General features: G+C 38.0%; 6 protein-coding genes across 7 annotated transcripts in view; 3 read left to right on the forward strand and 3 right to left on the reverse strand.

Annotated features, from left to right (window-relative positions):
• Positions 1-1283: 1283 nt before the first annotated feature.
• Positions 1284-9726, forward strand: LOC111321476 (uncharacterized). Its single transcript, XM_022924369.2, has 4 exons — positions 1284-1382; positions 3499-3883; positions 5668-6210; positions 7058-9726. Exons 1-4 carry the CDS (start codon positions 1377-1379, stop codon positions 8062-8064), a joined length of 1941 nt encoding a protein of 646 aa, XP_022780104.2. The 5' UTR covers positions 1284-1376; the 3' UTR covers positions 8065-9726.
• Positions 9727-10198: 472 nt separating this feature from the next.
• LOC111321430 (uncharacterized) lies at positions 10199-16979 on the forward strand. The gene is made up of 4 exons (XM_022924310.2): positions 10199-10432; positions 12777-13160; positions 14321-14863; positions 15516-16979. Exons 1-4 carry the CDS (start codon positions 10321-10323, stop codon positions 16532-16534), a joined length of 2058 nt encoding a protein of 685 aa, XP_022780045.2. The 5' UTR covers positions 10199-10320; the 3' UTR covers positions 16535-16979.
• A 205-nt stretch (positions 16980-17184) lies between these two features.
• On the reverse strand, positions 17185-26430 carry LOC111321472 (uncharacterized). Of its 2 annotated transcripts, XM_088736114.1 has the most exons (12): positions 26308-26430; positions 25888-25974; positions 25119-25173; positions 24334-24399; positions 23977-24056; positions 23078-23252; positions 22761-22913; positions 20681-20914; positions 19754-19900; positions 19053-19283; positions 17814-18012; positions 17185-17316 (listed from the first exon to the last, which is right to left on the reverse strand). In XM_088736114.1, exons 4-11 carry the CDS (start codon positions 24365-24367, stop codon positions 17828-17830), a joined length of 1239 nt encoding a protein of 412 aa, XP_088592240.1. In that variant the 5' UTR covers positions 24368-24399; positions 25119-25173; positions 25888-25974; positions 26308-26430; the 3' UTR covers positions 17185-17316; positions 17814-17827. The 2 variants fall into 2 exon arrangements, with proteins under 2 accessions (XP_088592240.1, XP_088592241.1); XM_088736115.1 differs by lacking the exon at positions 25119-25173.
• Positions 26431-32585: 6155 nt separating this feature from the next.
• Positions 32586-34387, reverse strand: LOC111321429 (uncharacterized). Its single transcript, XM_022924307.2, has 2 exons — positions 34211-34387; positions 32586-34133 (listed from the first exon to the last, which is right to left on the reverse strand). The coding sequence occupies exon 2, from the start codon at positions 33827-33829 to the stop codon at positions 33368-33370; it is 462 nt and encodes a 153-aa protein (XP_022780042.1). The 5' UTR covers positions 33830-34133; positions 34211-34387; the 3' UTR covers positions 32586-33367.
• Positions 34388-38388: 4001 nt separating this feature from the next.
• LOC148722342 (uncharacterized) lies at positions 38389-40148 on the forward strand. The gene has a single exon (XM_088736332.1). It carries the CDS (start codon positions 39016-39018, stop codon positions 39436-39438), a length of 423 nt encoding a protein of 140 aa, XP_088592458.1. The 5' UTR covers positions 38389-39015; the 3' UTR covers positions 39439-40148.
• Positions 40149-63522: 23374 nt separating this feature from the next.
• The window catches only part of LOC111321466 (very long chain fatty acid elongase 4), a 13875-nt gene continuing 5833 nt past the window's right edge, over positions 63523-71564 (reverse strand). Inside the window, exons 3-9 of the mRNA XM_022924347.2 lie at positions 71505-71564; positions 69149-69235; positions 68694-68750; positions 67865-67970; positions 67447-67455; positions 67222-67349; positions 63523-64951 (exon numbers count right to left, since the gene is read on the reverse strand). The exon at positions 71505-71564 is cut by the window's right edge and continues 128 nt beyond it. Of these exons, the coding sequence (XP_022780082.1) occupies positions 64763-64951; positions 67222-67349; positions 67447-67455; positions 67865-67970; positions 68694-68750; positions 69149-69235; positions 71505-71564 (636 nt within the window). The 3' untranslated portion in view covers positions 63523-64762. The remainder of the gene's footprint in view (positions 64952-67221; positions 67350-67446; positions 67456-67864; positions 67971-68693; positions 68751-69148; positions 69236-71504) is intronic.

A 71564-nucleotide genomic window follows, 5' to 3' on the forward strand; every position in this document is an offset into this window, starting at 1 on the left:
CCAAAGGTTTGTCCCAAGCTAGTATCAGTTTCGCCTACCTGTCGAAAAAGACAGATAAATACGGGTCACTTAAAAGAGGGACTATAGGTAGTCAGTGAAAACAATAGTCATTAATTAGCAAAATAAAGAGATCCCAAAAAAATTAAGTTTATGAATATTCAGTGCTTAATAGAACAAAAAAAGGATTCATTGACAGGGCTCTGCCGAGTCTTTTTTGTCCTTAGGGACCTAAGCAAGCTCTTCTTGTGCGTTTTACTATTTGTTTGGTCTCAGAACGGAAATCACGACGGCATATTGTTTGAGTATTTATCTGGAATTCGACGCTGTTCTTAAACTTGATACGGAAGTTGAAGTGCAGCGCCGTCAGAGATGATAAACATTAAGATATCCGCAAGTTATCTTATTGCAAATATGAATTCATTTTTTAAGACGACGTCTTTCACAGCGCGCTCAAGGTCTCTGCGCAAACACGAGGATCTTTGATTCCTGTCTTTGATTCCTATCTTTGATTCCTGTCTTTGATTCCTATCTTTGATTCCTATCTTTGATTCTTATCTCTTCTAACTTAAGTGACGTCACAGTGCCAGATTTGTCCATAGTCTTGACGGGACAAAAGGAAAATTTGCGTTTGTTGTATAACCTCGTTTCCGCTCCGGGGGGCTGGAAGATGAGAGACCCTTGCGAACGAGGTTATTTGTCGTAAAAGACGAAGAATGAGAAGAGATGGAGCAAATCCAAAGAAATCTTTCGCCTTACTGAATTTTCCTGAGTTGGAATATTCTTATGCACTACAACACCAGCAAATAATAAACCAAGAGGCATTAAATAAAAATCAGCAATAAAAAAACCGAAAACTAAATTTCGCACAAGGTTCAAGTAATCACTAAATTTTAAACTTATCGTGCTAAATTTGAAGTTGGCATACGTCAGTTTAAATTAATTCAGTGAAGAAAACATTACAAACCGTGTTTGACAACCTGTTTTGGCTTTGGTGTGAAAGAGGTTTTAAATTTCGTTTTTGAAAATTATGTTAAGCATTATCAAATCTGTCTAGTGTATGTTTTATTTCACATCGCTCAAGAATTGTTTCATTGTCTATGTTATTTTCTTCTACAAATACTAGGGCTGAGTAATCCCTTTTTTCTGCCGGTTTAACGCTGAAAACATTCTTTATTGCATTTTATGATTATTTTCCTCGCGGCTGTACAGGAACAGTCAACGTCATGCTCTAAACAAGCTCGCCAAACAGGTTAACAATCAAACATTGAACTCATTGAATGGTGATGGTGTGACCACAGCGTGACATCTCCAAAGACAGCGGGAAAGATACTCGAAGCGTCTTCTACGAGAGCTGAACTGAGCAATCCGCTGAAGCCATGAAGGTGAGTCCATAACTGAAAACACCGATATATCTGTATTTCTACAAGATGTGTCCTTAATATCTATCCATTGTAACCACTAAATTTCGTTAGTAGAGTGAGAATACTGGTAAAATTTTGCATTCGATTTCCTGCTTTGGAAAACATGTTTTTAAGTAACAATCAATCATTTGAAAAATGTCTTTTCCTTGAAGGCGAACGAATATTATGTTTTTTTTCGTTTCGAAAAGGTTACTCAGTGTAAGTAATTTACTCTTAATTACTTTTGATGAAACAGAAGTGACATACCTATTCTTGATTTGGGTGAGAACGGCGATAGGTGTTTGGAGCGTACCCGGTGGACAACAACAATGGAGGAATGCTAATAAACTGAAGTAATACAAATGAAAAGTGATGATGAATATGAACTATGAACCGCAGACTGAAGGGAATAAACCAAAAATTTTCATTATTTTAAACCGGAAAATGTCCTTCGATGATACAGTCTTGATATCGAACTGGGGAAGACACACGCATTGAATTTTAATATTTGAATGGGAAGTTCGCTGTTGTCCACCGTTTTGTCCATTCATGCCTTCAGTTAGAGCCCCGACAATTACCAAAGCAGCCGTGGAAATACCGTAATTTCTGCCGTGAATAACTAAATAATCTTGTGAGTCTTCGTGAATGAAATCCAGCATAAGTGTTCCTTTGTTGAACCGAAAGCAGATTGCGAAATGAATCGTTACACAAAATTGTCATATGCACCGTGACACGCTTTTGACCATATGCCATGAGGTATCGACTAACCCTTGACAATAACATGGCGCTTTCGTATTGTTTTATTTTTTTCCTTCGGGGCTTCACGATCCAAGGGAAAGAGACTTTCTATTTTCCGAAAAGAGGATTTATTTCCAAAAGGTTTGTCCTAAGCTAGTATTAGTTTCGCCTACCTGTCGAAAAAGACAGATAAATACGGGTCACTTAACAGAGGGACTATGGGTAGACAGTGAAAGCAATAGTCATTAGCAAAATAAAGAGATCCAAAAAAATTGAGTTTATGAATATTCAGTGCTTAATAGAACGACAAAAGGATAAATTAACAAGGCTCTGCCGAGTCTTTTTGTCTTTAGGGACCTGAGTAAGCTTTTCTCGTGCGTTTTACTATTTGTTTGGTCTCAGAACAGAAACCACGACGGCACATTGTTTGAGTACCAATTTGGAATTTAACGTCGTTCATAAACTTGATACCGTCGGAAGTTGAAGTGTAGCGCCGTCATAGATGATAAACATTAAGATATCCGCAAGTTATCTTATTGAAAATATGAATTCATTTTTTAAGACGACGTCTTTCTCGGCGTGCTGAAGGTCCCTTTTGTTGCTCATGTGATAGGAGAAAGTTTCAGGCGACAGCGCTAGGCTGTCATTACATGTAAGCTAAAACCGAAATTTTAAAATTTGTGTAGGGAAAAAGAAGAACGTGGAAAATAAATTTCATTTGAAAATAGATAATTCAGCGTTAGTTTCATCTGGGAATAGCCTGGGATTTAGACTTTATGGAGAATTTATGTACTTTAAACATTTCCTGAGAAAACTTGTTAATGGCTCTAATGAAAAAGTTTACTCTGAAAGCCCGGAAAGCTTTCTCTGACACGTGTCAATAATGAGTCAATCATGATAACTCGTGGGAAATTAATCATTGGACTAGAGAAAGGAAATCTGTCTCACTCTCTCAGTGTTATGGTTGAAAACTGACGCACATAGTGAAAACTACCCATTTTCAAATTTTTTCGCGAATAAGTTCGCTTTTTAATAAGTAATTGTTGACGGAGATGGAGGACAGGACGGGAAAATATTTCCTTCGTGGTCATGACCTATGAACCAAGCGCAGCAAGCTTCGTGCATCATAAGCAAATTTCGTGGGTCATGACCGACAGCCAAATATTTTATCATATGTACATCGTTCTTTTTTTTCTTTGCTCTGTTAGGACCGCTTTGTACGGCCCTACTCGCGCATTGCCTACGGCAGGGCATTTTCGCTAAATGTTTTTCGATAAAAGCGCGCGGAACGTACGGGTCACCATAACTAAATATCTATAGTGACCGAATGTGAGAGCTGATTGAAGTATTTTCATTGCAGTTATTTTTCAGACTTAAACGCAGAAAATGGCTAAAAATCCTCCTCGTTTTCATCTGTCTTATTATTATTGCGACACTCTTGGAACAGATGTACCTCGTTAGAACGAAACCTTTGTTAAATGTCTACATGGCGAAAGTCGGTAGCTCAATCGACCTTTCCTTTCGTACTGACTGGGACACGAAGTTCTCCCGAACGACATGCGCAATAACGCATATTCATACTAACCATTCTCATGATGGTAAGAAATGCCAACTTCCTAAACTGGATCCTTTCCGTCCATACGTGGTGAAAGCTATCAAGCCTGTAGAGTCAATAGACTGCACTGGAAGATTGTACACCGAATATGAAAATAGCGTGTTAAGACTACTTGACGATGTCAATGAAGGTTAGTTTACGGCCGATTTGTGTTTTGTTTTTATTTTGTTTTTCTTGTTTTGTTTCAGTTTTAGGGACCAGTCTTTTTATAACGACTGAAGAGGGGGTGGGAGGGGAGGGGCGGGTGGAAGGATTTTGGGGAGATCACATAATTATCATGGGTAACGAAGGTGGATCAGTCGGCGCTAACAGAATAAAAAGGGGGAAATATAGAAAATTGACTGCCAATGAGGGGACCCTCAGATTACTTAGAGCCTTAGCGGGGGGGGGGTGTATTAGTTAAATTTCTTCGACCTCTTAGGCGATAAATAGAGATTATTCCACGGAAAGTGCGCACGAACTATTTTTATTCACGAGTTGCAATGCATCAAAAAACAAAAAATAAAAAAAAAGGGTCGAATGAGCGCAGCGAACAACTGAGATTTTTTATGCATCCCAACGATTGCACAATGATCGCTCGTGCACACTTTTCATGGTGTGATGTTTTTATATCATACATACTGAGATTTCTTTTCTTACTGACCGACACATTTCAAAGATTGGAAGCGAACGACTGTGAAAAGATATCGTTCGTCAAATCAGAGACGCCAACGGTAGTACTCTACAGTGAACATCTCAGTATATATGAAATAAATAGTGATAATTGGCCTCAAATTGAGAAAATGATTTACAGGTCATGAGAAGTCCGTTTGTCACAAGTTTTCCCTAAGACGAAAGGGTGCATTGTTTAGCAGGGAGGGATTTGTAAAGTAGGAGGCCAACTCGAAGGGTGCAAACTGGATTTGGCCGAGCCTCTCTACATCTGACCATGTTCGACTCTTGCGAGCTCAATAGCTCTCTTATTATTCAAATCCAACTAATAACAAGGAAAATCGGCATGTTATTAAATATAAAGCTCAAAAACATGTTGAGGTGGTTTAATATGGTTAAACGCTCCTGGCCAAATCAAGCTTCTACACGTGTTTCTTCTCTTATGATTTGCCACGCGGTATAATCACTGCATATGACGGGGATTTTTGTTTGCTCAACTCTTCCTTGTGGATATTCAGGACCTTGTTTATTAAGTGTCTGCATAGTAATTTAAATACGTTTAAATGGGTCGCGGTTGTCGTGGAAGTAATTCTATGAGAAAATTCATGCCTGACGAGGGAATTCCGCGTTAAATTGCACGCGGAAACCGATATCGCAGGAATCGCAAAGGGATGAGTACAATATCGGTTTTCAATGGATTTTTCTTGAATCACATAATTGAATGAAAATAAGAAAAAATAAGACAGAAATATTGGTTTTTTTTTTTATCCTGAGCGCGTAACAAGAGATGCGAAACAATATCACTCAGTTTCGTTTTCAACTCGCAATTCCATGCAGAATATCCGTGGCTTCGTTAACCAATCAGAATACAAGATTTTATTCAATCATGCGATTCAGGTTTGAATACCACTGCTACTACTATGCAGTCTGTCGATTCGACAGTAACTGTTTCACAAAGAGTTCAGACCCTAATCAAGTTCCTCCAGGTTTTTCTGTCCTTCGCTCGCCGCTCCCAAGTAAGCCTCTGCAATGTTCTCCCGCCTCAGGTTTCTTTTCACTGTGTCCTTGATGTATATGTTGAAAACCCTAATGAAGACAATATGATGACAACGGTTGTAAGAGTACAGTCAAACGTTTCTGTAATTCGTGAACAACAAGAAGGGTCTTGGAATCGGTGAGCAACTTTTCTGTAGTCTGAATGGGTATGTTTTCAGGATTTTGGTACACCAGGCCTATTTGAACTAAGTTTCTCTTTTTTTGCAGAGTCTCAAATCGAAGAGGTGTTTGCAGTGCCAATCCTTCGAATTACAGATCACCATGCGACCTACGGAGAGAAGACCTTCCTTAGCCTGAATAACAGAAGTGCCATTATGGAAGATGACTTCCTCAAGGTGACCATTCGCTTTAGAGACGGATCAGAGCAAACAGATTTTCACGCCTCGATTTCAGAAATTCCCGAAGTTTCAAAGCGGAAAGAAACGCACAGCTCCCCCTTAAACATAATGATTCTGGCATTCGATGGAACATCGGCTGCGCACTTTGAGAGGATGCTACCCAAAACATATACTTACTTGAAAGACAAGCTAGATTCCATCATAGTGAGAGGTTACTCAGTCGTAGGAGAGTCTACGACGCCCCAACTGACTGCACTTTTGACGGGAAGGTCATTGGAGGAGAACTGCGCTTTTAGTGAAGGAAGGAAAGAGTACCCAGCCTCTACATTTGTAGACGTGTGGCCCTTCATATATAAAGATATGAAACGTCTCGGAATAGTTACGATGTGGAGTGAAGATGATTACCTCTTGGGTAAGGCCGAGTCCCTCGATGATTAAGAGACATAGTAAGCCTCCAAGCTGCGCGCGCATGCATTTCCGTGGATCTCGCGAGTAGTAAATAAGGTGGCAAGTGAATTTTTGGCTACAAAGGTTTTTTTTTGCGACACGGCCATCGGCTATTTTTTGCTACAGTTTGTCAGCTTCACTAAAATTAAATTCAATATTTTTTTTTTAAGAGAGAAAGGAAGACATTTTCTGCAATGAGATTTTTTTTTTTTTGTGACATAACTTTGTTGCGTGCTGATTTTATGTGCTGGTAATCTTTGCATCCGTTGCTCTAAAACTTGTCCAACCACTGCATTTTATTTAGGACTTTTGATTAACATGATTATCTTCACGATAAACAGAATATCTTGTTAATAATATCTCTTGCTCAAAGATCGAACTCAATTTGTGTCCACGCCTGGAAATGTGATAGCCTCCATCGTGCATAAGATTTCAGGCAAACTTTGTTGCAGTTCGGATTTACTCTCCTAGGTTTATCGTCTCTTGATAGTAGCCCTTTAGTCGATCCAATCGTTTCTCCTGTTAGTTTTGAAGACAAACTGCGACGGAGACAGCGCATGCGCTTGATGTACGGCTTTTCACACCCAGAGTTCTCTTTACTGTGGGCCATACATTTCTTTTTTTTTTTTTTTTTTCTAAGACTTTGGTTTTGGATCAAATAATAATCCCTTAGTTGATATTTTTTTCTATTCTCGTTACTTGGCTGCGTAATATTGTATTGATGTTGTTTGGAGAAATTATATTTTAGTCATTCCTAGAAGTAAAATAGTTGATATGAAATGACAGAGGTTGTTTTATTTTTTTGTCCCAAGGCACATTCACTCTCAGACTGAACGGATTTAACGAGCAACCCACGGACCATTACGGAAGAACCCTATGGTTAACCACGCCCAAGGAGCTCTGCTTAGAATCTCAGCAGCAGTACAAGGTACAGCTGAAATACCTCAAAAGCTACATGAAATCATATCCCGGGAAAAGGAAATTTGGTTTCACTTTTTTTTCCGATTTGTGTCATCGTGAACCTGGTCTTGTCCATGCTGCTGATGGCGGAATAACAGCCTTTTTCGAGTCTCTTCAACGAGAGAATCTTTTGAATGATACCATGTTCATCACCATGTCCGACCACGGTGCAAGATTTGAAGAGGTGAGACAAAGTCCCCAGGGGAAATTAGAGCAGCGACTTCCATTTCTTTCTTTCACCTTTCCTACTTGGTTTAAACGCAGTTATCCGGATCAAATGGCAGCTCTGGTTAAAAATACTCACTTTATTTCTTCACCGTTCGATCTTCATAAAACGATAAAACATCTGTTAGCGTTCCCAAGAAAGAATTTTATGGAGAGCGATACAACAGGTAAAAGCTTTTTCGAGCCTTATTCTATCAGCAGAACCTGTAGCGATACGGGCATTCCGGAATATTACTGCCCGTGTTTAAAGTGGCACCCCATTAGTTTAAATCATCCGCATTCGATGGAAGCTGTTAGAACTGCGGTGGACCACATCAACGAGCTATTAATGTCACATTCGATGACAGCCGAATTATGCCACCAGCTTAAACTTAAGATGATCGTTGAAGCTTATCAGAGTCAACCAAGCATTGAAACACATCTCACTTTAGATCTTGAACAAACCATGTGCACTTATCAAATTCAATTTCAAACCACACCTGGTGATGGCATATTTGAAGGGCTAGTCAGGATGGACTTATCCGGAAACTTTAAAGTTTATGGCAAACTGGATCGTATTAATATGTACGGTGAACAGCCGCGGTGTATTTATGAGCCTGTACCGTCTATGCGACCTTACTGTTTGTGTAAATAACGGACAGTTCTTTATTATTCACTTCTTACCAACTCAGTATGAAAACCGTACTGGGGAAAATTGGCCCGAGGTCGAGGCAGTACGGACCGAGCGCAGCATCCAGAAACGACCTAGTTAATATTCCCCAGTACGGCTCTAGCAAGAAAGGTTAGTAGGAAGTTCATAGTAAAGCACTCGGACCAAACTAGGTTATTTTGACTTTGCCGGCTTTCGCGAACAAAAATGCTCGTCTTATGACCGTTTCCGTGGAAACTGTTCGTATGGCAAAATACGGACCCAGTAAGAACCAATCACAACGCTCGGATTTACCTCATGGCCAACTTGCCACATACCAAAGGGTTGTAACTGGAATGGTTAATTTTAAGAGGAGACTTGCAATGAGGGACGGTCATTTCTGAAAAGGAAATACGAGTTACATATGTTTTGCCTTACATTTTTGCTAACAAATTAGTATGTACGTATGATGCACGATCCTCGCAGTAGATAGCGCTATTTATGCAATAGCGAAAATCAGACCTGAAAAAAATCAGGCCTGTACGGGACTCGAACCACTGACCTCTGCGATACTACTCCAGCGCTCTACCAATTGAGCTAACAAGCCAACTGGGAGCAGGCCGTTAAGTTGTTAGCTCAATTGGTAGAGCGCTGCACTAGTATCGCAGAGGTCAGTGGTTCGAGTCCCGTACAGGCCTGATTTTTTTCAGGTCTGATTTTCGCTATTGCATAAATAGCGCTATCTACTGCGAGGATCGTGCATCATACGTATCTAATACCGCAGTTCAAAATATATGAACTTCATATATTCATTGTATCTAAAATTAGTATGTGTAATCAAATGGCGACGAGTGAAATTAGGAAATAATTTCACGAGCGTTTTGTCAAAATTCTGATAATTTCCCGAGCCTTTAGACGTAGGTTCCGATAGCTGCAAAAACATTGACTCGGTATGAGTTCAGTACGAATAGCAATATGACATCTATTTAAGCAATGGAACAAATTTTTCCGGGCTCTATAACGTGATAAAGCCACGTGAGATTTAGAAGCTTTCCTCTTGTTCTCCCAACACCGAAATGGACTTTATCTCGTTATAGAGCCCGGAAAAAATGTATTCTTTTGCTGTTATGGCATGAATTTAACAAATGCGGGCTCTAAAAACCTGCTGAAGCATCCGCTTGAAAACTGAATTGACCGATCAGACGATGCGTGCTATGTTTATTTATGATAGAAAACTTGATAGCCTGCGGAGAAGGCGGTATTTATTTGAGTTTGGCGAGCGCGTTCTCAGTATTTTCTTGGTGAAAACTATAGCTGCCATCTTTGATTATACAGTAGCGGATGACTGGGGTAAGAAAGAAACCTCTACCGAGGGACTGAGAGACAGTCAAAAAGGAAGGAGCGGGAAGGGGTGGGGAAATAGAAATAACGGTGTCTTGTCGTCTTTCATCCCCACCCCACCCCCCTACTATACACTTTAACTCTAAATCAACCATGTGATGTCAACTTGCCCTAATAAGACACCTGCACCGCAGGCTTGTTACTTAATCGCTAATTCTAGAAATTTCAGAAAGAAATAACGAAAGACTATTGTTAGGTGAAAGAGGTGTGACTGAAAATAATTTCGTAGATTCTCAATTAAAAGTACCATTGTTCCTTTGAAACAAATCGATTTTTGCCTATTTAGATATATATTAATACAAGCTCGCACTAAAAACTGTTCCAAAAAGCACTCTAAATAGTCCATTCCCGAATTACCTAGAGCCTGGTTTTTTAAAAAGCGAGTCTTAGTGCATATAAAATAAATTTGTATTCACATGCAAATTAAACTCATTTTCACAAACGTGATTGAGTACCAGGCCTCGTTTTGAGAAAGAGGCCGAGGGTTCAGCTCGGAAATGGCCTATTACAGCTTCTAAATGAGCTATCCTATGTGTAAAAACGAATCCCGAATTCAAAGCACTTTCTTTAGATATTAGCTTAAAAATTTTCACTCTTAAAAATAAAGTTGTGCAATCATCCAATCGCCTGTATGATTACTATCACAATAGTCAACTTATATATGCAACACCTACCTATTAAAAAAATTGAATAAACTAAACTTTGAGATGTCTAAGAACAAAATGCTTATCCTGAGTGCACTTTCGATTTTAAAAAAGAAATTATTCCAAGCTCTTTTTTTGGAATAATTTCTTTATTGATGGCTCTTATTTAAGTAAACCTTTGTTAGCAACACATTTATGGTTGTCATGCAAAACTGGAATGTTTGACGTTTTAAATAAGAAATATGATTTAGTCATTTTAAAGAAGAAAGACCATAAAGGTAAAGTAGCTTTTGCTTTGTTTTCTTTTCTTTGGTGGAGTCCTCCGACAGGTAAGTCCTGCAACAATATGAACAATTTGTAAAAGAAAAAAGTAAAAGAAAAAAAAAGTAAAAGTAAAAGAAGTTGTAAGGCGGGATCTCGTAACTTGAACAAATATGACATCGATCTTTATTAACTTTTTAAAGTTTGGCACGCAGCACGTTTTGAATTATTATAACTTAGCGTAGCGGTGAATACATGTGTTGTAGAGTATTTTAAAGGATTGCTATTTTGAGTATTTTTAGGTTTACCTTTTGTTTTAATGAGGCTCGCCTTTTTGCGACTACGTTGTTATTTTGGTAGATCTATAGTTTTGATCATTTATTTTTAGTGTGCTTGAACTTGGCTCAGTTCTTACTGTGCTAGACATTTTAATCGCTTGTTATGGTTGAGGATAATTATTTTGCTAGGTGGTCGTGTTTGGGTTGGTAAAACTGACCTTGATTTTTACCCACACTGAAAATCCTGTTTTGGAAATTCCCACGGTCAGCTAACCCAAACATGACCACCTAGCAAACTAGTTATCCTCAACCATAACAAGCGATTAAAATGTCTAGCACGGTAAGAACTGAGCCAAGTTCAAGCACACTAAAAATAAATAATCAAAACTATAGATCTACCAAAATAACAACGTAGACGCAAAAAGGCGAGACTCATCAAAACAAAAGGTAAACCTAAAAATACTCAAAAAAGCAATCCTTTAGAATACTCTACAACACATGGAATGATTATTTTTATTGCTGAAGGGGAAAAAAATAAGTCTCTCTATCAAAATGAAAGCGAAGTTTTCTCTATAAGCTTATCAGTCAGAACTTTGACCAAAGTTGTGCATTGGGAATTAGTACTTTTTGACAGGCACGAAACGCGAATTTTACGGACTTCAATGGACATTTTGGCTGACTGTGTTTGCCCGCCGACTGTTTGTCGGCGGACAAAAAGGTCCCAAAGTGATAGCGTCCGCTAACTCGAACCCCACGGTAACTCGAACAAGATCTGATTTTCATTGACCCAATTTTTTTCAGTCATTTACTATCCGCTAAATCCAACCATTTTTGGATTCCCTTAGGAATTCCAGTCAGTGGGGATCTACTAACATATAATTTATACCCGCGAACATAAACTCTATTAATGAACTTGAATATATGAAACTCATATATGAGTACTTCGGAATTTTGTTTCCTGCTTTGTTCACTATAGCTAGAACCTGGTGACCTAATTTCGACGCTCACCACGTTTAATGCCGTGTGTCATGAATTTTCGGATTATCATTAAAAATGTGGCGAACGAAACTTCGCACTATTGATTAAAGAGAAAGAGAACCTTTGGTCGCGATTCGTTTGTCTTTTCGTGCTGTTCTTTTTAGGAATCACTCTAAATACCCATTTGCGAAGCTCTCTTTTTTTTCATTTAACTCTCCTCGGTACAAATCAATCGGTGAAAAATATTAGCTTCACTTGGTTTTTTGTTGATGTGATGCTGTTTCAGTAGAAAATCTCTGAAATATGAAAATTTTCTATGGAAGTATCAGTAACACCAAATCGGAAAATTCTGTTTGCGCTAAAGATAAAAAAAAAGCAAAACAAAAGAAAAAAAAAATTCGCGTCTATGAGGAAACTTACACTCCGCGACACATCCGTGCCACACGATTGTGAATTTCTCTAAGTCAGTTTATTGATTTAAGATGTAGGTTTGTAAATATCAACGATGTACTTGCAAAAAAAACAGCTCCAAAAGTATACATTCCCTGTAGAAAATTACTAAGTAGCACTTGGTTGGTAACAGGGACCTTAAGAAAGCCAAGGTGACGACGACGTCATCGAGAACGTGGCGAAACAAAGATCCAATAGGCAAAACATGAGCTCAGCACGTACGTTTTAAAACTTTGTACAATTTTTTAGCTTTCCTCTCCAAAACAACCACGCGAAATCATCAAATTATTTAAGTTTCAAATTGGAATTCAACGCTTCTCACACATGTTGCGATGAAGTTGAAGTGTGGCGCCGTAAGAGACAGCAAATACATTCAGCAATTTGAATAATTTCAACTAAAAATATATATTCATTTTTTAATCAGCGTGTTACTCAGAGTTGCAGTCCTGACTGCTAAAAATCCCTGTTATCGGTAATAAGATTTACTGTGAACTGATTGGTTCCTAGTTTAACAGGAAGGCTTATTTCAAGGGACAAAATGATGTGGGGGAAGAGGGGAATAAAATTAATCTAACGAAAGCTCCTTCTTTTTTTCCTCATACCCTTCTCCCCTCTTATGAAATAACCCAAATATCTACAGCTATGTCCAGGAAAATTCAATTTCATAAAATAAATTCAAGTCATAAACGTTAAATTGTTTTTATAGGGTTCCACGACCACATGGCGGCTGTCAATGTAAGTATCCTAAGGCTTCTTGCGTCACTTGCATTCGCGCTCACCGCTTTAACGCTGATAAGATACATAGAATACGTCACAAAGTTCTCCAACGGGCTTCGGTATACGACTCTTTTCACCTTCAACCGTTCAAATATTCTTCACGACCAAGGTGCATACGCATTACCTATGGCTGTCTTCAACAACAACTCCCATTCAGATGGCGGGAGACCGGGTTGTAAAATTGCTACAGTGGAGCCCTTTCTGGCTGTTATTATGGAATCTCTCAAACCCGTACGATCCATCAAATGCACAGGAAGACTATATACAGAGTATGAAGATAACGTGTTAAGACTTCTTGATAACGTTAGTGAAGGTTCGTTGAGGAGGATGATTCCAACCCCATTTATTATTATCATTAATGTTAATATCTTTAGGATGACAATGTTTCTTCATATCGGCCAACTACTGCCGATCTCAAGAAGCACAGAGTCCTGAAGGCACTAAGGAGGAACAAAAGCATTGTCATCCTAAAGCAAGACAAAGGAAATGGGGTTGTCGTTCTATATCGAACCGATTATCATGACTAGGGCATACTGATAATGTTAATATCCCTATAAAAAAAATAAGAAAAATAAACGTAATTAAGTTTTAAGTCATCTTTATCCATCGTGCAAACTGAGTACCTTCACCTCGGAGAGGTCTAAAAATTATCACTTAGGTAAGAGAGAAAAACATGACAGAGGCGCATAATGATGAACCATGAAGGAACAAGGTTTGCTCAAAATGGATGCCAGAACGGAAGTGACTAACATATAATTTCTTCATATAAAGTCAATACGTTATCTAGCAAACAGGTAATGAGAATGCTTTAACTTATCAGGTAGAAGTTATTATCATGATCTAACACCAAATTCTCGTGACTAATTATCAAAGAAATGTTTAGCAGCTAACTAGAGGGGAGAATTAACACCCAAAGAAATAATCTCAATATATCAACAAAGTTGAAATGGTAAATTAGCCACCGTTACGATTATAAAAGCTGACTTTTCGAGCGTTAGCCCTTCGTCGAATGACAAAGGGCTAACGCTCGAAACGTCAGCTCTTATAATCGTAACGGTGGCCAATTTACCATTCAACTTTGTTGATATATTGAAATTATTTCGTTACCCCCACGTTCATATAAAGAAGGTGAACAGCCGCGAACAGTTTCTTTAGAAACTATCAGCCTTTTAACACTCAAAAGGTTTAGTGAGTTGCAAATGACAAAGTTAGAACATCATCTGGTTAAATTCTTCAAGCTGTAAAGACAGCTAACGACGTAGTATCCTTTAGAACGCTTAGCTATTTTTGAAGTTATTTTTGATAGAGAAAAAAAAATCAACTATAATCGTCTTCACGTTGAGTCTCTCTGAGTTTGTATCCATGTGGGGTATGTTTTCTTATATCCTAGTTTCAAAAATCCCCTTTTAAATTACCACTTCCCCTTTCACCCGCAAGGTTATTTATTTACATTTCTTTTCTTCTCCTTGTTAGAGCATCAAGTTGATGAGGTCTTTGCCGAGCCTTTGATTCGTGTTTCTGACTTTAACGTATCACTGGGAGAAAAGAGATTTCTAGACTTAGCGAAGAGAGAGGTCGATGTAAATAGTGACTTTTTAAAAGTGACAGTTCGTTTTAAAGATGGCTCCCAGCAGACAGATTTTCATGCTTCGATTTCAGAGATACCCGACGTCGCGCAGCGCAAAGAAACACACAACGCACCTTTAAACATAATGGTTCTAGGGTTAGACAGAACATCCTCGGCCCATTTCCAAAGAATGGTTCCGAAGACCTATGCTTACTTGAAGGAGCAATTGGATTCTGTTATATTCAAGAGTTATTCAATAGTCGGAGAAAATACAGCACCAGCTTTGTCTGCCTTCCTAACTGGCAAGTCACTGGCGGAAAACTGCGCATTCAAGGAAGCAAGGAAAGGTTTTAAGAATGCTGGAGTAGTTGACGAGTGGCCATTTATATTTAAAGATCTCAAAACCCTCGGAATTCCTACAATGTGGAGTGAAGATCAGCCATCTATAGGTAAATCGGTTTCAAGTGGAAGCATTCTACCGAAATTATGTGATTTTATCTCCAGTATTAAAAATTTTGTGTGCAATTATAACACTGGACTCGTTTTCAGCCTCGAAAGACGCTCTAGGCATAATTGAATTTTCTTTGGAAAATGGCAAAAATTTCTTTTGTATGCCGACATTTTGAATATGACCGCTTTCCTCTGCGTAACACTCCCACAAAGTGATAGATAGCGATAGATAGCGATCGTTAAAAAAACTGGGAACTAAAATAGAAAGGTACTTTTGATTGAAAAATGAGGTTTTGCAATGAGTTCCTTAAACCTCTTAACGTGGATACAGTAATCTGGTGTTTGCGTCGCCAGGTTACTGAGCTGTTTTCAAAATGGCGGCGTCCGTGGTCGAAATTTTTTAGCTTATTTGAAAAAAACTTTTCGAAAGGTTGTGTAAATCTTTGCAGTCGTAAACCATAACATTTAATTTGAATTTTTTAGAAATATACTTCGTGACGGCGAAGATCAGAATTGTATGATTTTTTGACTGCAATTTGAGTGAATTTTACTGGACATTATTTAGATACTATCCATCGAAAAAAAAATCAATCACTTTTTTATATGGTGTTATCCAAGCAAAGAAAAGAGCTCAGTTTTTGTATCCCTCAGGAGCATTTCACTTTCGACTGAAAGGATTCAATGAACAACCCACTGACCATTATGGAAGATCCCTGTGGTGGTTGTATGATGGTGGCCTCTGCAAGCACTCCCTTGCACAGTACAAGCTGCAACTGCAGTACCTAAAGAGCTTCATGAAGTCCTATCCTGGAAAAAGAAAATTTGGTTTCGTATTTTTGTCAGACCTCTGCCATCGCACGGTTAATCTTCTTAGTGGTGGGGATGACGGATTTGTGGAATTTTTTGAATCATTAAAGAACAATAGTCTTCTTAACAACACTTTGTTCATTACAATGGGTGATCATGGTCCCTACACATATGGTGTTATACGTGATAGTCCTCAGGGCAAACTCGAACATCGGCTTCCATTTCTTTCTTTGACCTTCCCTGCTTGGTTCAAACGCAGTTATCCGGTGCAAATGGCAGCACTGATCAGGAATTCCCGGATCATAACATCACCGTTCGATCTCTACAAAACGATGAAGCATCTGTTAACATTTCCAAAGAAAACTTTTGTTGAAATGGATACCGTTGGTGCAAGCCTTTTTGAATCGCTACCAAATGACAGAGCTTGTGAAGACACTGGTATCCCAGAATTTTATTGTCCCTGTTTAAGCCGGATGCAGTCCATCGACATTGCTCACACTCATGTTCATCAAGCTGTTAAGGTGGCTGTGAAGCACATTAATGACATTTTGATTTCTCGCCCAATCACGGCTAAGCTTTGTCATCAACTAGAGTTAAAGGCGATTTTTGAAGCTAACCAGATAATGCCAAGTCGTGGCTCACACAAAGACGTTCCAACAGATCAAGGAAAGAAATACCAGATCAAGTTTAAAACGACACCTGGTGATGGTTTGTTTGAAGCACTCTTGGCAATGAACTCAACTGGAGGCTTTAAGGTTTTACATTACATTTCTCGAATCAATACGTATGGAAATCAGCCAAGATGTATTGGACGTCGCGCACCATTTCTGAGACCATATTGTTTGTGCAGACAACGAATTTAGATAATAATTCGTTCCTACCAACTGGTGGAGTTTTACAGCAGATTTTCTCAGATTTACTTGCCACGTGTGTCGAAAACATCGATCTTACACATATTGGACAATTCTTTTAAGGGGGAAAGGTTATATATTTAAACTTCTTTCCGACATGTCTTCGAAAATACTGCGTCCTTTCTAGTGGCCTTCGCTTGTAAACATCTACAGCGGGATTTTGCGTAGAAACTACATTCTTGGAAATTCTAGAAAAGGGAAAGAACCCTCTGAGGAAAACAGTTAGACGGCCTGGAACGCGGGAAATCGTGAGTGACCAAAGCGCGACGCGAATGGTCGAGCGTCTGATTGGTGGAGAAGATCGTGCTAGAGTATTTTGACCAGTCAAATTGAATAATGAAGTAAACGCAATGTAATCTAAAAACAAATGAATAAAGGCTGATAGTTTCGAAAGAAACTGTTTGGGGCTGCGTCGGTGGGAGTAACGAAATAATTTGGATATATCAACAAAGTTGAAATGGTAAATTGGCCACCGTAACGATTACAAAAGCTGACGTTTCGAGCGTTAGCCCTAAAACAGCTTGGAAAATTAAAGGAGTTGAAAATTGCTTTAAAATTGATCCTTTCCATTACAACTAAAAGACTATTTAGTTAACCCCGCTAAATATGTGATTTATTATTCTTTTCACAGTGGACTTAAATACATTTCTTCAGGTATGGAAATGACTTTCCAACTGTTGTATAACCAAAACTGTATATCCCTGGAACATACTCCCAAAAGATGCAAGTTGCAACTGAAAATTTAAAATGAACATCCGTCAGATTAAACAAATCTGAAAGATTTAAATAGGTTGTTCAGCTCTAGTTTTCATGAATTGAGTGAGTACAACTTGAATCCTTGAATCTATTCTGCAAGGAACAATTTCCTGAATTGAGGATGAGACTACCACCAATACTAAATCCTTTTTTCCACAATTCGCTGTCGTAAGCTGTTTATTTAACTGATAGATTCCATAGAGAAATATGTTTTTTGTCTTGTCATTAGCGCAGGACAAAGAAAGCATTCTGAGTCCCCAAAAACATCTTTCTCTATTTCTTTACCGAGCTCAGGACTTACCATCTTTCCTTTCAGTTCTATTTATAAAATAGATTCTATGTTGCTTTGTGTCTGTGCGGTAACAGATTACAGATTACAAAGTGGCATATGAGACGTAGGGTTACCCCGGACCATCCCGTGGAAAGATCGTCAATTACGTAGCATGTTTTAATAGAAATGCTTCAAATCACTTGCCTGAAAAAGTGAAATCACTTTCCAGATTCCGTGATCTTGTAAATATAATTGGTTACTGGTCCGCCGGTACACAGCATGGAGCCGTGTGGGCACTGGGAAGGAGTAACTCCACTGTTACTGGTGTCACCTTCATAGCACAGTGAAGATTCGCCATGTAAACTGTACCTCCCTGCGGCTACTTCGTCGCTCCAACATGACCCTAGGCAGGAATTTTGATTTTAAAAAAGTGTAATCTTGAGATGTAAGATCTCTGGAGAAATCATTTAGATTTTCGACAAAGCTACATATTGACGCAAACCTTGGTTCTATCCCTAAAAAATTGTAGATATTCAAAACGAAACCTCCTCAAAGGCCAGAGAAGCTCTTTTTTATATGTCAGTATATGAATCAAACAAACATCTGTTTTCTCTGCCTACCTATCTTGCTGTATGTCGGTTCGTCTGCTATTGACAGTTTTCTATGTTCATTATCCACCAATTTGTCTGACCCGTTCAGTGTCCTAGTGAGCAGGCTATTGTTTCATGTGTATTTCTGTCCATGACTATGTCTACGATTTTTTGTATTTATTGTTTGACTATTGACTTCCTACTCAGCATAAGTTTAAAATGTTGGTTTATTAGTCTGACAGCCCTCTGTCTGTCTCTCTACCCGTCTATCTTCGTGTTCGTCCACTGATGACTGCCTATCAGTCTGTTTGTCTGTTTGTCTGCATACCTTCATGATCATATCTGTCTGACGTCTGTCTGCCCGTCTATCTGCGTGTTCGTCCACTGACTGCCAACCAGTCTGTCTGTCTATTTGTCTGTATACCTTCATAATCATATCTATCTGTACGTCTGTCTGCCCGCCTATCTGCGTGTTCGTCCACTGACTGCCAACCAGTCTGTCTGTCTGTTTGTCTGTATACCTTCATAATCATATCTATCTGTACGTCTGTCTGCCCGTCTATCTGCGTGTTCGTTTACAGACTGTCTACCAGTCTGTCTGTCTGTTTGTCTGCATACCTTCATATCCATCTGTCTGTCTGCCCGTCTATCTGCGTGTTCGTTTACTGACTGTCTGTCTGTCTTTCTATCTGTCTGTCTGTCCATCTGTCTGTCTGTCAGTCTGTTTCTCTGCCTCCCTGCTTACCTATCTGTGCTTCTTTGTCTGCCTGCCTGCCTACCTATCCACTTGCTGTCTGAATGTACGCCTGTCTGTCTATTTGATAAAAATAACAAAACGTTTGCATTTTCTCACCAAAATTGTTGACACCAAAGTGATCGTATCCCTTCGCCTTTGCATTACGGGCGCAGTTGCAGAGGAACATGGGAAATTCATTTTTCCAGTCCTTTGGGTCTATCATATGTCCTGCAAATACCGGGCTGGATGGGTCCACTTCGTTGTAGATTTCCTCGCCCAGAGCTCGATCATTTCTCACTTCGTTAAAGCATCCAACCGGATCAATTTCAATTTCACATTTGTCGGTCTCTTAATACGTACATTAAAAAAAAAAACAGACAGTGGATTTAGGGTAAAAAAAAAGCAACAACAACAACAACAACAAAGGGAGAGAGAAAGAAGGAAAAAGAAACAAAAGAAAAACGAAAAAAACAGGAGTGATTCATTTAAAGTTGTTTTGGGAATCAACATTCATAGAAATCCTTTTAATTGGGTACGATGTCAAAAAAACTATGTGATTTTTCAATGAACTTGAAAAACCTAGAAACGATGAAGTACTCTAAAAATATTTTGGCATGATTGTATCTTTTTCCGCCAACAAAGGCAGACAACTAGATGGTATTAAATATCTCGATATGTGGCAAACTTTTCGCGCGACATGTGAATGTGATGTTTTCTGAAAGTCGATGGATTCCTCTCTAATTTAATTTAATAGATTATAACTACAAACGATCTATGAATAAGAAATTGAAAGGCTCTAACAAATCCATTTTGCTCACTTATTTTGTAGACGTAGTTTGCAAAGTTTTGTCCAACACAGAATTTGCTGTAGCGCTGACAAGGCTGATAACATTGGTCAGTACACGCCTTGTGTAGGCCATCCATGGCAAACGTGTTTTGACCATTATCTCCACTCCAGCACTCCCCTGTTTTTAAACAAAAGAAAATAAAATACGCTCAAGAATCTCAATTTTCTACACAGAATGTATGGATTTTCTAGCAACCGTATCCTTGAATGGAAAAGACCTTAGCAGACTGCACCGCTATCCAAAAGCTTGAAGTTCCTTGAAAGGAATAATTTATTGGTCACAAAAGAGGACACATGAAACTTAGAAGCACTTTTCGAGTCTGTGTCGTTAAACCAAAACCAAAGTTATCACAACATTTTCAAGAGCCAATGAGAACTTAAAAGTACAAACAACCAAGCTGCCGAAAGCGCTGGAAAACGCAAGGTGCCAAGTCGTGTCTGATTGGTTGAGAAAGTGAGGCGAGTTTTCTGAACCAATCACAAAGCGAAGCAAAGCAAAACCAAAGCAGTCCCAGATTAGTTACGACACTCAGTTGGAAATTGCTTTAATGATCCAAGGCAATCAAGAGAAATCATTGCGCATTCCATAATGATGTAATAAAGTTTGCAGACGTCCAAGGGGTACATTTTGTTTGCGCTGTGCTAAGCTTAAGCCGATGTACGTTAATTTGCGCAGCTTCTAATGCAAGGAATAGGATGAATTTGGCGCATCATTAAACGTGACACAGAATTAATTTCGGTGAGTAATACTAACCGCCACGAAACTGGTGCGCGCTGTACTTTTTTTTAACGCAGAGAGATTTTGTAAATCAACAGGTATTCTGTATCACGTTGTTGGCTAAATACTTTATTAGAACTATCTAGATGCTATCTTCTTCATGGAACTGCAAAACCTTACCGTAGAATTGCAGACCGAAGAAGCTCATGTTCTCTTGTTGTGCCTTCTTAGCACATCTGCAAGCCAAGTCTGGCAGATAAACGTCCCAGTTCTTCCAGTCAATGAGCTTCCCGCTAAATTTGTTATGGAACACGTCGCGATCATTCATCAGGTAATTTGGCAAGGGTCGAGGTTCTCTGTGTCTGTCCCTGAAACAGCCAACCGTCTCGTATTGAAGGCTACAAGTCATGTCAACTAAAGAGGAGTGGAAAAAGGTAAACACATTGAAAACGTATGCGCCGATCAATTCGAAGTTTCAACGTCCCCCTGGGCAATTGCAACCCATGGGCTTTTGACTGACGTCCGTGCCCTGATAAGTTTCCAAAGGAAACTCAAATAACTTGCAATTGGGGTTTCCGTCCAGACCACGAAAATTTTAGTGTTTTAATGTTGTTGTTTTGCGGAGGATAGCTAAGAAATGTGCAAAGTTTTCATAAATAAATGCACGTGCTGAGCTATTTTTCTACCAATGAGACCAGTAATTTTGCTGCTTCCCCGTTTCTGTCATCGCCGTGGTTTTTTTAAAGACTTTTTTGAGGTCACTCTTGTTTAGTCTAAAACTAAGATGTGACCATCATTTTTGTTTTGTTGTTGTTGCTGTTGGACACCTCGTGTCCACTTACATAATTCCACACTTGGTCACATGACCGAAATGCCCGGTGTCTTTCTCACGTGTCTTTGAAGTAAGGATGGGCCGATACGGCATTTTCGAATCAATACGATACCGAGTACAATATTTACCTTTTTCTTCGATATCGATATCGATACTGTGACGTAATTGAAATGAATAGTAAGTCACGTGATCTGATTGGCTAAATGAAGACACCCTCGCACGGTTCTCAGTTCAGTTCTATATAGTAGTATCAACAAGACAGTCGAACAAGTCAATAATTTCTATTTCAATTATTGGGACTCATTTTTAATTTTCATGAGGAAATGAAGAATACCGCAATGGTGCAATCTTTCTACTTACTATATTAAGCAATCTGCAAATTTCTTTTGCATTCATGATCAAAAGGCGTACAGTGAAAGGTTATCAGTCACTGCACGGGTCACTGAATAAACAAACACGGCTGCACGACTTATTATGGACCCTGCGCCTCAATACTTGATCATCAGAGACTCCTTGGCATACAGGACCATACAGAGGTGCCATACTTTAGAACTATTTAACCTTCCTCAGTGCTTTTCCTGCTCGAGGTTTTTCTTTAGTAAGCAGGTATAGTAGTTTGCAACTCATTTTTGTTACTCCAGATATGTCCTTGTAATGCCTGGATTGTTGTGAGTTGTGATTTTGTTGCCGTTGCACTGAGTGACTTTACATTTACAGTTAATAGAATCGGGGCCTATTCCATAGTGAAACGTTGTACTTTAACCAGTAGACTGCGGTAATCCTACACTGCACGACACACTTCACACAAATGCGCACATGCACGATCTTGAGCCCGGAGTGTTTTCGGCTACTTGCCAGCGGTTAGTCGCGGGAGATTAAGGCGCGGGTAGGTCACGTGCAGTATCGAAAGAATCGATGCTCTTCGCTGGTATCGATGTTTTTCGATCCGACTTCGGTATCGCTGGTATCAGATATTTGGTATAGGTATCGGTCCATCCTTGCTTTTAAGCGTGTGTCACTTATTCTATAAGCGTCTCCTTGGACTTCACATGGCACAGAATGTAAGTAAATTTTTGTCCTAACTTTTCCTTTAGTTATCTTTTATGTTATTTTGTATTTAATTTAATTTTCTTTAGTTTATCACCGTTTTTACGACCTTATCGTCCGGAGCCAACTTCTGCGACTCGCAAGTGAATTAAGTGTAATTGTCAAAACACGTCGTTTGAAATATGCTAACACAACACCTCTGCCGAATTTTAACGCCTAAAGAGATTTAAACGATATAAAGGTAAAATTAAAGTCTTTTTACGAGCTAAGTGGCCCATCACGTCGGCGCTTCACTACGGTTTCAGTAGTATGAAGCGAAAAGGAGTTTATCTACTCCCCAGGGGAGTGGGGGGTGGTGATGTACATTCGCCAAAAACTCACCGATCTCGTACACCATGTTGATCCATTGTTTTCCAACGCAGAATCGATCGAATGCACCACATGGTTTGTAATCATCGCCTAAACATTTGTTTGCCTCTGCCTTACCCAGGGACATGTAGTCGTTGCTTGATTTTTGTCCTGCCCAGCATTCACCTTCGATGCAAGAAGTTGAAAAGATCAAAAATTAATACCGAAGAATTTACGGTTTGTTTTATCAAATGTTGGAATTATTTTCAAATATGCCATATGTTCAGAACATGTTGGCCGCGAACTTGATTTAGAAATGAAGACAAATTAGTGTAAGATTTCATTCTCACCGTAGAATTGAATTCCAAACACATCATAGCCAAGCTCCTTTGCTTTTCTGGCGCAGCGGCAAACAAATCCTGGCATATAAACATTCCAGTTGAACCATTCAATTTTTCGGCCACCATAGTTCTTTATTGACGGGTCGCGTTCATTTAAGATGTAGTTTGGCAACGTCCTCTTTGTCTGAAAACATACCAACAAAGAAACCAACAAAAACAAAATCCACATTACTTTAAATTTAGATCTGCCATCAAATGTATTCTTCTCTAAAGTGACTACCGAAACTGAAATTTGTTGTCATAGGAAAAGTTTCCAAAGTATGAAAGAGCATAGGCATAGTCCAAACAGTGAATACTTAAGATGATTAATTAATTAATTAATTAATCGAGTTAGACATGACTGTCTGCAATAATTCATATTTTCCGACTCATGAATGAATGAGGATTTCAGCATATACCTAGTTTTACAAATATATTTAATTTTAAACTTATGATTTTATTTTACAGCGGTAACATTGTCTTGTTACCTGAAATTCCATTTCAATGGAGTGTCAAGAGTAATCTGAGATTGTACTGGTTTTGCTTTACTTTGCTCTGTGATTGGTCAGTCTAGAAATCTCGCGCCACTCTCTCAATCAATCAGAGACAAAACGAAAAACAACCAATCCTGACTGTATCACGTGCGTTTTCCCGCGCTTTAGACAGTTTGATTGTGTTTACATGGAGTTCCCATCAACTCTTAAAGGTATTTTTATTTCTTCCGATTAGCCGTAAACGCCAAAAGTTAATTGCATTTTCCAGGCTTTCTTGGACCAAATGTAAAACCGACCATCCCGTGTTGAGATGGCTTTATCCCTGCCCCCTGTTTAGCTCAGTTTATACTCAAACGTTCATCGGTGGACTCTTACCGAATCTTTAAAGCATCCAATAGTTTTAAAATTCACATCACATTCAATTCTGCAGATATTGGTTGCCTCGGTTCCCAAACCTAACAATCATAGAAATAAAAGTAAGCTTACCATTTTTGCTGTCCTAAGTTTATTTCTGACAAAAAGTTCACTAAATTATATTTGTATTTGTTAGATTAAAACGATTCACAATTATTTTCCCCTTTACACTCTATGAGCGACTATTGATCCCCTTTCTGGTCCACAATCCTCCTCCTACTCTCCCCTCCCCCTTCCCCTCCCCCTTCCCCTCCCCCGCCCCCTTTTCCCTTCTCCTTCCCACAGGCGGTAAATAATAACTGGTGCCTTGTACTTAACTGTAAAGAATCCAGATTAACAAGATGGGCAGCATTCTGAAGGAATCTCGTCGAAGTTTCCAGTGATCTATTTGAAACGAATAAGTTAACTAAGAAATGCTTTTATTCAAGGGCGATACCGATGGGCGGTGATGAAAGAGGTAGGGGGGCTGTCTGCATTGAGGAAAAAAACGTGTTTTATTGAGAGGATGTTTGTGTTTTTGTGGGGAGAGAGAGGTGGCTTTTAATCGTTACGTTCACGTCCCCTCTCCAAGTGACCCTCACTGTTAAGATTATTTCGTACTTTGTACTGAAAAAATCCATCCCCCATCCGATTTTATCCTTTACTCATGAATAAAGGCTGATAGTTTCGAGAGAAACTGTTTGGGGCTGCGTCGGTGGGAGTAACGAAATAATTTGGATATATCAACAAAGTTGAAATGGTAAATTGGCCAGCGTAACGATTACAAAAGCTGACGTTTCGAGCGTTAGCCCTTCGTCGGAGCGAAGGGCTAACGCTTGAAACGTCAGCTTTTGTAATCGTTACGGTGGCCAATTTACAATTTCAACTTTGTTGATATATCCAAATTTATCCTTTACTCAGCCTTTTTCGCTTGAAAAAAATTTGTTTGGCAGCCCTTTCTGGTGCATACCATAAAAAAATTGTGGAATTTCTCTTGAGTGTATCTTAGAAAAGGAAATTGGTTTCAAACTGATTTTTGTATTTCAAACTTAAACACCGACCGGATGCTAATCGGGTAAAAAGTTTGGACTTAGGGAGGGCAATGTATGAAAATTCGCCTTTACCTGTTTGGGTACGTCCCAAGTTTGGTGCCTCACGGTGCAAATGAAACTGTTTTTCCTAAATAACATTAGTGAAACTGCCCGTTTAAACAATATCGGTAATGATATCGGAAATATCTTATCAAATATTTAGCAATACTGATCGTAGAAAATACAATCGGTGCCTATTGGTGCCAAAATTTTTAAGAAAAAAGTCGAAGTTATTTAAACAAAGGGGACAGGAACTGTGCTAAGAGAGACACTTTCGGAAAAAAAGACAATTTTTATACTCTGATTGAAATTAAAACTTGCGACATGACAACAGCTAGCTCCGATAATACTTCAATTTCTTCATATGATTGTTTTGATACATTAGTTTACATCCGTTTGATCGATGTTATTGGCTAATTGTTGAGGCAAGAAAGTCCGTTACAGTTATTATTTACTCAGCATAAGTATCCAATTACATGTATATCGAAACAACTGCAAATAGTTCTTTACGTTGTCAGTTATCAATGTTAACCCCGATCTACAAAATGAAAAAAAAAAAAGATTCATTACAGCGGTTCAATTTGGAATAATTTCAAGGTTGAATGGTTGAAAAACCAGAAAATCTATCAGCGTAAATGCAGTTTTTCTCTTCAGATCAGTTTTTTCTTCAGAGATCTTTTAATATTTGCTCCCTGAAAATACTGAATTACCTTTGCTAGAACTCTTCGTTCTCGATTCCTCTGAAAGGTTATCGTAGAATGCAATCAGTATAATTTATCAGTTTTTAGAAGACCTGACATACCTTGATGTTTTTCTCTCAGTTGAACCTTTCTGCCTTTTTCATCAAAATCTTTGTAGAATGCAGTCCTTTACCTTTATAGGGACTATCCTGTCGTGCATAAATTCATTTTCAACGAGACTCATCAATGGGAAAGTTTGCACAATATCAGAACGAGCAAAGGTTTCAATTTTCCCAAACGGTGATCTTCCACATTCTTTTTTGCACTCGGCTTCCTTCCGTCTTATTGAGGTACAAAACACTGTATCTTCGAGTGCAACTGAACGAGCTCTTTTGGGTTTACTGGTTTTTCATCTTGGGAATTGTGGAAACTTCACTTAATTCTCAACATTTTAATGAATGCAGTAAATGGTTTGAACCCGGGGTTAACATGTGAAGATCAGACTACACCTTCACATTTTAATGAATCGAAGACAAACCTACCTTTAGGTCTTGAGTGGCAACAAAAGACGATTTGAAAATTAAAAAGCGCTGGTCTGTTTTTCCACAGAATAGTTTTCACATCTATGGCATATATATTACAAATCTGGCTATAGCTAGTTATTTCGTATACATACATTTGACCAGCTGAATAATCTCTTTGCCACAGGGAACCAATGAGAAAACATGAACTTCTGGTGGGCGGGAAACGCAGGTGAAGAACTGATCACAAATTTTTCTAAATTTGCATCTGATTGGGGTGGAAGGCATCGGTTGATTTCTGAACCTTTAATCTGCCCAATCTTTCTAAGCGGCATATGGAAGTCTATGGCCTTTCCTTACATTTAGGTTGTTCTAAAAGAAGCAAAACGCTAGAAAACATTTTATCTTTCAATTCGGCACTCTTAATCCCAACAATATCAACGAACACTTTTCATTCAACTAATTCTTGTTTTTCTCGTTACCATGTTTCCAATTGCGCAGCTCCATTTTCTTCATATAAACACAAACACAACCCACAATTCCTCAATTTACTCTGACGAAGGGCTAAAGCTCAAAACCTCAGCTTTGAAACTCTTAACGATGACCAATAATAACAGTATCAATTCGTTCAGTGGATAAAACCAAAATTACCTAATTTCTGAACCAACTCGCATAAAGCGTATCGAAATCTTCCTTAAGTCACAATGTGTTGCATTTTTTTCAGTGATGAAAAGAGGAAAAGAGGAAAGCGTGTGCACGAAAGCATAAGTGGACATAAAGGATTTAATATTACAGGACATTTAACAAGAGTAAGTTAAAATAACCTTCATAAATATTTAAACTATGGTGTTTTACAAGGATTTTAGCCCTGAGAAAAGCCGTAACTGCACACCTGTCATCGCCTAGAATGCTATTGTTTTTCGCGACATGTACTTACAGAGCCCAGTTTATCAACGCGCGGCATAATATTTTGCAGGTCTAGAACTAGTCGGCTGTGATTGGCCAACAGATTTAGCTTTGGGAATACTTGAATCTCTTTGCAGATTTCAGCTGCTGTCAATCAAACGGTTGGATGCGTAAAGTAAATCCCAAGGTGCGATAGAGTTTACAATAGCGCTCTAATTGAAGGCGGGCCGCTCTGTTAACAAAGCGTCTTGCAATTCGAAATGCGGCGGCAGGGGACTCGAAAGTGCTCAAGGCGGTGCTCAGAGTTACCTGTGATCAGGGGAATTTTTCCGCGCTCATTTATTCTATGTTTTAAACCTTTTTTTGCGTGCCCCCGTTAAAAGAATAAACAGCGCGAAAAAATGGCCTAACCGTTCCGGCTCATTGTGAGCAGTGCGAGGGTCACTCGCTTTTACTTCTCGCTCTCACTGTTTAAATCCGCTGATATTTTATGATTACTTAATAACTAAACAGGTCCTAGTCTTCCTTGTTTCCAAATAGAGAAGAAGACTTCTCATTCAGACAGAATGCTAACATAGTCAATTTTCAAGGCAAATTTGCGACCTATTCTGAAAGCGCAAGAGCTAAGTGAGAATAATACACTGTTCAATTTACCTTTCTTCTTTAAAAGCCATATGGTAAAAGTAGCATTTGAAAAGTAGTTTATCCGTAAACGAATAGTTTGACAATCGTTTTCTTATTAGCTTTTAAATTTAGCGCCAGCGTCTTAATGAAAGTCCCGGATATGTCGCTGAATTCTGGGCGATGTTTAAATTACAATTATTGTTCACCTATGTTTGACAACTGGGGTACAACACAAAACCAATCAGAAATAGCTAATGCATTGAATTATCATTTCGCATCTGTCGGACCTAAACTTGCAAATAGCATACCATTATCCACCAGGGACTTTAAGGATTACCTAGGGAATTCAAATTACACCAATTCTTTCTTCTTTGACGCTGTCACTTCTACTGAAATTGAAATGGAAATTTTGAGTACTCAATCAAAAAAAGCCTACGGACTTTATTCATGTCCAGTTCGTCTTTTGAAGTCCGCACGTCAAGCTATATCTCATACCCTAGCTGAACTAATGAACATGTCCATTTCAACTGGTATCTATCCCCACAAATTAAAGCATGCTGTAGTAATTCCAATTTATAAAGCGGATGATGAAACTGACCCAAACAATTATCGCCCAATATCGTTACTGTCCGTGTTTAATCGAATATTCGAAAAACTAATGTACAAACGCCTAAAATCTTTTATAAATAAGAATGATATATTTTTCACATCGCAATATGGATTTAGAGAGAACTGCTCAACTCAACATGCAATTCTGGATATTCTAAATACAATTCAAAACAACATTGATAAAAAATTATATTCCTGTGGCATTTTCATTGACTTGAAAAAGGCCTTCGACACGGTTGATCATTCGATTTTGTTGCATAAATTACACCATTATGGAATTAGAGGATTGATTAATGACTGGTTCTCGTCATACTTGTCTGTCAGGATGCAATCAACCCAAATCGGTTCTATTGTCTCTAGCAAAGAGAGAATAGTGTGTGGAGTCCCTCAAGGTTCTGTACTTGGTCCGCTTCTTTTCTTAATTTATGTCAATGACATGCATCGTTCCTCTAAAAAGTTTGACTTTTACCTATTTGCTGATGATACCAATTTACTATATGCAGAAAAAGATCTAAACAAACTTGAAGTTGTCGTCAATGAAGAGATATTAAAGTTGTGTGAATGGCTGAATTCAAATAAATTATCTCTTAACGTATCCAAATCTAATTTCGTTATTTTTCATCCTTATCAACACAAACTATACCGAGAAGTAAACCTTAAAATACTTGATAATAACTCGGAGCAATTGGTATCTCTTGAACGTAAGACATATGTTAAATACCTAGGTGTTCTAATTGACGGTAATCTCTCCTGGAAGCATCATATTAACTACATTTCCACGAAAATAAGCAAATGTATCGGTGTTGTTGCAAGGCTAAGACACTTGGTACCGCTCACTACTCTTATAAACATTTACCGCTCGCTCATTGAACCGTACATTTCCTATGGTCTCGTTGCTTGGGGCCAAGCCGCGAATACTCATCTAAACAAAATCGTCATTTTACAAAAGCGGGTTCTTCGTCTAATGTACTTTTCCGATTATACATCTCACAGTGCTCCTCTTTTTAGTCGTTCAGGAATTCTACCGATAAAAATGCTTTACTTCCAATTGGTTGCCTCTCTGTTACATGACATCAAAAATCGCTGTGCTCCTCTCAATATTTCTGAACTTTTTACTCACTCTGAACAGGTTCATTCCTACTCTACTCGTTTCTCAGTAGCTGGAAGCTTTTATATAAAACAGGCGAGAACAAATCATCAGTTGTTTTCCTTTTCTAGAGTTGGTGCGAAAATATGGAATGGCATCCCCCCTGAAATTCGTAAGCTAGAGAAAGCACCTTTTAAACGTGAGCTAACTCACTTGCTTTTGAAAATTCTTGAAATTGAAGAGATGAATGTTGACTTGCGCTACCTTGACCTTTCTAGCTTATATTTGTGTTTCAACTGATTAGCTTTCTCTTTGACCTGTTAAAAACTCCCTTGTGTGACTGGCTCAGTTATAACCTTTAACATGATTATCACTACTATTATTTATTATTTATTTTTATTTGCTCATTTATTTATTTATTTCATTGTTGCGTGTGTGTGTGCGTGCGTGTGTGTGTGTGTGTGTGTGCGTGTGTGTGTGTGTGTGTGTGTGTGTGTGTGTGTGTGTGTGTGTGAGAGCCTATACAGTGTCTTTTTAGGTAGCCCGGCTAGAATAGCTTTGCTAACTGCGGGCTACAAAAGCCTTTATTTCTTTCATTTTAAAAAATAAAGTCAATGTTGTTGTTGTTGTTGTTGTTACATCGTCAATCAGCTGCTGGCACGTCACTCGCCTTTCGCGCCATTCTTTCAGGTCGATGAATGAATGGCAAAGCGTTCACCAGTCTCAATTTAAAGTCGTTCGTCGACTTTTCATGTCCTTACAGGCTTATGTTGTTTATACAATAAACAAAGTAATGCATGGTTGCTTGTAGCTATGGAATTTCCCTTCTCTTGTTCAACGTAATATCTTACTCGTTCGCTATGCTCACTCGTGAGATAACGAGTTGACACTCGAAGAGAAATTCCCTACATGTCTACACGCGCCCATATATATCATTCTCTATGCACTTTATGGTTTCAAGTTCTTTCTGTTTCATGTAGCTGAAGCTTTTTTTCGATACTTTGAGCTCTTTAGAGGACGAATCTTCTTATCCGATGAGTTCTAAACCTAAGGCCTCATATCCTTCCCAAACGCCGTGAAATTAAAGCTTGTTAAGACAAACAAAGATTGTAAAACCGAGTTTGGGTACCCTAATGTTGGGCTACTAGTAGAAGGAGGTAAACTCCCCACGCTAAGCGATAGGTGCCGAGAGTCTGCGGAATTTATTCTCGAGCTTACTTTTTAGCCTACAATTCAAAGTCTATCTAAATAAATTATTAACAAATTTGGATTAAAGAATCTTCTGACCTTACATGACCAGAGCTGATACTTCTGAGACTTAATGAATAAGGAAAAAAAGACAAAAAAAATCGAGATTGATCTAAATAACCAGCTCGAAAAGCACATATTCCTCGACAAACACTGAGAAAAGAATTAGAAACAGCTCATTACGAAACTGCAATTGTGTCTTTTAAGTTGGTCTAGATCTCCGCCAAGGTCAACCTGATAAATTCCCAAGGATATTAACCGTTGTAACTCAGGAACAAAACCTTGAAATACAAACAATTAACCAAAGCACCAAAACATTACATTTTTATAAATTCATCGTCACTGAAAGGAACCGCTATTTAACAAATGGTAAACACCACAGCGTACACTATTGAGTTATGGATGCACGCGGGAGGTTGCTAAGCACGAAAGAAGCGTAAGAGTCGCTCGAGGCGATAGCCGAGAGCGACTCTAGCTTCTTGAGTGCTTAGCAAACCTCCCAAGTGCATCCATAACTCAATAGTGTACGCTGTGGTGTTTACCATTTGTTTTATAACATAACATTGATACATTGTAGCTAAAGAGTTCCCGTTTATTTAACAAATCTTACGCGACCAGAAAAAAACAAGCGCGCGCGGAAAAATAGTCTTTGCATTTGCTCACGTCAGCAGCGTACACCCATGGGCAAATGGGGAACGCTAAATTGACCAATCAGAGCGCGCGCTTTACTTTGGTTATGTTATAAATACGAAGTGAAAATAGAATAATGTGTAAGAAATTAATTTAATGAGATAGAAAAAGAATGAAATCGACTTAGACGAGTTGGATTAACACGGATTGTAAGAGGCTCTCAATAGGGTTAACCGTTTCTATAAAACGCCAAAAGATCTCGTCTTTAGACGTAAAATTTATCAAATTTTAACCACTAGTCGTAACGAAAGTTAACCGTAAAAATTTATTTTTAACCGTAGCGGAAAGAAATTAATCGTTGGCCGTAAAAGGGGCAAAATCTTAATCGTTAGTAGTAAATCGTTGGTAGTAAAAGTCGTCGCCCCATTGGGATCCTCTTGTGAGCGTAATTAAACCTTGAAAAACGCCAGCTAAATTCGTTAGCTGTCGCTATCAAACTCTTAAACATAACAGGCGTAAATACTTTATCATTGACCTTGAATGCCAGATGATAATTTTTACCGGATATTAGCTGGTCGAAGGAAAAAAACCTCTCTCTTATCGTTTTTATTTTGTTTGCATGCGGAATCCACATGGAACAAAACATATTTTCTTTATAAGTCTCGGCAGAAAAAAAAAAATTTTCCAATTACCTGATATGGTGCTGCGCTTAAAAAAATAGTTACATGGCCGTAACGGAATCTTTTATTACGATCGAATCAATTTGATTCGTCCTTATTACTTGATGGCAATGATAAAAAAAACCAAAACAATTAGATATTTGGGCTATCTTCAAGGGCGTTGCAAAGGATGGGGGTTTCCACAAAGCTTTTACCCCCCTCTGTCATGGGAGCGAATTAATTTATCATAACAGAACATTCGGGTATGTTCCTGTTGAGCAACTCCGCCTTCACCTATGCTTGCCTTAAGTTTTGTTGCCAAGAATTTTAACTGTACAGCTAAATCAGAGACCATTTCTAAAGGAATCTCTCCACCACAATTCGCATCGGCGTCCATGTAATACATTAAAATGAAGCATTCAATATTCTGCAGACAGAAACTATATCATGGGGATCAAGATAAACAGCAGAGTGGCGCAACATTTGATCACCTGATATGAAATCAGCAATGACGCTACAATGGTCAACTACGAAAATTTTGTCTCAAATGCCTACAATTCTTTATTTGCCAACAGAGCTTAAAAATAGCCTTAAAACAAATTTCATTACAAGGCGTAGCGGTACATTCATACTTTCTATTGACAGCAAATTATGTATGTAGTCACAAATGAAAATTTCGCAATATATCTTCAATATTAATGTACTTTCCTCCTTAAACTGATAAGGATTTAAAAAAGAGTTCTAGCAAAGCCTTTTTTTAAAATAGCATTTCGATTACATCATTCCTTTTAATCTACCACAAGACATGTATGCATCATGATTTTCTAACAATATAATTTTCCCAACTAGGGCACAGAGGCCCAGCGCAACGTTGCAACAATGATTGATCCAACTTACCAATGCTAATGTGAACTCTAAATGTAAATTTAAAATTTTGAATAAATTGGGTAGAAAACTCAATTATCCATCCTGTGTTATTCTACCAATAAAAACTTAAAACGATTTACTCGACAATGATAAATATGTCATTAAAAGCAAGATATATCAATATGCCATTTTGTCATTGGAGTGCAAAGTTCAGTTCACCGTTTCTGCTTCCCCTCGATCTTTTCTTAAAATGTAAACATTTTCCATCTGTTCCTCAAGCTTCTTTCATCTCCCACGAATTGGTTTGAAATTCAACTCTATTCACTGAGATCAACTCCGTCACTGCGTTTTTACCCCCGCTTCATCTAATGACCAAATATGGTCACGATTCCACACCAATATATGCAGCACGCTTTCTGCGTGGACCCGAGATGAAAACCCGTTTAAAATCTTAGACCCATTCTTCTTCCTGTTCGGCCAGCTGGTCTCTCATTTGCTTCTGGTACAACGCCAAAAGTTCATTCCATCGATTATTGCTCTGTTGATCAAACATTTCCAAGCTCTCGCTTCTGCTCCTCAGTCTCTCCAATTGATGCGACAGAATATTTACTCCAGTGCGAATCAGCATCGAATTGACGTCGTTTAAACTTCTTGTAAACGTTTGAGTCGCTTTCAGAGGCAAGCGCTTGTTCAGCGAAACACTTCTTGATCGTAACATTCTCACACGTCTATCAAAGGACCTCATTCCTGAAACATCCCTTTGTCTCCTGATCATAGAGTCTGGAGAGAAATAGATAACTTCCTCTAAATCCGTTGACCAGTGCACTTTTTTTCGTTCCGGCAGCGGCATTTTCTTCTCTATGAGAGTAAGTCTGGAAGGTCTTCCCGGCAAGGATAGTGATCTTCTCGACATTTTAGCGTAACTGGTTTTCTTTTTCAACTCGGAGCCGTTTGATTCTCTCTGATCGTCGTATCCGACGCGTCTGCGCTCGTCAACTGGGCACGCCGTAGTTTGTTCTGTGTTTATCAGCAACGGAGCCGCTTTTAATAAGCCGTAATCTGGCTAATTTCCATTCGCTCGTGTGTGGTTGGCGTATCACAAGTCGGCTCGCCCCCAAGCGCTAAAAATAGCATTGTTAACTTCCCGCAGTAAACGAATCACGCTTCTGTTTTTCTCTCACTTGTTAAGTCTAAGCTTACAACCTTCTAGATTGAGACTACAAGAGAAAAAAAAAACAATATTCTGTTACTTTTAGTAAACATTTACTCTCTCTGATTAGTTGGGTATACGAACCGTTTTGTATTCTTCTACGCGTTAAAATCTACAGGTGTTGAGTACATCAATCGCTCAATGTCTCTCCCACCTCAACATCTTTACGGTATATACTCCTTATTCAAGGGAGTAAGAAAAAAACGGGCTGAAAAATATTGAGCGAAGAACAATATGACTTCTTCCATAAAACGGGAAAAAAAGGCCTGTTTGACTTAATAATCATGACACATCGAAAAATATCTCTTGATCTTATCGCTCGAAAAAGTAAATTCTCCGTGGTTGCCATTTTAAAAAATTCATGAATAACAAAAATATTATTCGCTGGCGTGGTTTAGGTACTTTAGTCACGAAAATTCAAGAAAAGTCACGTATTGGCGAATCACCCCGTGCAAAAACAATTATTCTAGAATGATCCGCTGGAAGACTTACAAATGAGTCATGACTGCACGTGGGGTAATTGAAATTACATTTCTTTTGACATGAAATGTAGCAATTATGGAAACAAACATTTGCATAGTCACGTTTTTTAAAAGAGTAATGATTTTGCATTGAAAAAATCGAGAGATAACCTTTTCTATAATTATTTTACCATTTTTTTTTATCCTAAAGCTTCAATTGCATCACTGAGTCAGGGAATCTTTAATTTACTTCTGCTCAACAGCAGAATGAAATGACAACTTGCACACCTTTCATATCGTTTCAATTCTGTTTTACCTTTTATGGTCTCCAAACAAAAACAGCCAAACCATTTTATGACATTGTTTAACCTTAAACGTGTTTTTGTAAACCATGTCACCCTCCAGGCCGGGCGTACCAATAGAAAGAGAACAAAATATTTATTACTCGAAACAACATGGAGTTAAACCATAAACAAAATGAAAAACAAACTCGATTCTTTAGACACGAATGCGGGTCAACCCACTCTGTTTATTCTGTGCTTAGAACAGCTATCATTTATCCGTATATATTTTCTTAATGACAATGCTCTTTTCAAGGGAGATGTGTACATTCGCAGTAGGTTTCTTTCGCCAGCCATGACTTCCCTTTACACCAGCTGCAGTAGAAATTACATTTTCACGTTGGCACTGATATTTTTCGTAAGATTTGTACCAAAGATGCCTCAAAATAAGGATACTTCGTTTCATCGTTGGATCACTGAAGTAAACGCTTAGAAAACCACGCTATAAAAGAGACAATTAAGAGAAAACCGTACTATATGGCTTTACTCTTGTGTTCTTCTCGTCAATTTTCTTGTAATGTCCCTGATAGTGCTGCTGCAACCCATTCTGGTCTCAATCTTATCCTATCATATTCTCACGTGTTTTCATTAAAATGCCACGTGCTTTTGTATAATCGAACGTCACTCATGAACGAGTAATTCTACCCAATCATAGACGTGATCGTGAGAACTGGCCCTTATGTTGTAGCAGATGTGATCCAGGCGCGCAGAACGTGTTGCGTTGACAACCAACCCCAACGGAGGTCAAAGAACATCTGCGCTTCTCGACAATAGCAGCAACTTTTGGCGACTGAAACACTGTCCTTGTAAAATTCATTTGCCTGGTTTCTTTTTCTTCGTCTCAGTTTTTCCATTTTGTTGCCGAGCTTCAACCTGCCTCAAAAATTAGCAGCAAAAAAAAAAAAAAAGATTTAGCGAAAGGAACGCTGCCCCTACAGGGCAAGCAACTTGTGAGAAGCTGTGGAAGAGCCTGTGTGACCCAAACAGACGTGCAATTCCAAAATCTATATAGTGTTTCATGCGTACGCTCCGCTTTCTGATATGTCTGGCTAAACTCGTGCCTCTATGTTAACCAATAAGGTAGAAGCGGCTCGGTGGTCTTCCGCGTTTTCCCGCGCTTTTACTTTGAGTTCTCAGAGGCTTCTCAGGTTATTTGTCTCGGTTCTTATTTGGTATTGGTGACCACTTTGATTTCGAAAAGCACTTAAAACTTTGGCAAGAAACGATTAAGCTAAGAGACTCTGTCATCCCCCCTGGAGTGACACCGCAGAAATTTCTCGTTGCAAAATCAATGCAATATCAAGCAGAGGGCAGATGGAATACAGAAAAACATCAAACAGAAGATATGAGTTTTTTTTTAACGCCAATTCTAAAAATAACATTATTAGAAAGATATAGCATGCGATAAGGACAATCAGTCTCGAGGGTTATTTTTAAGGTCACTCTCATTTTCCGAGATGCGAGGACCGCATAGCAACCATTTTCGTTTCTCAAATTTTGCTCAAAAATTCATAGAAAACCATTTTTTTTTAAAGATCTTATTTTATATCTTACACGTCCTACGTTAATTGACAGCCCGATGGTAGACAAAGGCAATCGATTCATTTTGATAACTCGTCTGTTGTTTCTAGCATCCTACTTAGCTAATTCGAGCGCTTAGCACTTAGCGCTCAGCGCTTAGCACTGAAAAGGATAGGCGCTATATAAATATTTTATTATTATTATTATTATTCGAAAACAATTAGAGATATTCCAATAACCTGGCGATAGATTTTACTTTTTTTGAAGGAGACTATCAATACATCTTTTTAAAGGCCACAGTTTCTGTCACTCACAGTCTAAGTTTTAGGTTGTTATTTTTCACTTTATCGCGTCAATACTACATATTAGTTAGGACCAGACAGTATTTTCTATCCTATCAGTTTACCTGCGTAAAAGTACATGTCGGATGCTGGAAGAAAACAGAAAAATTCAGTGTGAATAATGAGGCTTACAAAAATTTTCTTTAAAAAAGATTTGAAGCTGTCAGTTTCCCAGCAACTAACTTGCACAACAAAGAAATGTTTTGATCATTCAAAGAGCGCTAAGTGTTTCAGTAATGTTGTTTAAGATATATGATGTACATTATTCAATTTAAATAATTTTTCTGTTGTTAAAAAAATCTAAATTTGAGCTCTAGACTTTTGAGCGTCATTCCTTAAAACATGACCTCATGCCGAAACTGAATAAAGCTCAAACTTTTTCATTATGTCCAACCTAAAAATACATGTCTACCATGTCAACATGAAATTTTGTCAACATATCATTTCACTGGACTGAACCGGCTCAAGCAAGAAAAGCAGGTTCACTTTTGACATTTTTATCTCTATCAGTCTTGTTGAAGGAATCAACTAAAATTTTTAAAAAGTTTAGTCATTATGCACGATGTTCACTATTTGAAAGCTTTTATACACCCAAAATTATGCCGGCATAATTTATCTGACCCTAGCTAAAGCAATAAAATACCTTTCATTGTTTTACTTCAATAATGAAATAAGACTTGTTGGATTGTTTGATTCAAAAGTACGCTGGCTAAACCTGTGCCATTATAACTCGTTTAATTTACGATTAATTTACCAGAAGTGACCTTTAGCATCATTTCGTTATGGTATAATTTAGCTGACGCCAAGAGCAAGAGAAACACGCGTTGCTTACCACAAATTCTATGGTCAAAAAGGAAGGGTTAAAATTGAACTTTTTTAGCGGAAGTTGAATTCTACAATTACCATCAATTCCTTTTCTTCACTGGTCCAATTGCAAAACGTTATAGTCCTTTTGTAAACAAATTCCAAGTAATTTGAACACAAGATAGCCACGAAATTCTCTGAACCGTAAAATATAACAACAACGGAACCTGCACTTTCCAGCATTTTGAGAGATAAAAATATAGCCACATATAAATAACGAATAGGGAAGGCGATTTAAAATTAATTATCTCAGGTTGTAGGAGGTTGATTTTCTGGAGACGTTTTGTGGAGTTTCCGCAGGATGTAATTTGTACCCAGAAAAATAATAGCACAAATATCATCTAAAATAGAACTATGATGTAATTGTTTTGAGTTCGATGGAAAAAACGTGCGAAATTTCTTGGAAATAAGGAATAAATAATGTCTGATAGTTGAACGAATATCGTGTAAACATAACGAAAACACTTCACAAAGAAGAAATAATAAAAACCTGGTCAGGAGATATTTTCATCCAAAAAAAGGCAGAAAGTTCAACGATATTCGGACTTTGTTTTCAAAACGTATTCTGTGCTGATGGGAATCTAAACTGAAATGAAAGTACTACAACTGTAGGTATAACAGCAAGATTGAGATATGACTGTCCTTGAAAGGACTTTTCAAAGTTCGAAATTGATCGGTAGCTGTAAGGAATTAAGACTTGTTATTAACATTTACTATTACGAGCTCTTTAACAATATTCCCTGTCTCCAAGAAACTTCAGTTTAGGCAGTACACTTATGCAAAAAATAAATGAGTTATAGGCCAATCGCCAATTAATGTTCAAAATTATGCAAACTTAAAGCGATGCACCACAGCAACAATAATTAAGCTGATTCTCTTAGGGGCAAATTCGTATTAAGTGAGTAAGCCAGGTATTTTAAGCCGTAAGATTTCGTCAACAAAACTTAAAAAATTATTTTTTTGTCGGTCATGTCAAAATGTAAAGTTCATTTGTGCATGTTAAGTTTCATGTCTTTATTCGTGGGCGCCATGCTAACGTCATTACAGCGATGTCTTCCGGTGATCGAACAGGTGAAAAGGAAGAACTCTCAATGGCCCCGTCCATGTTTTTAAAATTTGTTTGTCCAATGTTTGTGACGAGAACAAATGATCTGTCTTAAAAAGCCATCCACTCGAATTGTTTATTTTTAGCAGCCTATAGGATTTGTGTAACGCAGCGGTCCTACGATCGAACGCTGAACCGCTTTGCTTACATTTAAAAGTGATCGATTGTGTTGATATAAATTCAGTTCCTCGGCGATCGCCTAACAGTTGAAACTCTACTTGGCAAACTTTCATTTGAAAAGACGATTACAACCACAATGGAGCTATCAAAACAAGAGGCTGAAGAACTTCAAAGCCAAGAACAGGAGGGTGATTTTTCAGAAAAGCCAAGAAAAGTTCGATGGTCACTTGAGCTGGAAGAGGTGCACTATTTTGTTCCATTGCCGCAAAAGAAAGACAGTCGATGGAAGAAGACAATTAAGTGCATCAAGGAGAAGGCGCTCGATTGGAAACACAACCCACTCATGCTACTTGGAGACGTACATGATCGTAATAACTTGCACCTTCTTAGCACCGGTCTTGTATTTCTGACAAGAAAGGTGAACAACCGTTCTGATAAAGTGGATTTTGAAGACATCCGCGACATCAACAAATACTGGGATGAATTGTTTGAACTGTATTCAACGCACGAAGTTGTATCTTGCGACCACAATAACAGCCGGAACTCTAAGTTCGTTTGAAAACGTTGCTGGTTGAAAGACACCGGGTGAATTGAGAAACTGTGACTTGAAGTTGTGATCCAAACCCTGAGAAGCGGACGGTTGGCTTTTGAGGAAAAGAAGGAAAATACTGGAGACGAAGTATTTTACTTGAGAAACTTGACAGAAACTTTGTTCAAAGAAAGATATACCAGAGGAAATGTTTTGAATGTCATGAAGAACTGCACGTGACAATCATAAAATTCAACAGTTGAATTAAACATGAACGCTCTGAATGAGGTTTTCGAACAGTTCGGTCTGCAAAAAAGGAACGATAAAAATATCATTAAGTTAGGTACAGGACAATCCAAGAGCTGAGAAATTACAATGTTGGAAAAAACCACTTTGGTTTGTAACGACAAAAAATCTTCAACGAATTATTTTATTTTAAACATTTGTAACATACATGTAAATATCTCGATTCAAATTTTTTGAAAATTTAATCTCTGTTGCCTTACAACCGCTGTGATAATCGTCTGGTGGTTTACCTAAATATTCCCATGTATAAGTTGAATTTTTTAATGAAAATAAACCTTGGGATTTTTTTCTTTACAGTCTTATGAAGTTATTGAGAGTATTTAAGGTCATTATTTGGATAAGATCGATCACAGATGCATAATTTTTTTTTCTGTTGCAAACGTCTCCAGCTTTGATGTAGTGCATTACAAATGTAATTAAAAACTACTACAGTTTTTCTTGTCTAATTCATGATGAAAACGGCTCCAAATGTTTCACACAGCTTTCACTGAGTTTGTTTTGAGTAAAGAAGGAAAAGAAACTTGCTTTTTAAACTTTGAATCCTGAGTGGAGATGCCCTAAACTTTAATTGTAGATATCGGTTAAGACAAACGTAACCTAGCCCTAAAGTTTGTCAGCTCACACCGTTTGAATGAGAGGCAGTAAACTGCCGTATTTTCAAGCCTTGAAGCAACAAATAAACTTAAAAGAACATGAAGGAAGCTTTTATGAGTTAAGCGTTATACTTTTATGGGAAAAAAAAAAATCTCTCCGGTTGCCTAACTGTTGGGAAAATTTAGTTGTTTTGTTTCACAGCCATCTGTTTTATTGGTCACGCACAATTCTAGCTATGATCGTATGTTAAGTCAGAAATTTTTACAATATCAACTAGTTTTAACGTTTTATAAGCGGCTTCTTTCCTGCTGCGCTGTTTTAACCATTTATTTTATCATTTATTTCGTTGGAAAAGAATTGTGAAAACTTGTTTATAAACTAGACCAAAAGCAAAGGCAATTGTTGGATCCCCATCAATTATGAAGAACTCTGAGGAAAATTGTTCCCAATTTTGTTGCCTACCGTAAATGACAAAACTGGATGATGATATCTAGTCATTATGGAATATTCAATAATGGAGCCATGAACACATTTCTTGTTGATTCTGCCAGGAAAAATTGGCGCATTGAGAAATTTTCCTCAACAAGAAATGATAAGGTTTAGCATGGCCTGCAAGTGCATTAACTGAAAAAGGCACGTGACTGAAAAGTTAATTTTACTGTTGCTTTCTAAGGCGAGCTGATCGCAAAATAGCACGGCATATCACTCCTATAAAACTCGATGGCAACTTGCAAAGGAAATTCGCTTCGTGTGACATTGAAAAAGTTGGTAAAAAAATTTTGGACCCGCGAAAGTATTTTGTCTCCGATATAGGTCTCACAAACTCAAAGTTGTTCCAAATTGTGTTTCTGAACTAACAGTACTTTCGCAGCAGTGTGCATGCGCGCATAGCCCAATCTTAGAATCAAAACATCCGCCCCTGAAACATGCTCATTATAACCATGAGATCGGTCAGCAATGCTTCTCAAAGAAATAAAAGCAAAATTTTAAAGAAAATCACCGTTACGCTTGAATTTTTCAAATTTTTAAGGGTTTGTATTTGCTTAACGATGTTTTCGTGAACATACATTTATTTTTAATCAATGCAAACTGATCTCTTGAAAAAGAGTAAATACTCTTCATTTAGGTTTCGTGGAAAAAATTGGATCTATCCTGCAGTGGCGAAAGTACTTCGTCTTTTTATATCGCTTGTGAGAAGTAGATGATAATTTTCTGCAAACTTTCCCATTTTATCCTCTTAAAATCATATTCAGATGCAAAAACACCTCAAGTTTTTAATATAATTACCTTCAGTGACGTTCTGGTTTGCGATTAATTAATTTGTGGCTGTCTTGTAGACATCACCGCTGGGTTTTTTAATATATTCATAATTTCTTTTCGAAGAAAAATAAAATAATAGAAGGATCAAAACAAAACATATTTTATCGTAAAGGAATCGGGACATGTTCTATTGCTCAAATTTAAAACCTCCGTCTATTTCCAATAACATCGTTTTTTGTAATTAACTTTTAGTTGTTGCTGAAAAAATGAAAACCGGAGGTAGAAGAGTTGGCCTAAGAGTAATTTTTTATATAAAATTATTTTTAAATGCTAATATCACTGTTTTACTACACAAAAGAAATTGTCAATTGTAGTCGCTATTATGGATCTGTCGACAAAATCATCCAAGCACATTTTTTATTCTTTCTAAGTTTGAATTTGCAGCGGAGAGTTTTTCCTCAACAAAACCTTCTATTTGTGTAGCATTCTGTCCTCTTATAAATAATTTTTTTTTGAGCACGGTTTATATTCATCACAAGTTACGTAAGACTCAGAATATAATGAACTCGGGCAGGCACGTGCAAGTTGAAGCAGTTACATAACTGCTGCAGTTACTGTCCTCCTAAAAAAAAAAAAAGAAACGGCTACCATGCCTAAATGAATTTTTCGGCAAATAATCATACGCTATACTTAAAAAAAAAAAAATATTTTCAAATAACCCCTTGAAAAAGGTGTCCAATGAGTTTGCGTGGCTAACACCTTATGCATTGATAGTAAGAAATATCATTATTTGAAAGTGTGTAGAAGACGCTTCAGATATATACAAATTGTGACTTTTTTTTTGTTTTATGCGTTCACGTGCCGAGCATGAAAGCGATTTTATTATTTTGAAAATTAACTGGATTGAAAGTCTGCTAGTGATCGTGATAAACATAAATAGGAAGACATTCCTATAGATAAGAGTTGTCAAACAGACAGAAACTCACTGAGAAATAGCCTAGAACTTGTAAAACTTTTTAAGAGGAAAGTTAAAATTGGCAAATGTTACAGAAAAGTGTTTCGTGAACAACTGTCAGTCACACCGCCATAAATACATGCAAATGAGTTTAAGAGTCAGCAAATAATTCAAAACTTAGAGATGGGTGGGAGAATCTCTTTAAAAATTACGTCAAACAATACACTTTTTTAAGATTAACTGGAAGAAGGTATGAAGCAGTGTTCAAAACGACTATCTCAGATGATACTTTTCAATTCGGTTTCCATTTACAAGCACTAATCGATACTAATGTTCCTTTAGGCTTAAGTATTTATTAAAATTCGTGCCAGCAAATGAACAAAAACGTACTGTTTACTCAAAATTCAATTGAAGCTTTTACCTTCCCTAAAACAAAATATCAACACCTTTAGCAGTGAAGAAACCATATAACTGTACGTATGACGTTTCATTAAAATGGTTGGGTGCCTTGCGCTTTTCTGATGAGATTTGTCCTTACTTCGAATTCTCCCAAATACATGCAAAACTTCAGATAAAATCGCATTTTGACAACCAGTTGGTTTCCGTCTTTCCGAAAGGTAGCCTTCCACAGATACATACTGTTAAAAGCCAGACTGGTTTCTCTGGAGTTTTTCGACTCTTTTGAGGTTATTTTAAAATGTGTTTATACGTGTTTGGCAAAATTCTCGACAGCTTCAACGTATGTGATCAAAATGAGATATGGCTTAATTTTAACCTCAAGTAACATAGATACTTTTCCAGCACTCTTCTCTCACGGTTCGCCACATCAAAATTAGATACAGAATTGTCGAAAAAGGTTTGCTCTGTGCAAAATCCAAGCTCGCGCTTATGTCTTCTATGAATTGTTTTGTTTTTCGCGTTTCTTTAAAGATGTTCGCGCTAAAAAAATAACGATAATTCAAAATTTTGAATTTAGCCTTCAGGAGTACCTTAAGCGTGACCCAAACACCCTATTTTTCATATAAAAATATCTGGTGTGACACCTTTGTTATAAACCATGATCATTGACGTTCCAAAAAAAAAAAGAAAAAATTAAAATTTCAGACACACCTGAAGATTTTCCAAATTCAAAATCATATTCTGAAAGGCGGCTGTTTTGACGATAATCACATAAACTCACATGCTCTCCAGTGAGAGCCAAGCTTCACCTTACAGATATGTTCACTGGGTCGGTCTCAGTCATCAATTCAAAACGCTTTCCTTGTACCATTTTAATTTTATTAGCAAAGAATCGCGTCCTTGGAACGTGAAGTCGCCTCACGCAACGACTTTACAGTTCCTGTTATGTAACCTTCATCTCTCAAATAATTCTCTTTTAATTATATCTGTTTTTTTTCCTCTCTCCTCAATCGCCCAAAGGTGGCTATTTTGGATCTCCTGCAGCGCACCCGTTTTGTGGTTCTCTTTTCGTTTTGAAGATAGATTTAGTTTCTTAAAGTAAAACGTGATTGTTTCCGTTACAACTGACTTTTCAAAGGGAAATTCTCCTTATTCATTACCGGTGGGTTAAAAAGCTATTACCCAGTTTAAATCAAATGTAAATGAAGATCAGGGAGATCATAACATTATTGAAAGTTGATTTGCCAAACACCGCACAAGACTCAAATTTATAAATTAAACATTCATTCTTTGATCATAGCGAATACTCAAAGTGACATCTTTATTTTACGTTATTGTCTGGCATTTTATTCAAGTCTAACCGCAAGAAATGTAAATGTCTATAAGTGCTTCACAATTAACTGTCTCAAAACCTTTTTCATTGGTTTGGTTACTTATCATTTAAAGGTGCAGCTGCAACTGTCCGTTACATAACTGTCTGAATGCTCGTGAGTTGACACGTGCCGTTAATAAGTAACTATAATATAGTTACTTCTTAAAACACGTGCCTACTATGTAACTGAGTTATGTAACTGCTGCCCTTTCTGTACCAGTGTACCTTCAGGGAAAGGGAATTCGAAGCGAACATCTTACCTTTAAAAAAAAAAAACAGACATATTCACAATATTTCCAGAATGCTTACCTTGAAGGAAACCGGGTGAAAAGGAAAATAACTCAACACTAAACAAATAGCCGCTCAAAATATGGGCACCACCCAATGTTTTAAAGTAGACTCGCGTGTTAAGGCGTCAGAAATTGATCTGATCTTATTATATGCTGCCACTTTGTTGGATGCTTTCGTTTTGAAAATATAGGGTCAAAAATAACTCAACCGGCCCCAAAATATCCACAGGCTTTGGGCCTTAGGTCACGTTCACTCTTTTGGAAATGTAACATGAGAATAACATATTTACAGACGTTATTTACATTTGACCACTCCAGGTGTCACTGACCTTTCAGGCATGCGTAATGAAGACAGATTGGGTACTTAGGAACTCAATTCGGGAAAATTTGTTGCCAGGCCAAGCGAAGAGTTTTGAGAACGTTTTTAGGGTATTTGGTAATTTAGTATCTGGAGAAAAATGCTTGCTTCAAAGGGAAGGAAATTCTATCACGTCTCCCGCCTGTATTATTACTGAGCTAATTACCACAATCAAATATGAACAGAAAATTCTGGTGACTGTAAATGAGGGCAAATGAGATGAAGATAGACAGATAGACTGGTCACAGTACTGTCGGTTTTTGGTTAGGTGTTTGAACGTATTGCACATATGCAAATGTCGGATCATTTTTAGCCAATATTTCATAAATATACGTTTGCATATCGTATTCATGGCTGTCCTACGGCGTTGATAACATTAGGGAGCTTAAGATACAGACGTTTTTGGGGCGACGGCGATGTGACAACCCAGGTAAACTGGGTCAGAGGTTGCAGTTTTCGCGCCATAAATGAAGTTGTTAAGATTCTGATGACGGCCGGCCTTTGCGACTTCTTCGAAGTTCGTCGAGTTTTGCTTTATAAATTGAGGCTTTTTTGTCGTAGCATGGTTACGTTTGAAGAATTCCGCCACCTCCTCGTCCTTTACTACGATGCTCATCTTATACAATGAATATACTAGAAGTTCATATATTTTGAACTGCCATATTAGATACGTATGATGCACGATCCTCGCAGTAGAGAGCGCTATTTATGTAATAGCGAAAATCAGACCTGAAAAAAGTCAGTTCAGGTCTGATTTTCGCTATTGCATAAATAGCGCTCTCTACTGCGAGGATCATACATCATACGTATCTAATACCGCAGTTCAAAATATATGAACTTCATATATTCATTGTATCTGATTTATCATCACGGGTTATTACGAATCAACTTAACGGCCTGCTCCCAGTTGGCTTGTTAGCTCAATTGGTAGAGTGCTGCACTAGTATCGCAGAGGTCAGTGGTTCGAATCCCGTACAGGCCTGATTTTTTTTCAGGTCTGATTTTCGCTATTGCATAATTAGCGCTCTCTACTGCGAGGATCGTGCATCATACGTATCATACGACGCTAATCTTACTAATCTTATTAGCGATGAAGAGTTCTTGGTTTTGTATGAAATATTTCCGTCTAAAAACCCTAATTTTCCAAATGAAAATCTCCATAGATCTGAGGTGTACGTTTTCGAGGTGCATCTATGAATTGATAAAGGGAATGGCAGCAAGCAAAAATTCCCTTTTATGTTAAGAATTCAAGTACTGTATGCGTACGTGCCCAAAACTTACCTCGACGATTTGGACTTCACTGTGTTGCCTTGGTCATTTTAACCTAAAGAGGAAACAAAAGGTCTCTTGAGTTGGCCGAGACATCGTGTGACGATTTGTGCGAAATGTGATAATGCAATCACTTTGATACAAGTGGCAAAATTGGCAGTATATTAAATGAAACAAACAACATCATGAAGCAACATGAAACAACATCAAGAAGCTAGAGTTGCCCTCGGCTATCGCCTCGGGCAACTCTTACGCTTCTTTCGTGCTCTCGAAACTTCCCGCGTGCTCCATAACTCGATAGTGCACGCTAAAGCATGAACCAATTGTTAAGTATGATGCACGATCCTCGCAGTAGATAGCGCTATTTAAGCAATAGCGAAAATCAGACCTGAAAAAATAAGGCCTGTATGGGATTCGAACCACTGACCTCTGCGATACTAGTGCAGCGCTCTACCAATTGAGCTAACAAGCCAACTGGGAGCAGGCCGTTAAGTTGATTCGTAATAAACCCGTGAAAGTGATAAATCAGATACAATGAAGTATATGAAGTTCATATATTTGAACTTCATATATTACATTGTATCTGACTACTAAATATGTTAAAACGAGTGGCGTGACCAATTGCAAAGAAGCAATGCGGCAAGCATTATAAAAGGGGAGGCCCACTTTTAACTACAACTGTAAACCGTAACAAAATCCTAAAACAAGGCCTTTGGAGCCCGAAAGGGCAAATTAGCAACAAAATCCCTGGAGGGGCCCTTAAATGATAGTAATCATAAAAAGGTCCCTTGGCAAGGCCTCTGAGTCCAATCCACGCCTAAAGGGCTGACAAAATCCAAGAAAAGGGCCTTTGAGCGATCAATTAGTAGCGCCTAATATAAGATGGAAAATTAATTATAGCAAATTCTATCTTTCGAATGAAATTCCTTTCTTTTATTCAAACCATGGGGTGCCAAAGAGAACAACTGAGCACTTCAATAAGCCTCTTTTGTGATCAAAAGCCTATCGATCTCTATAGAGCCACTAGGGGCATGTGCCTGATTAATGCATTGGAACGAAAAATCGTCCGTGTAGGGGGTGTATGGGGTTTTGTTAAAGTGTATCGCTACTTCACAAGTTCACTTCACAACAAAAGTTTTGTTTGTGAGCATAGCAGATTTGTGATTTCGAAATCTCACTTTAAAGTCAGTAGTAGTAGATCCCACGTATTGCATGCGACATTTCTTGCAAGAAGCCAAGTAAATCACATTTTTAGAATCGCAGGAAAGTCTAGAGTGAATGGTGTAATTTTCGCCCGTCTGAAAGCTGAGAAATGATTTAGATTCAACAAAGAAATTTTGACAGAGGTCGCAGCTTTTCCTATTGCATTTAAAGCAGCCATTGTTATGAGGAATGGTTTGACTCTCGCTGGTAGTTTTAAAACGAGATGGTGCTAACAATTCTTTGAGATTTTTCGATCGACGAAAAGATGGTATGATAGAACTTCGAAGAAAAAGATCTTTCAATTTGGGGTTAGATTGCAGAATAAACCAATGTTTTCTGATTATGTTGCCTACGTCGGGCAAGTTAGGATTAAATGTAATAGCAAATGGAAATAGTTTCCTCGTTTCTTTTCCACGAGTCCTGAGTAAATTATTTCTAGGGATGGCGGAGGCTTTGGAGAATTGTTTAGAAACTAATTTAGAAGGGTAACCCTGGTTAACAAGGTACTCTTTGTACTCAGCTGTTCTCTCGGCAAAAAATACTTCTTCAGAGCAATTTCTTTTCAATCTTGTGGCTACTCCAAAAGGAATAGCCTTGAAAACGTGCTTATATAGGATGGCAGTTGGAAGGCGGAAGATATATATGGCTATCTGTAGGTTTGGAATAGACGTCTGTCCTGATAAATTTATATTTTTGACGTAAGGAGTTGTCCATCCTCGCAATTTTTAAACTTTCTACGTTCGTGTTTGCTGTGAGGTTTGGACTGCGAATCTTTATTGATCCTCCTGGCGCGGTGCACCTTTGTTGACCTGAGAGTTCCACTAACGACTTACTATATATATATATATATATATATATATATATGTAATAGAAGAAATGTTTGAAAAGAAAATTTGCCCTGAGCGGGATTTGAACCCACGTCCCTCCTGTTACTAGTCAGGTGTGATGACCACTACACTATCAGGACAACCATGTTGGCAACACGGCAATCAAAGATGTGATTTACGTGATTTACGAAAACAAAGTAAACTTCTGTGTCGAATAAAGATACTGAGATAAATGAAAAAAGAAAGTCCTCTTTTTCTTTTTCTTTTTCTTTGCTTTTGCGCTACGCGTTTCACCGCTGTTGCGGCTCTTCAGGCATAGCAAAGTGTGTTTCATTTATTTCAGTATATATATATATATATATATATATATAAGCGAAATAGGCAACGTAGGATCCATGACAGTGCTCGACAATGAAGGAGCGATTACAGTAGCAAATGGACTACTCAAGTGACGCACATATGGATTTTAATACAGCCTGTTTCGTAGACTAACACAAGTTGATCCACTCATCAGTTAAACTCCATACACACTGAGGCATCGTGACGGTTAACTCATCGTGACGGTTAACAGGCTGTATTAAAATCCATATGTGCGTCACTTGAGTAGTCCATTTGCTACTATATATATATATATATATATATATATATATATATAGGAGAAGTAGTGTGGCACACGAGGACGGACAACTTCGAGCGAAGGAAGACTTATACTCAATAAAAAGTCTAAAAAGTTTAATAAAAAACGTTTAAACAAGCGAAGTGAAATAATATCCAATTGTAGACATCGGCGAAAATATATTCTCAAGTATTCTTAACGCTACTATCGGCGCGCGCATGGTTTTCAAGATTTGAATTTTTTAAACAATGTCATGTAATCTCGTTGCTGAGTTAGAGTTAACCGTCACGATGCCTCAGTGTGTATGGAGTTTTACTGATGAGTGGATCAACTTTTGTTGGTCTACGAAACAGGCTGTATAAAAATCCATATGTGCGTAACTTGAGTAGTCCATTTGCTTCTATAATCGCTCCTTCATTGTCGAGCACTGTCCTGGATCCTACGTTGCCTATTTCGCTTATATACATATATATATATATATATATATATATATATATATAAAATATATATATATATATATATATATATTTCATCATCATCAAAAGCAACGGCGAACTTAGCACAGACTTATACACAAAACCTACCGATACCCACCAATACCTAAACTGGACCAGCTGTCATCCACGACACACTAAAACATCCCATACAGCTTGGCATTGAGACTACGACGCAACTGCTCCAACAACGTGTTTTTTGAAAAACGAGCACGTGAGCTACACAACATACTACTTAAGCGAGGTTACAAGAATAAGTTGATTAAGGAATGTATCATGAAAGCAAGGAGAACATCAAGGCAGGAAGCACCCACAAGCAAACCTATTTCCTCCACTGACCGTGTACCACTTGTTATAACTTACAACCCAGCACTGCCAAACATCCACAAAATCCTCAAGGAGCACCATCAAATACTCTTGACATCGTCCAACACACAGGCCATATTCGAAGAAACACCTCTCGTTGCCTATCGAAAAGGGCGTAATTTAACACAGATGCTTACACACAAAAGACTGCGATCGCCGATAGCCGCTGACACAACCCCTCCACTGATGAATCCCCACACGATATAAGCAATCCACACATTCAAGTTCCATCTGACGCTACCTGTACAATCTGTGGTCGATCATTCAAAACTAACAAAAATCTCAAAATTCATTTCTCTCATAAACATAAAAAGCAGAAACCATTGATTGCAATCCACTCGTTCCGGATTCTGGCCCTGTAGGGCTGACATAAGATGCGACTGCTGCAAAACATACGGGCAATTTACAGAGACAGTTAAAAGCAGCACTACAGGAGAAACGATAACACTGCGACAACACACGTCATGCAAGACTAGCAATGTGATATACCTGATAGAATGCAGCAAATGAAACGATCATTACGTAGGCGAGGCAGGTCACTCAATTCACCACCGTGGCAATCAACACCGTAGCGACATCAAGGGTGGACATAAAAACATACCCTCTGTCAGACATTTTGAGAACTGTGGAGTCGACCATCTTAAACTTACGGTTATTGAAAAAGTTAGAAGTCAAAATCAAGAAATCAGGAAAGCAAGAGAAAATTATTGGATTTTAAGACTCAATCCTACTATCAATAAGCTTACTACATGAATTATAACTACTTTAACTTAACTATTTTAGTCACCATAACACGTTTCGCTGTTATCTATTCTATTTTATATTATTACGTCATGACATGTTTACTGTTGACACGAATTTTGAATTTGAATCTTGCTCATGTAATTAGTATGCTCCTGAGGAAGACCGAGACGGTCGAAACGTCGAGCTAATAAACCAACAAAGCTACATTGGAGTTGGCCTCTTGACCATTACATTTCTGCTTTTATATATATATATATATATATATATATATATATATATATAACTAACTGCAGACAGTACTGTTTCGGCCTTCTGGGCCTCATCAGTGCACCATCTAACTCCGTTTTTGCTGCAAATTATTCTGCTCATGCGCAGTAGTAACCACGCTCTTGTGGTCGCTCTTGTGTGTATACTATCAGAATCGTTGAACAACAAGAAGACCGTAACAACCATTACGGCAACCTCTTCGATTCCTGTAGCTGAGAGTGCACCGCAACCACTTCTCACAGCCTAAATGAGCTAAGTATCGAGCAATCTAACACGCAGTAGACAGTCAATAATTTTTACAACTGTACTTTCAACTTTTAAAGTGAACTTTCAGAGATTGTGTTAAAGCTAATTCATCAATGAATAAATTTTTTCCTTTTTATTTTCGGATTTCAAATCCTTGAAGACTGTGAACTTGTTCCTGGAAGTTTCAGCCATTTGAAGGCATACATTTTGTTAATTAACAGTTGACTGTACGTAAAATTTAAAGTCGACAGAATAAATTATTTAACTGAGAAGGAAACCATTTGATTTCTGGCAGCAGTGTGCGCTTGCCGCTTCCCCCCAAAAATTGAAAACAAACTCGGTGATCGAAGGATAAAACAATTATTGAACTCGGTTATCGCAAAATATCGTGATTTGTCAGTGTCTCGCAGATCAATTATTTGCCTCAGCCTTCGGCTTCGGCAAATAATTAATCTGCTCACCACGGACAAATCACGATATTTTACTCAACCTCGTCCAATAATTGTTAATTATTATTATTATCATTAAAGAGGTCTCAAGGTCCCAGGGGGTTCGGGCTTCACCAGCTGCCTTCGCGCTATTGCAGTTCCCAGTCTCTCGTCTGAGTGGATGAGAATAACCAATAAAGACCAACACTGCATGAAACTCATGGCAGGATTCAAAACCCAAAATATAAAATTTATTTTACTATTTAGAGTGAGATTAAATACAAACATAACATTTGCGCGAATTACAAAATTCCGCATTACAAAATTACGAATTACACAATTACGAATATTCCAAAATTCTCTCGTTCAAAAAAAAAATGTAAAAAAATTGCTGGTTATCCTTATTATCAAATAGTTTTTAATATTACCTCATTTAAAACTGTTTGGTTATGCGTTGGTAAATTATGGTTTCAATTGTTGACGAAATGATTAGTTTCTGTCCAAAAATATATTAATTCTGTTAATTTTTCTCCGAATACTCTCGCAGTACGTTCTGTTTTATTGTCGATATTGACACCCATCTACGACATTTGCATGCCGCCATTGTTGTTCGCATTTATTTTCAAACAGATTATCAAAAGCAGTGGTGGATCCAGGGGGAGGGTCGGGGGGGTCCGGCCCCCCCCCTATCAGACCTGACGCTTACAACTTTGAGATTGAAATTCTTACATCCGCAGGATCGTATATCACTTTTTAACTGGCTGATTTTTTAAATTAATGAATCCAAGTAAACGGTAAGCGGCCAAGGAATTATAACGTGCAACCGCGACTGGTGGGAGGGGGTGTGGAGGGGGGGGGGTGTGGGGGAGAAGTAATTTGCCTCAAAAGAGCCCAACAGTCCTTTCTGAACCAAAGTTTGGACCCCCCCTATCAAAAATTCCTGGATCCGCCCCTGAAAAGCTAAAAAGAATGTGGACTCAAAAGTACACAGTACACGGTCAAAACTCAGCGGTCAGACGTCAGGCATGCGCGAGGGGATCAATTTTCATCGCCCGCGCGACAATTTCTCGCGCAAAATTTCGAAGGAAAGTGCAAGAAACAAACGCTGTCCCGCAAAATAAGTGAAAGGAAATAGAAATGTTCACGGTAAAATTGTTAAAGGAAACAAAAGTAGAGAAATAGAAAACTCGAGAGTTTTCGAACTCAAAGCGTATTCAAGTACTGGTATCCTTTTGATTTACCACTCTATTTTGAGTTTTACGGGAAAAGTTGTACGTTTTGAGTTCTACTAGCTCGTGCGGTTGTTTGTAACCCGGTTTAGTGTTGTGTTCGCTGTCGTCAATGAATTCCAACCATGGTTAGCGGCAGTGTACGGTCATCAAAACAAAAGAATCCACGAGCTTGATATGACAATCACAATAGAAGCTATTTTGTAAAATCCTTAAGCGATAAACCACGTCGGAACCCTTATTGTGACTAACCCCGTTGTAATAAGCTTTCGTTAGAACGTTTCTATGATATAACGAACTTGCTTTGCCTATCCTTTGTTACTAAGTTATAATGTGGTTTCAATGTACGTTCTCACTGTATCTAGAAAAACATAAAATACAAAAAGTAGAAACAAACAACTTCTAAACGCTGAACTTTGCTCAATTTATCGTTTTAAAGACTGCTTAAAATCTTTTAGAAAAATTATCCTTAGTGGCGATTATACATTTCCATATAAATTAGTTATTATGTCGTGCTGTGGAACAGTTTTCAACTGAGTGTCGAAAGTAATCCGTTTTGCTTCACTTGGGTCAGTGATTGATCCAGAAAGTTCGCGTCATTTTTTAAACCAATCAGGTTCGACTTAGCCACTCGCGTGTTCCCGCGTTTTAGCCGTTATAGTTGTTTTTATTCTGCGTTTTTAATGGCTCTTTGTGACTTTTTTCTTTCTTCTGATTGGTAGTGGTCATAACTTTGGTTTTGGTTCTACGACACTCGCTTGAATGTCCTTTTTAAATGAATTAATAATAGGACTTTCTATTTCCAATTACTGTTTGGTATTGTTTGTGCACCGAAACCTTGGGTAGAAATGACATACGAATAACTTGGAAAAGACAAAGGCATACATTAAAAAATATTAGTCGAGGATATACAAAAAAGAGGGCAGAACAAAGGTAGACGAAAGTGTTATCTCTTCTCATACGATATCCTGTGTTTTCCTTATTCTGATTTCTTCTCTTTGCTGAGGTAGGCACGAAGGTAGAAGTTTGTAAACAACAAAATTAAAGAGATGCAGTAGAACCACAGGATCATCAACAGTTTCAAACTGAAGCCACAGTCCAGGAACAGAGCGGAAGTCGTGTGCATCAAAATTCCAGCGAACTGAAGCTGTTGAGTAAAGGGTAAATAAATAGATAAACAAATACATAAGCAAATAAATGAATGAGCAAAGAAATAAATAAGAAAATTATCAGTCAGGTAGTCGGCCAGTCGGTCAAACGGTCAGTCAGTACATCGGTCAGCCAACCAGCCAGTCAGTCGATAAGTCAGTCAGCCAGGTAGTCAGTCAGTCAAACAGTCAGGTGATCATCCGGTCAGTCAGCCAGTAAGCCAGTCAGTCAGCTGGTAGATCAGTCAATCAGTCCACGTGGTCGGTCGGTCAGTCAGTCCGTCTGTCAGCCAGCCAGCCAGTTGGTCAGTCAGTTGGTCAGTCATCTAGTCCGCCACTCGTTCAGTAAGTTGGTTAGTTGGTCATTCAGTTAGACAATCAGTCGGTCAGCTGGTCAGTCCGTCGGTCAGTCAGCTGATCATTCAGTTAGTCAGTCAGTTGGTCAGTTGGTCAGTTGGTCAGCGGTCAGTTGACCTATCAGTTAGTCAATCAATCACATAGTAAACAACTTTTTCAGTAAGAACCCGATTAAAGGCCTCCCAAGGGCTTTGGTAAATGGTGGAACATGTTTATTTATTTTAACAAATTGAAAATAAATTTAAGGGTATAGAACTGTTGTCGATTTTTAGAGAGATCTTGAATTGATTTGATATAGGAATGTATTTAAGGGATGCACGTCCCTTTCAAATAATAGCGTGGGTTTGTTTCCACAGTAATTATGTTCCTCTCCGAAAAACCCGCCTGCTCTTGCGGAAAACAATAACGTTTTTCCATCTTAAACCGACGTTCTTTTCATAAATAAGTCCCACTTAAAAGTACATGGGCCTGATCAGCCACGTTTTGATCAAAGAATAAAAGCAAACTGTGCTATCGTGGACAACCAAACAATTCTGAGAGAAGCCAAGGCCGGCATCCAATTCGACACTTGCAAAATGCAATAAGCAAAAGTTCATAAAGGTGACATATTTTTCCATACGATGGCAAATCTAATACGTCGTGTACCGTTAATGAGAGTGCTAGTTAAAGCGGGACTGTGACGAAAACCGTCAGTTTCTCCGATCACAATGAAATTTTGTGTTTGGGATTTCAAAACGTTAAGGAATGACTGTATCGATTTACTGAATCTGGCCGAGGAGGTATGGGAAGACCGGTAGTGACGTCATCCAATCAACAAAGACATAAAGTTGTTGGTTTTAGAAGAGTAAGAAACGCGAAAAGTTCGAATCTTACGATTATAATTTTAAAGCTGGCATATCACAATGCCTTCGCCTCGATGAGTTGTGCAGAGATGCAGCAATGGATCAAATCCACAAGATGAAATCTCCTACACGACTCCCCCTTGCCGCAAAGTGGAAGAACTTTGTCAGACTTCACAGAAAAAACTTCGATCCCGAAGGCCGGTTTGTTGTTTCTGAGCATTTTTTAGAATCGCGTTTTTCAAGGACATGCCATCTAAAAGGGGCATTGAGAAGATTGTTACCAGGATCAGTACCAACTAACTGGAAAAGTTTGAGAGAAAGCCGCGGTAATCACGAGAAAACCTCAAGTACTTCATCGAAGGATCATCGTATGGTGAGTCGACTTTCTAATCAATTTTTCTCAACTATTCCACACCTGTAGGAAATATCTAAAAAACACAAAAACTGTATAATTTTTCAAGCTTTCATTCACTATTCGTTGGTTTATTGTAACTTGTAGTAAAGTATTCTGGAAATCTGTCTAGATAGTTCTTCGACAGTTTTTCAAAGTGGAGGTGTTAGCCAGTCGCATTCATTAGAATGCAACGACGTGACCGTCCAGCAAAATTCAAACTTCGTATTTATCAAATGTTTATAATATTTATAATGTTAATTGATCTATATAGGCTATGAAAGAGATATTTCATTCTAAGACAGCGATGCCACTCTGCCCGGCAAATCCTGTAATAGAGATAAACCATGAACGCGAAGTGCGTCCACAGCGGAACACGGCAAAAAACGTCACTGGTGGTATCCACAGTGAACTTGATAAAAAGGGATTTGGGATGTTCAACTGTTTGATTTTAACTCATTATAGGTACGCAGCTGTACGTTGCTTTCTCTACTATAAGTTGTCTTCTATAAAACAATACCAGTGTCTATCAATATTGATCTTTAATATGTGATCTCTGCATGCAGCTACCGACATCTACATCGTCAGATTTCGCGAACGGGTCCGAAATCATTTCCGATTCTGTTTCTTTGAATAACGATGCTTCTGGGGATCAAGAAGTATCTTCGGAGTTAACGGGAAATTCCGCCGATGAGATTGCCGTTTCTCATTTCGAAGCAGATGAGCTTGCGGCTTCGTTTCCCGCCAAGAAAACAATAGATTACCAGGTAAAAATTAGAGAGATTTTCTATGCGAACACACGCGATTGTCAGTACATATAAACAACACATGGTCAGGTCAAGGAATTCCAACCTATTAGAGTCAAATTATATCACTAAATGCCCCATTTTCGTCATTTTAGGAAGAGACTCATATCTCCACCAGTTGCGACGCGTGCAAGTTTGTAAGAGACGAAAACCGAAGTCGGAAGAAAACAGTCAACACGCTGACAACCAAAATAAATAGAATTAAAGATCGCCTACAGGAAAAGGAAATCAAATTCCTCAATTACATTGGTTCTTTCATCAGGAAGAGTATTGTTCACATCACTTTCAATGGAAGCTATCGAGGGAATGGAGCAATGACTAGGTGATCGATCACTTTCGCTTGAAGACATAGTGATTTTGCCCTACAAGCTCTCTTGCCTTCGAGTTGTCTTGATTGGATGACGTCACTACGTTTTGATGGGTTACCGATGTCCTGCCGCTCATTTATTCAACAGCAATATGGCGGAAGAGCGATTTCGCAACGCAAAAGTTTCATTTTCTCGGCGGTCGTTGGCTAGATTTTTCTAATATTTAATACATATGTCATTCAAAGTGCATAAATTCGAGATATTGTTGTAAAAAGGTTTTACGGAATGATACGTTTTTCGTCACAGTCCCGCTTTAAGAATTCAACGGACTTTCTACCAAGAGATGTTTTAAAAACAGTTACAACTTCACATAACGCCTAAATAGCAGACCTACACTAAAATAGTCCACAACTGGGATGTACACATCCACAATAAAAAGCTTTTAATGAACAAACTTAATATTTTTCTTTCCAGATGATATGATAATTGCCAATATGAAAAAATAACATCTATTATTTAATAACTGCTGTATTCGTTCTTTACAAAAAGTTAATGAAAATAATTTTAATCATATTTCAAATAATTAACAAGTATTCACTGAAGTGGAGGGAAGTAGTGGTGGCTAAATAACCACCGCTAGCCACCGACAATTTGGTGAATAGTTGCTTTAGTCTATACTAAAACAGTGAGATAACAGAGCACAAAAAGATGATTTTAACTCGTAAATTCCTGCAAAGGGTACATTATTTTAAGGCGAAAATCCCGCGCGCGTTGCTCGGAGGTGAATAGCTATCCACTGTTTTTGTAAATACTATTATATTTCATCAATAATTAAGCAAAAATTACATCTAAATAAAATAACATTTCAAATAATAAATTAAGAGTAATTAATAGTAACATTTCTAACTTAAGATAACTTAGATTTATTACATTTCCGATTTCATAATCAGCACTAATATATACGTTTGTCGATCTAATTCGATCAGTAATAAAATGACTAGATATTTTCTAGAAGGCACTGCCCAATTGTAAATAACTTGATGAACTAAAGAACAAAATCCAGAATTATCTGATAATAAATGTACTGTGAAAAAGAAAAAAAAAACACACACACACACACACATATATCTACGCTCGATTAAGAGCATACAACTCGATACGTATAAATTTTATTAGCTAACCTTCCTAAATATTTTCCAAGAATGAAGGCTGTGGTAAATACGTGTATCACAAGTGCGAAAGGTAACCAAATCAGTTATCATCGCGCAGCGACAATAGACTTATTTTATATTAGTATGTCATTTAGGTAATAACTTAAAGTACTTGATCAGTTTACTTCCTGTTAACTCCTTTGAATGATTACAATCTTCTAGGTGTAGATTTCTTTCACAATAACCTAAGACGCTTTTTACCTTTCCCAGCTTTTACTAATGGAACCCATTTTTAATTTCAGAGAAGAAAGTAAATGAGACGAAAAAAGAAACTCCACGCGTCGTCTCAGCCTCTAAAAAGATTAATTTTGGAAATGTTGGATCAAAACATAGATAATAAAAGAGCAAATTTGTAACTTAACTGAACCATTTTAGTACACGGAATCATAGAATAAAGCGAAACGATAACAAACCCCCCTGGAATATATAGCATGTGACTATGATTTCGCCCGACGAAACATTTGAGGTCTAATGTGATAGAGAAGTTGTTTCATCCTTAAAAAGAAAGTTTTTCGCAAAAGCTACCCGCCGTAAACTTCCGCTTATGAGGCCCCCCCCCACCCCGCTCATCTAACTGTAAACAAAAAGATAAATCCGAGTAGAAGCCCCCCGGATATAAGCTCCCCTCTAACTTTTCTTGTTTTGAGACACAGGAACTCTATACTTCTATCAAACAGAACATTTTGAAAATCATTGCGGAGCAATGAGTTTACTACTTCTTTTCAATTATCAAACGCGAGCTTCGAAAGAAAAATCTGAACTTCCGTTTACTAATGTTCCAGTTTTGACAGTTCGTGTTGTTAGTGTTAATTGTGTTCCAAAAGTATTGAAATGAATTCGGTTTATCACGACGTTTTGAAGTTTAACTAAAAACCAGGAAAGACAAAACTTACTTTGATCAGCACCCCTATGGCTCGTTTCGACGTCCTTTTTCTATTTCGGTTTCCTATTTCCCCAACGATATAAGCCCCCTCGGAAATAAGCCCCTTCGTTTATTAACCCTTTAATAGCCCCTTACGAAGTTGAGCCCAGGGCTTAAATACGGCAGTTTACGGTATATTCACGAGGTCTAAGCTTCATTCTTCTTTTTTACTTGCTACATATGCTTTGTTGTAGAAGTTGAGGAAGAAGGCACAGAGAGAGCACATGTAGCCAGACTGTAGCCACAAATAACCATTCAGGAATCCACAATTTATTCGAATAGCATTGGAAGTGTGGAAGATAACGATCAAGAATTGGATCTAAAATAAAAGTAATAATATTTTGATTAGGTATCATACCATCGGTCCCCCACAGCAAGACCAGAAAATTTGCTAAAAATGACAATCGTCGATCGTCCAGTAAGATCCGCGAGCATTTCAACAGAGCGAGAATACTGCTGTTTACTGCTGTTGCTGTTTTACTGCTGTTTTTATTATTATTTCATGGAACATTAAAAGCCAATTTACACAACCCGCATATAGCATTAGCTAATCTTGGCGGGTATTAGTAATAAATAAGTAAATACTACACATTGTAAGCTAAAGAGATTTCATTACTACTACAATATTACTGCAGTTATAAGCTATGCATTAGTTTACGACATAACAAGCTAAAATACGTACAGTTGTCATACAAACTAATTACAATAAATTACTAGTAAGTTAAACAAGACATAACAATCAAATACAGGCAGAGCAGACTGGAAAGTGGAGAAGAGAGAATTGTGACATACGGATGTGAGCGAAGTACTACAGTTATAATATTCGATAATCATTGGTATTGAATTTCAATTTTAGTGAACGGGCGTAAACATAATAGTTCTCAATCCCAAGTATAGTCAAAAGCAACTTGTGAAATTTCCCTTTTAAATTCTCTTTTCGTGAGCTTACGCAAGTCAGGGTTTAGACAGTTCCATAACCTCGTACCAAACGCAGAGAAAGACTTAAATTTCACATGCAATCTAGATTTCTGTACATAAAAATTCTCTGTGGAAGAGAAACGCGTATGATATGTGTGGACGTCAGATGAATTAAGAAAAAGTTCACGAATATTGCTTGGTGCAGAGCTAGTAGAAACACCATGCATTATGGCGGAAACGATTTCAAAATAGAGCATATTAATAGGTAGGATACTCAAAGTTATAAAAAAAGGGATAGCATGAGATAGTTTGCTGGAAAAGAAAATCAAACGGAGTGCACGCTTTTGTATGGTGAGAATCTTTTTTAAATCACTCTGAGCTGCCTGACCCCAAGCAGCTATACCGTAGAGCGTGTAGGGAAAAATCAGCGAACGGTTAATTTGAAGAAGGGTATTTAAAGGTACATGATGTCGAAGCCTAGCAATTATGCCGACTATTTTACTAATCTTCGAAGCAATATGATCAATATGAGGCCTCCAGGTTAAGTTCTTGTCAATTAGTACACCCAAAAATTTTACATAACCTTTGCATTCAAAGAAGTGTGAATCCATTGTTGGTATGATCCGGAATTTTGATACATAGCTGATGATTAATTCCTTTTTGTGCTGGCCTAAAACGACAAAATTTGATTTCTTCGCGTTAATAGTTAGTTTATTAGCATTACGCCAGTCTCAAACATTTTTTAGCTCATTCTTAACTACGGTTTCTAGGGATTTCAAGTCCTTGTCAGCATATAACAGGTTTGTGTCATCAGCAAACATATAAAAGCCAAGTTTATTGCTACAAAGATAAATATCATTAATATAAATCAAGAAAAGTAAGGGGCCTAAAACAGACCCTTACGGAATAAAATCAATTGAGCTTTTCTTTTTCTAAAGTAACCATGCAGTTAATGAAATCATATCCTTCATAAATGCTTGATGCCCATTGCACAATGTACCTCATATCATCACGGGTTTATTACGCATCAACTTAACGGCCTGCTCCCAGTTGGCTTGTTAGCTCCATTGGTAGAGCACTGTACTAGTATCGCAGAGGTCAGTGATTCGAATCCCGTACAGGCCTGATTTTTTTCAGGTCTGATTTTCGCTATTGCATAAATAGCGCTCTCTACTGCGAGGATCGTGCATCATACGTACCCCATAAAGCTGTGACAGAGGTCTGGTTAATTATTCTGCCATCAGCTCGGCAGTCAACTGTTAGACAAGTTGAAATCACAAATTTGGAGCGTTTTTCACGATAAAGGAAATGATTCGCCGTACTCTGACAAGAACATTAAACACTACTATCTAGGGCATCATTTATTCAGATTTTGTGTTTTTCTTCAGGTAGGACCAACTGTAGAAGTTTGCAAACGTCACAATCAGAGATTAAATAAATGCCATTCAGGGAGGTAGGTCTGTGAACAGGGCTGTACCACAATGAATAAAACACATACGTATGAAGCACGATCCTCGCAGTAGAGAGCGCTATTTATGCAATAGCGAAAATCAGACCTGAAAAAAATCAGGCCTGTACGGGATTCGAACCACTGACCTCTGCGATACTAGTGCAGCGCTCTACCAATTGAGGTAACAAGCCAACTGAGAGCAGGCCGTTAAGTTGATTTGTAATAAACCCGTGATGATAAATCAGATACGATGAATATATGAAGTTCAAATATTTTGAACTGCGGTATTAGATACGTATGATGCACGATCCTCGAAGTAGAGAGCGCTAAAACACATGCAAAAATTTCATCATGCTCATTGGCTGAAAAATACGTTAATTAATCCCAAACACTGTTGAAAGTTGAAATCGAGTGCGGAAAATAAATTTTTCAAAGACTTCAAATTGCACTCGCCTGTATTCGATTGGCCTATGAAAAATTTATTCGTGCTGATTTACCCCAAATTGATCTAGAAATCATGTAATCACCTATACATATAGATACGTATAATTTGTGAACTTTTTAGTGTTTTTATCTAATCTTCAAAGTTTTACAAAAATTCATCTAATCATGGTATTTATTGAAACGATACCTTTTCAAGTTAGACGTGTATTTTAGTTCCACGAAAAGTGGTTATGACTGATGAATAAACCCTTAGTGTGTGTAACCATTAAAATCAAAGCTAAATGTTGGAGGAATATTATTGGACAGTTTGAAAGTGTAGCCAACACTCCCATGAGAACCTGACGTGCAACTGCTAACGAAAGATGAACCTGGCGAGAATTCTAGGGTAAATGGAGGGAAAGCCGACAGGGATAGCATTACAACGGACTTGAGGATCCAGGGCGGCTACGTCATAAAGAAAACGGGGCTTTATACACGATCTCTTCCGTGACGGTAATATTTTTTACGAACTGCAAACGTCCAAATCGCGCGATACTGCAAGGAATGCTGACTTTAATCATCTGAACAACAAGTTTTAAGACAAACAGACAAATGAAAAGACCAAATAATGGGGAAATTTTTGCTTTTACTAAGTAACTCAGATAATACACACCTTCAACTTAGTAAATATTCCTAGCAGTGAAAACGTGAGCAATGATTTTCACATACAAGACTTGCGCAACCTGTCGTTATTTACGTAATCTTCAAGTTCTCCGACAGTTGTTTGGTGACTCAAAAACTTTAATTTGAAATAATAAAAAAAATTGGTTGCAGAAAACATCCCGCAGAGAAGCGAAAATTGAATGGAAGAGGAAGGAATAAAAACCTTTACCCACAAAATCAATTACTCGGATTTTTTGTTTTTGTCAAGGTAAGACTTAATGTAGAAATTGGCAAACAACACAAGCAGGGAGACTGAGTAAGCCCCACATAGATACAGCCAGTTTCGACTGTATCCACAATCCAGGTATAACGCTGCAGAAACCTCACCCAAAACGAGCACAAACTGAGTCTGTTTAAAAAGACAAAACAAAATATATATATATATATATCTATATATGTGCCAGTTTCTTTTTGGGGAACCAAGAGATTCCTTTGGTGAGCCTATGAAAGGTTTGAAGTGAATTTTGAACTTAAACCTGCTGCATTTTAACAGCATTTACTGCTGCAATACGCTAATTAAAAGTTTAAGACCTTTTAATGAAGTTCAAAGCCTACGACTCTTGAGATAAAATTGTTTTTATAGTTGTTTTTGTTTTCTCGTCATTGTTTATTAGGACTTCCATTAACGTTTTTGATAATCGTAAGAGGATTTACAAAGAGTTTCTTTAAGCTACTGCTCTGTTTTACAACTTTCCTTGTTCATTTTTCTTCCGATATCACATATCATTGAGTTACTGACACTCATTTTTTATCGACTTAAATGGTTTATAAAAAGGGATTTTAGACTTTTTAACGTCAAGATCTGATTCTTTATTCTCCCCTCAAGAAGTGACCTATTTCCTTTTAAATTAGTTACGAGAATTTGGTGTTAGATCACAATAACAACTTCTACTTGATAAGTTTGAGTATTCTCGTTACCTGTTTTCTGAACAATGTATGGATATTGTAGGGAGAAGTTACAAGTTAATCACTTTGGGAGTTTATGGCAAAACACAAAAATTTAGATGACTCTACACCGATGTTCCTCGGCCTTTCAGTGCATGACAGACAAAACCAAAAACAGAGGCTGCTCACGACTGAACTGTGAATAACGATTACAAGCGAGCAACTTTCTTCATTTTCACCCCTCCGATGGGGAAATAAACGAACAAATTCAAACAAAAGGAAACCTGCCAAATATATATTATTTGTAATCCTGTTGAAATTGACCTGCATGTAGAAGTAATCACCAAATAAGCACTACTTTTTTCACAACCCTGCAAAATTAACAACAATAACAACACAAGAAAACGGAGATGACGAAAGAAACGACTCGTTGAGCTGAACTTGCTTATTTTTTTCACCTCACAAATTGAACCAAGGCCCATGGACGTCGACAAAACAACTCAAGTGTTTGAAAAGTGCAATATTTATTCAAGATTGAAAAGTTTAAGCACGCAATCAGTTCTATTATCGAGAGAAATGTTTTCAGTATGACTTTAAGAGCCACTTCCGTTACGTAGTTAACAAAACAAGCTAACCAATCACATTACGTGAAACAAACAATAATTTCAAATCAAATTTAGTTCTATCGATCAGTGCTCTGAAGAAGGGCTAACACTCAAAACGTCGGCTACATAAACCCTTTGCGGTGACCCAATTTATACTATAAACTTAGTTGATAAAACCAAATTAGTTTGCAGTACTTCCCCAATGACGTAGCACCACAGTTTCTCAAGACACGTACCCTCTTTATTTAATGATTTCAATTCATTTCTAACAATCGGTGCCTAGAACCAAAGCAAGCAAATTAATGCGACATAAAATTCGGAAGGAATTTATTGGTCTTATACTTCAATTGGCTAGGTCAGTTTTCAGCATGTTTGCCCAATGAGAGAAGTTTCAGAGTAAAAAATAAAAAAAAAAGAAGAGAAACGCTCTTATTAGTGGGTTTGGTACGTTTTTCAAATAACAAACTTAACGCAAAACTAATTTTACATATTTTACATATATCTTGCTACTGGAGAGAACACGAATATCGTCTACACTGTATGAAAGTACAATAAATGTGTAACATGTACCTATTGACAAAGCGGAAGGGCCAAACGGGAAAATATTTTCCTCGAGGTCATGAGCGCAGCGAGGTCCGTGCGTCATGACTGAGAGCCGATTATTTTCCCGTTCGGCCTGACCAACCTTAGTCAATAAGTATTTTATAATGACTGCCGTTCTTTCCTTATCTTCCTTTGCTATTTTGGCTCGCATCTCGCAAGGATGTCCGGTTTTGTACGGCCCTGCTCGCACCAACGCGTAAGGTCCGCGCACGGGGGCTATTGGAAGATTTTTTTTTCATTAAAGGCGCGTGCGAGGCCGAACGGGTCATATAATAAAATATCAAATTAAAAGAACATTATCCTTACTTCATTCATAAATTTTTCTACTGCCACGACTTCAAAAATGAAGACTTGATAAAATGGTTTGCCTAAAGTAATCTCTGTCTTGCTACTATTCAGTTTCCTACTATTTTTTCGTCAACATTTTTATCCCTTCACCATTAAATAAGGTCATTAAATACCAAAACATTACACGTCAAAATAATTAATTTGAGTCTCATTTACTCGTCCATTCCAGTATCCAGTCATGCCAGTCCAGTCTACGCTTCCTTTTTACCGCTCTCTTTCTTACTCCTATTTTGCAGGTAAGTTTTAATGTAAAAGTTGGCGAACAATCCCATCAGACTGAAGGCGTAAAACACCATGACCCATTTCGCCCAAGTTGGATATTTACAACCGTGGTCCAACAAGGAAAAAATGCCAGAAACTATGACCACGGCAAATTGCGTCTAAAAACAAGGAGACAAAGAGGCCATCACAACACGAACCGTACTGCACACATTTCTATTGTAATCCCAACGGCCAATCGAAACAAAGGAAAGCATTACAAGGGAACAATGAAAGCTCCTGATTGGCTGATTAGGAAGCACGAGATTTCTGGACATATCACAGAACGTAGTAAAGAAATCCAATCCAGTCGTTACAAACGAGGCTTAATCAAAAAATTGCTCGAAGGCATACTCCTGTTTTTAGAAAAAAAACACACTGTAATGTTCAACTATTTCACTTCCAATGCATATTATCTCTGCTAACCAACGTATGTTCCTTTCCGGTACCTCACTTTCGTGAGAAACTATCATTGTAATACAATTTGTCATAGCTATGGAGCTCCGCTGCGCGCGATAAGGGCTCCGCTGTTAATTTTATATTTCTTCGTGCATCAAGACTACGTTTGTTGAAGCCAAAACAGCTGAAATATCTTGACATGTCTACCTGAAAAAGTTGTCATAACTAGCTCCCTTATTGAATAACTACCCCTAACTAAACGCAATGAGTCCTGAGATCTCTTCACTAAAGTTACTACACACACATTTGTATGGGTTTCGCCCTGAGCGAAAGCAATGCTTAGAGGTTAGACCATGAACAGCATCTATATAGTGTGGTATTACATTAAAGTTTGAGTAATTAAAAAAATCATGAGCTTTCTATGTTGATTGTAAGATCAATCCTTCTATACCATATCCAATTTTTTTTTCTCAGCGCAAACACACAGTAGACGAAATGCATTGCGTACATGCAATAGTCACAGGTTTGGGTGAGGCGAATTCTTAGAGTTTGGCAACACATTTTGAACAAGACCAAAATTGGCCGCTGAAAAATTGCGCACTTGCTTAAAAATGATTAAAAAAAAAAAAAAAGAAAGAAAATCCCACGATTTTAATCCAAAGTAAGTACAACTAGACTTCCTTCTCTGAGAGTTCCAGACTAAGAAACTAAACACACATCGTATTCGCAAATGATAACGCGAGGTCTATAGCTAACTATCCTCATCAACTTTAAAACCCAACGGAAAAAAATGCTGCGTCCATTCAAAACAAGTTCCGCATATACCTGCTATACTCGATCGATAAATTCCACCATTCCAAAGACGACTCAGAAAGTTACATCAAATGATCAGATTAATGGATTATTTTTGTTGAGAGTAACACATTTCACCGAGGTTTTTACGTTGTTATCACTTAGTACATTAAACGCTGTGCTATCAAAAAGCTGCAATACCCCAATGTAAAGTTGATGTTAATTCAAAACTTGAGTGAGTTAACAAGAGACCAGGCAAGTAGACAGATAATATTACAGTTTTATTCAAGTCTCAAAATTGAGCACTTATTCAAGTTAACTTAGTCTAAGTTAAATACACACGAGCTTTTCTTTAAGCAATCTTTACGGCTTGCTCACACCTGCGGTTGTTAACTCTCCCCTTTAGCTGCTACATATTTCCGTGTTAATTGGTAACAATTACTAATTAGTTATTGGTGTTAGATCAAGATAACAACTTGACATAATTATTGAGTATTCAGATTAGCTATGTCATGGCTTGATAATGTATGATATTAAAGGGAGAAGTTGAATGTTAATACCTTCTGGAATTTAATGGTTAACGAGATTCCTAGCCAAAGACAGCAGCTCAAAACACTTCAAGGAGACCGGCTACACAACGGGAGATGAACCCACCTTTTTCTTCATGCATGAAAGGGGATGTGGTGAGGTAAAGAGATTCAACAATCAAAGTAATCCCACTATTTGGCAATTAAATGTAGATACTGCATTATTCTCCAGACAAATGATCAATTGGTTTTAACCATTTCTGACTGTGTTATCCATCGGATACCAGTCCATAAAAAAAGTAAAAAGAGAGAACTTGGTCCATGTAATCAATATCGCATATGATTGGCTGTTTCTTCGCATGCTCGAATGATGACCAATGAGAGACATCGTACCGTCCTCTCAGGATGACGTCATTAATTTGGGTTTTTACTTGTTAAATCACAGACCTTCTCCGAACACGCCACTATTATGCGCACAATTTAAGGCCCAAGTTCACCCAACTGCAATTGCATGCTTTTCCATTTTTGCAATGTCCTGATTGGCTTATCATTTAATTCCCTCGTGATAATTCTTCCCCAATCGAAATTCCCCTAAGTGACAGTCGACCATTAAAGCTATTTCCCAATGAGGTTCCTTATGACAACGCGTTCAAAGTTGAAACAAATTTACTTACCAGTTGAAGCCTTGTGATGTAACGCTTCCACCAAAGGTAAGGCCGCATTTGAGGACCGATCGCAGACAAACCATAATAAGCATACATGATCACGTGAACAAAGCTATTGCATGTTGCACCAAAGTAAGCTGGGGGGAAGAAAAACATAACCTTTGTGAACTTGTTATAAATTGAGACAATTCTGGGTAAAGTGATTCAGGATTCAAAAAAAGAAAGTATACTTACAGACACCACCTAGAAAAAAAAAAAAAGGGAAAAAATTTGATGTCAGTAAAAAGAAACTTTCAAACAAACTCAAAATTTTAAGGAGTTTGCAACGAATACTATTCAAAAAATTTTCCATTTCTTCAAAGTTAATGTTCGCGTCATTGAAACTGTCCCTTTTCACTATGCACTTCTGCTACTCAAACCGTTTAATCAACTCCCTCAAAGTAATCGAGTTATTTTACTTCACAGATGGTTCAGCTCTCAATTCGCCCTCGCTTCACGAGAAAAAGAAATTGAATTCCCAAGACCTTTGCATTGCCACGACGAGGGCATCCTTTACTCAACACAAGGTGCAAAGTTCTATTAAAAATACACTCCCCCCTCCCCCTTCCCACTCAGTCACGCGTTGCTCCCTTCTCTCCCCCTCTCCACTAACCGGGTATCCATTTGCAAACCATCCACCAGAGCACACACATGCTGGCGTGATGATACACGTGCAAGAATGTCACTTGGTTATTCTTCTTGCGGAGAATGAAGAAAAACTGAAAATAACACCACAAAATTGTTATCATCCGTCATTACGGACGAACGCCACAGGAATGTCGCCCCTCTATTTAAATGTCCCTCCGCGCAGTATTACGACGGATGCGCAAGATGAACTGGGAAAACTTAGGCATGATACCACATGGCTAAGGAACGTACTGGGTTCAAATTATTTTACTTCTTCAAAGTTTGATTCTACGAGATTAGTAATACAGAAAGACAAGGGCTGACTGGTCAAGTGAAAAGGCGTGTTACCGTCTCAACCAATCAGATAAAAAAAACTAACACCAGTGGAGAGTTGTAATAGCAACTTTCTTTCTCGTTGGCCGCCGTTATAACTTAGGTTTAAAAAGTGAACTTCAGCAATCAAGAATGCAACACCAAGGTAGACATCGATTGAAAGTGAATTTATATTTTGAGCTAGAATTTCGCGAATGGCTGGATGCGGTTATCGTCTCTTACGGCACCACACCTTAGCATAACGAATGGGAGCACTGTAGAGTTCCAAATGGAAGTTTAAACGATTTGCCGTCGGGCTTTCCGTGCTTTACCACGGAGATTCCAGTTAAAAAATGTAAAAAGTTTTAAAATACACGTGCTGAGCTATTATTCTGGCTATTAGATCTTTTGTTTAGCCACGTTTCCGTAACCGTTATGGTTTTGTTAGGGTCCCTTTAATTTGATTTACGACACACGATCACAACTGCCCAAAGCACACTTACAGTATCAAGATATTCCAAAAACTTTGACAGCCAATATACATAGCAAACTCGAGCCAGCTAGGTAGAAGAAAGAGAAAACAAAACAATTTGAGACAAATACTTTGCGTTGCATTTAAAATATACGTCTATTTCGGGGTAACTCACTATGCACGGATGGGTTCTTTGCTATTCTATCGTCCTTTTCAACCTCGCCATCTTTCGCCCCTGTCCACTTAATGGCTCGTAAATGCGCTACCCATAATTCATTAGCACTAGTTACTTTGTTTGGTCTCGAGTCATAGTTACAGTTGTTACAAACACCGTGTTCTCCCTTATTTAACGCACGACAAGTAAACGAAAATTTCAAACTAGCAGAGCAATCCTTTTACTTGTTGAATTTGCAAGAACTCCAAGCCTTTTTAGATGGTAATAAGTAGAAGTAAGATGAATTCCAGACCTTACATTGAATTACCTACCCGGTTTTGTCTTGCATCGTCACGTACGTAAGGCACTGAATCACAGAGAAGATTAAAGTTGGGAATATCCAGAACAGAGGCAATGAACTACAGAGTAAAACAAGCAAGAAGTGTCAGGTACAATGTATCTTCTGAGAAGCACTTTCCCAAAAGGTGACTTCGATTCACATCAGTCGATCATACTATGAAATACATCATCAAGGGGGTAAGTTTCTAAAGAATCTGTGGTGCTGTGTTGGTGGGGGTAATAAGGTAATTTTGGTTTTATCGGCTGAATTGATAATGTACATTGGCCACCGTGAAGGGTTTCAAAGCTGACGTTTCGAGTGTTAGTACTGAGAAGACAGATACTTTAAACAAGCGAATTCTTAGAGTTATCTTGCAGGATTATAATTCTCCCTATGCCTCTCTACTTAGCAAAGTTAACTCCAAATCTCTGCATAAAAGACGCCTTCAGACTTTCTTAATTATATTGTACAAGAGCTTGTTTTTTAACTGCTATCCAGGCTATGTAAGGAATATGTTTTGTCTCTACCGTCTACAAAAACTACTACTTATGGTCTTCACTCCTTTTCATAAATGGCTTCAAAACTATGGAACTCTCTTCCAGACTCTTTTAGAACGTCTGACTTTTCTGATTTTAAGCGCAAGATTCTACAGTACAGTAGAATGTTACAATTTTACATTTTAGTAGTATTTAGAACTATACTTGTAACTCGAAGATACTAGCTTATCCTTTAGCTACTCCAAATTCGAGATTAAATAAAGTATATGTATGTATGTATGTATTGCAGTAAATGGTTTGAACCCGGGGAAAACATACGAAGGTGTAGTCTGATCGTCCGGGTGAGTGTAGTCCTGAGAAGGACTGTCGTCGGTGGTAGTGTGGAGATGGGTTTGTGGGCAACGCGGATATTGAAGGGTAGTAAGATGCGCGAGATGTTTTCAGACATGCCTTTTATGTACGGTATCGTTGCTGTAGTCGTAGGGGTTGCGGTGTCGTTTGTTTCGGTAGTGGTAGTGGGTCGGTGAGTGTTTCGTCGGATGAAGTCGTTGTTGTAGTTGTTCTTCGTAAAAACACGGTGAAGGTATTTGTTCTCGTCGGATAAGCTGTCTCTCGAGTCACATACTAGTTGTGCGCGTCGTGTTAGACGAGGAAAGGTGATGTCAGCAATCACATTGCTGAACACCAACGACTTACCAACCACAACATTGACTGGGACTCTGTGCAATGCCTAACCTACAGCACTGACTATTTTCAACGACTGACTCTGGAAAGCTGGTTTACTAACTTAGAACAGACTCCCCTAAACAGATGTCAACAACTACCCGCCCCATACAAACGACTCATTCACGACAAACATAACAAACGACCGAAAAAGAACGACCTAACTTTACCGACAGATCGAAACAGACCAATCACGACCGACTTACGTCACTTGAGTCTTACAGCCAATAACATCACGGCAAAACCAACCAATCATTTCACACGAACTGGAATAAGAACATTCTACTGACAACAATCATTCACTTGACTCTGATGATGACTTCCGCACAGGTTGTCGAAACGTCAGTCACTACCACCGACAACAGTCCTTCTCAGGACTACACTCACCCGGACGATCAGACTACACCTTCGTATGTATCTATGTAACACCTATCTATGTATGTATGTATGTATGTATGTATGTATGTATGTATGTATGTATGTATGTATGTATGTCTGTATGTATGTAAAAAAAACAACCTTTATTTATGTGTCAAATCTAAAATAGCAGTTATACAACCACTAACTGGGGACACTAAATACTACCTAAAAATTTAAGAAATTTAAAAAATAAAACAATATATATGTACAATTTAAAATCTAACCTAAGTCTTACATAAAAGGCAGTTTTCACATTTACTATCAGTCAATTTAGAAACAAGGTCTATTCTACGTATGTATGTATGTATGTGTGTGTGTGTATGTATATGTGTGTATGTATGTGTGTGTGTGTGTCTGTGTGTGTGTGTGTGTCTGTGTGTGTCTGTGTGTGTGTGTATGTATGTATGTATGTGTGTGTGTGTATGTATATGTGTGTATGTATGTGTGTGTGTGTGTCTGTGTGTGTCTGTGTGTGTGTGTATGTATATGTGTGTGTATGTATGTGTGTGTGTGTGTGTGTGTGTGTGTGTGTGTGTGTGTGTCTGTGTGTGTCTGTGTCTGTGTGTGTATGTATGTGTGTATGTTAGCCCTTCGCCAACCGAAACGTCAGCTTTGAAATCCTCCACAATGGCCAATTCACATAATCAACTCATTTGATAAAACCTAAATTACTATGGAATACATCACCTAGCAAGATCAATAACTCACTTCATACACCATCCATCCGGACAGTAGCACAAGTGCAAAGTTGTAAACTATGAGAACTTC

Source organism: Stylophora pistillata, chromosome 10 (assembly GCF_964205215.1).
Source record: "Stylophora pistillata chromosome 10, jaStyPist1.2, whole genome shotgun sequence".
In the NCBI taxonomy this organism is placed as follows: Eukaryota; Metazoa; Cnidaria; class Anthozoa; order Scleractinia; family Pocilloporidae; genus Stylophora; species Stylophora pistillata.

Excerpts from the sequence above, each read along its gene's own strand:
- LOC111321476 (XM_022924369.2), top strand. Across the intron at positions 3,884-5,667 it reads ACTTGACGATGTCAATGAAG|AGTCTCAAATCGAAGAGGTG; the intron begins GTTAGTTTACGG and ends CTTTTTTTGCAG. Across the intron at positions 6,211-7,057 it reads TGAAGATGATTACCTCTTGG|GCACATTCACTCTCAGACTG; the intron begins GTAAGGCCGAGT and ends TTTTGTCCCAAG.
- LOC111321430 (XM_022924310.2), top strand. The coding sequence starts at position 10,321 with ATGTTTGACGTTTTAAATAAGAAATATGATTTAGTCATTTTAAAGAAG. Across the intron at positions 10,433-12,776 it reads TTGGTGGAGTCCTCCGACAG|GGTTCCACGACCACATGGCG; the intron begins GTAAGTCCTGCA and ends TTGTTTTTATAG. Across the intron at positions 13,161-14,320 it reads TCTTGATAACGTTAGTGAAG|AGCATCAAGTTGATGAGGTC; the intron begins GTTCGTTGAGGA and ends TCTCCTTGTTAG.
- LOC111321472 (XM_088736115.1), bottom strand. The coding sequence starts at position 24,367 with ATGCTGCCCATCTTGTTAATCTGGATTCTTTACA. Across the intron at positions 23,253-23,976 it reads TTGGATGCTTTAAAGATTCG|ACAAAGAGGACGTTGCCAAA; the intron begins GTAAGAGTCCAC and ends GTATGTTTTCAG. Across the intron at positions 19,901-20,680 it reads CTTCGGTCTGCAATTCTACG|GGGAGTGCTGGAGTGGAGAT; the intron begins GTAAGGTTTTGC and ends GTTTAAAAACAG.
- LOC111321429 (XM_022924307.2), bottom strand. The coding sequence starts at position 33,829 with ATGTCGAGAAGATCACTATCCTTGCCGGGAAGACCTTCCAGACTTACT.
- LOC148722342 (XM_088736332.1), top strand. The coding sequence starts at position 39,016 with ATGGAGCTATCAAAACAAGAGGCTGAAGAACTTCAAAGCCAAGAACAG.